Raw genomic sequence first — 72,089 nt, forward strand, 5'->3', positions numbered from 1 at the left:
ACGTCCCCATCGAAAGCCGTCACTCATGCGTATGAGTAATGACTACTTGTGCTTGATATGGCAGTGGTGTCAGATTACATACATGTATACATGGGGGCATTACCTTTAATCCTCCCGACACTAAAACATATCGTCCTTACGTCACCATCGAAAACCAATTACACCCTGGCATTGGGTCCTTTAATCCACATCTTTATTACGTCATCATTGAGAACTAGTTGTACCAGTTATACCCTGACGTCATATGCTGCTACGATACATACGCATCAAACGGGGCATACGCAAAGTAACCACAGTATACCGCTAATCAACTTACAAATTACATATACATAGAGGCATTTCCTTTAGTCCACCCGACACTGTACTTGCACGCTCTACTTGCGCACTAGTAGGCCATTTATGGCCTACTTGTGTGCAACAAGCAAGTAGGCACACGACAGAGTGCAGTTCTAGTTGTAAATTGTAACCAGTCACAAAGCTCTACCGACATCTCAGCTGCAGGGTTCAATGAGCTAAAGTACACACTCATGGGTGGAAAAACATGTGCATTGCAAATTGCAATATTAGCTATTGTAATGATTATGATGCTATGAAATCCAAGAATGCTGGTCCATCAATGGTATCACCATAATTGGTTATAATGTGACATTACCTCTAATGGTGTTTATTATTCAGCTCACATGACACTGGTTGGTAATTGTGCTTGAGGAGGTACAAAAGACCATTACGTTTGCAATAGTGCCTTGACATGTGGGATTTGTGAACATTTTCTTGTCAGCTCTACTGTACCTCCCTGATGTTTTACATCTTGAGTCTGGTGCATATTTCCTACAATTCCATTCTCTTCTATTGTTGTTGCAGCATGGATGTTTTGGCTTTCAATACCAATGTTTATGATGGACCACTGCCATCTAGTGGAGAAAAAACGGTAATATTTTGAATAATTACCCACTGGGGAGAATTAGGAATAAGCTTGTCGTTTATTTGTATAAAAATCATGGCCAACATACAACTAATCTGAACCATACCCACACTGACAAGGAGAGTGGGGGAGAGATTTGGAAGTCTCAAAGCAAACGTAATATGGAGGATGCTGAATCTCCTATTTGAACTACATCAGGTGAATACAGTACATGTTTCCGGCCCCAGGCTCACTCTGGTCCTCATTAGCAGGCAGCAGCTGCATCTTGTCTGGGACATTCATTGAGGGAAAGGTCAGTCCGATGATGCCCAACGTAGCTGCCATGGCAAATTCAGCATAATTCCTGCCTAGATTGATTTCGGGCCATATGGGTATCTGCAAGTCAAATCGGTTGCTTGTGCATGAGCAGGTGTCAGCAATAACATCACAAGAGGCAGGTCAATGTTATGAATGTGCCCCTTTTGTACATTTTGAGAATGTGAAATCTGTTTTGGGGATGGAATGTTCCTTGCTAAAAATGATTTTTTCATAACAATGCATTGAGAGTATGTATTGTACACACCAGCACACGCACACGAGTAAAAAAGAACACACACACACACACACACACACACACACACACACACACACACCCCAATGTATTGTACACACAAGCACATGCGCACACACGCACGCAGGCATGCAGTCGCACACACACACACACACACACACACACACACACACACACACACACACACACACACACACACACACACACACACACACACACACACACACACACACACACACACACACACACACATGTTCTGCTGCACCTCAACAATAGGGGAGCGCCATAGTCAACCTCAGGATGTGAACCAATGATGTTCTGGTAACAATAATTAATTAGGTTACCACTGCTTCCTAGACAGACAGACAGACAGACAGACAGACAGACAGACAGACAAAGACAAGCAGATTATTATTATGATTTTTTTTTAACCAGGACAGTATAAAGAATGAAACTATTAATGACAAAATGGGCAAGACAGACGTACAGATCTTCGAAATGTCACCAAATTTGATTAGAAATGTTACAAGATCAAGAAGCCCTGTGTTCACGAAAACTAGATTGTTAATGTTTCAGTATCCAGTGAAGACAAACAGCACCACCCAATGGGAGGATACCATTTCAACAGAGTTACATTGCTGTGCACTTTGCACTGAGTTGCTTCATTTGAAAGCACCTGTTTTCCTGTTGTGAAATGGTTACATTGACAGTAACAAGACAAAAAGGGAACTTGCATGGTCATTGCTCAACTCAAAAGAAAGCAAATTAAGTTATCAGCATTTGTATCTGATTACCTGGGATGACAGGGCTTTACTGTGGCAGCCACAGTGAAAGCCCTGCGTGCGTGCGTGCAATTATTCTAGTGTATATTATTATTAAGACATTCAAGCTTTACCCCAGTATTGGACTCCATGGTGGACTCAACCCTAGACTCAATCCTCTGTGGTGGAGGATGTCCTGGAACATGAAAATAAACACATGAGCTGACTCAGCACCAAAGAAACCAACTAGGAAACAAAGTTGTTACAGAGGGTACAAGATCAGAGACCTAGGCGGACCACAAAGACTCGACCTCATCACTGGTCATCTAAATCTCAAGGCACGTCTGTATTCATAGTGAAGATTTTAGGGTATAATATCTGTATTGGGAAAGTTGTCTTTTTCCATACCGGTAGTTGTATTCATTGCAATAATATTACTGTGTGCTTGTCACAATATCCCAAGGCACTCCTGGTACAGTCCAGTGTGCCTCAGCACCATTTGAGCTTAGTGGTGCCTGGCCTTAGTCAAATAACTAGCAGAGTAGAGTAGAGCTTAGTGGTGCCTGGCCTTAGTCAAACTAACTAGCAGAGTAGAGTAGAGCTTAGTGGTGCCTGGCCTTAGTCAAACTAACTAGCAGAGTAGAGTAGAGCTTAGTGGTGCCTGGCCTTAGTCAAACTAACTAGCAGAGTAGAGTAGAGCTTAGTGGTGCCTGGCCTTAGTCAAACTAACTAGCAGAGTAGAGTAGAGCTTAGTGGTGCCTGGCCTTAGTCAAACTAATTAGCAGAGTAGAGTAGAGGCTGTACAGCAGTCTATACAATGTATACAATGAAGAAGAGATCACATTAGTCCAGTCCTGTCAACACTACATTGGTTACCAGAATAGATTTTAAAGCACTTTTATTTGTAAAGCACTTAATAACCTGACACCTTTGTATATTAAGGATTCCATACTTTTTTTTTATGTTCACACTAGAACACTCGGGTCTTCATCCACTCTTCTATTAAAATTACCCAAAGCTCAACATAAGAACACCGGTGAGGCCGCTTTCTGGGTCTATGGCCCCAAGTTGTGGAACACACTACCACTGCACCTTAAAAGGGCGACCTCCCTTGCTGTTTTTAAGAACGAGTTGAAAACTTATTTTTTTCAACTTGGCATTTGTTTAGATTTATCTTGTGTTCATATTCAATGTTCTGATACAAATTTCCTTACCATTTTTTATTTTTGTATTGCTATTTTTATTTGCTAATTTGTATATATTTTGTCTTGTATTGACCTGCTTTTTAGTTTTTCGGCATTCCGCTGCTTGTTATTTGTTTTATGTGAAGCACTTTGGGTTGCATTTTATGTATGAAAGGTGCTATATAAATAAAGTGTATTATTAATGTAAAAGCACCAGACTGGGCTGAGTGTGACAGCACATTGTTGGGCATTGACGTAATCCTAATCAATGCACAAAGGATAAATTGACCATTCCCTCACCCACTGAGGGGAGAGAGTCTCTGTCATAACAACATGAACCATCTTGCCTCTCTCTTCAATTACCTGAAACTAGAATTACTCTGAAAGAGCATTAGGACCCAATTATGCTGAAAGAACATGATGTTTGGGACTTTCCGTAAATAACTGAATTTCCTAATCGTAATATCTACTTTGTGATTAAATATACTGTGGCATGCATAGCAAGCAGCTTAATTTGAGAGTCTGGAAATAAAAGAGAAGTTTGATCCATAACCCTTGCTGTTGTCTGTCCAGTGCAGGCCTACTGAGCCCTGTTACAGCCATGTTTGTGTAGCTGGCAAACTGATAGACACAGTGACAACCCCAACAGCATGGTGAGAATATGGCCACCTCAAATGCCAACTAGGAAAACAAATTTCTCGTGTGGCCTCTTTGCCTCTGATTCACTGGAAGTGGAATTTGTTGTCTTCTGTGCGAAAGGGAGCAGTATAGGAAGTGAGTTGCAGTGGCTTAGCAGAGAGGAAGGGCACAAAGAGGGCATTGTCAGGGGTTGTCCTTGAGAAAGTATCACGATTTGTGGCCTCCTCCAAGCAATGACTGCGTCATTTGCGCTAACACAACACAATTGCAGACTCTCAGTCCCATGCCAGTCTCTCATACTGAACATACACAAGCTGCCATGCACACAAACATTCACACACTCACACAACATTATGCATTCTTAAAATTGTTTCTACATTGCCCAAAAAACAAAAGCAGTTGTTTTGGAAAGAACTACGCAACTTAAGCCATAGCAATTTAACCAGTAAGACAACCTGAGGGCGTCTTACTGAAGGGCGTTAATAAACTTAACTGAACTGAAATGAGGTCAGTGTCTTTATATATGGAGATCCAGGTAGTCAGCTCCACATATGGAGATCCATGTGTTGTACCAGCTTGGTTCATTTGCAAGTCTGAGTCGCGTCGCGGCAACCACAGTGGTTGGACTGACAACCATATATGGAGATCTAAGGGTCTCCATCATGTCACAAGGCGTGACCATATATGGGTGCATGATGTCACGAGGCGTGACCATATATGGAAGCGCGATGTCATGAGTTGTGACCATATATGGAGGCGTGGCATGGGTGACGCAATAAACAAACGGGAAATGCAGGTTTTCATAGTAAATACGACCTACCGTCGCAACAATATTCTGTCTTGGGAAGACTGGAAACATTGTCCAATTACCTTTGGCCAATGAATCAGCTGCTTTCCTGTCTTGGGTAATGTAGAGGGCAGTCATGAGGAAGAACAAACCGCCCAGGACTCCCACAAAGGGACAGAGAAGGAAGCTGTACTGTAGACTGCGGAACTTCCACTCGTACGTTTCAGGGTTGTACATACCTATAGCGTCAGATATCTAGAGAACAGCGTGAAACCAAAGAGGTAGCGGTCAGTGATATATATTGTAGATACAGCAACACTTGGTTTACCAAAGACATTACATTTGTCAGACAGTACATTGTCGCAACATATCCACTGTTACTGTTAGAATTCTGTTGAATTACAGAACACAACATACAGGGGTCAGAATATTGATGATTTCTCACCATTCCTATTAGGTAGGGACTCCCTGCATCACCCAAGAGATGCAACACCATAATCTGGAGCGCCTCGGCTGTGGCCCTTCTGGTTGGCACAACAACATACTGAAGAACACAGGCATTACATAATGATACAGTCAATCTATATATTCAAGCAGACTGCTGATTCTAGCCATCAATGCAAAACTCACCAGCAATATGTCGGCCAGTATGGGCCAGTTCAATGATAGCAGTGTCTCTCCAATGAAAATGAACACCTATAAAAACAGATGTGATTATGACATTAATCTATCTTATTTCCTCCAGCACTAAATGTTACCCTCAATGGCTGTTATAGAATACTGCAAATGGAAAAAGGGTGAATTCCTTACATAAGTGCCAGGGATGTTGATTGATGCCAAGAAGATGGCAAAAAAGAAACAAGGGGCTGATCCCAGCATGCCCACAGCACAGATGATTGGATCAACATTTGGCACTTTGTCCCTCAGGCACCTGGAAAATGTGGTTCCAAGACACACACCTAAAATGCCTGACACCACCGTGACGCCACCAAAGATGTAACTGTTCGGGGGAGATGAAGTGGATTGTTCCATTAAAATCCCTCACATTTGAACTAATTGATGTAAAGATGGGAGAGGTGGATCAAGGAACGCCCTGCTCGTACCTGTCTGAGTTGTCGCAGGGCTCCTGGGTGCAGGGCGGTCGGATTCCCTGTGTGACCTGAGCTCTGGACAGGAAGGTGGGCGTCCAGAAAGCTAGGGCTCCGGTAAAGAAGGCCATGGCTGTCACTCCCATTGTCGACCACACAAAACTCTTACTGGAGCATCAGAGGGACAATTAATACGTACAGTAAATAGGAGGATGTGAAGGCAAATCAGTGTCAATTTAATTTAGTGAAAGCAGTAGTGAACTGCTTACTTCTTCAGAAGGTATTTGATGTCTTCTAGGTATGAGCTCTGTCCTATGATTCCCTCTCCATTGGTTTCTGCTGCCCCTCTTGGTGGGTTGGGGCATAAGAAGATGAGCAGGACAACACCCACTACACCTAAAATGGGATTGACCTTATGACACAAATAATTGTATCACATATTGTGAGTGCCCAACCAGTTTATATAGAAGCAGATTTATGTAGTATTATTTTTAGATCTGAAACAGTCTACTATTATTTAATATGATGTTATGAATCTGTTTACCCTAAGAGCCCAACGCCAGTCCCCTGTGAGAGTGGCTATGGATGATCCCGTTATATATCCAAGACCACTAAGAAAAACAAAACGCACAGTTGTATAACCCCTTCCAAGTCCTAAACACTCCAAAGGGATTAATGAATACAAATTATACTGGCCATATCTGAAGGTGTCTAACCTGCCGACAGGAATGAAGATGTAGAAGGCAGCGATCATGATGGTCCTCTGACCTCCAGTGAAGAGGTCTCCAATGATGGTGGGAGCAATAGTGGAGTAGCTGGCTTCTCCTGTCCCGACCAGAGCTCTCATCAACACCAAGAACCAGAAATACTGAAAAGAACATGGAAGTTAAAGGATGGCACATATGTTGTCCAACTGACCCAAAAACATATATACGATATATACAAAAAGGACTTAAATTAATTAGATTATTTTTAAATCATCAATGGAATATGCCAAGAACAGACTGATTAGTGTGTAAATAATGAGCACTACTAGGTAGAAATCAAGAGAAAGGCTTTGATCTGTCATGTTGTACTAGTACACTACACACCATCTAGGTATATTTAAATGTATTCCATCCTTCCGTTTTGAACCTGTATGTATACTACATTTTCCCAAGTTAATATTTGGTCTTCTGTAGCTATGGGCCACCATAATGAATGTTCATTGTTTACTCATACGAACTGAACTGCTCTAATTTTTTGAGTAAAGCCGAAACCGCACCAATTCCACATACAACTACTTGCAACCATTATCCCCAATGGCTGTTGCAAGGAGTTGCATTGTTGCGGTTGATCTTAAAACTGTTTTGTTGCAAGGAGTTGTGACTAGTTGCATTGGTGTGGTTTGGGCTGAAAGCATAACATAATTCTAAGCAGAAGCAGCAGTGTTACCCTAGATTAGAATGTCATTTAAATGGAAAGATCAAACAAATGGCAGATGAATGGTGCTTCTGTTCTTGAACAGTACATGTGTACGCACTAAATTCTTGAGGTTTCAATTACCGACTCGCTGACAAAGGAGCTGCTCAAGGTAGTCACAAGCCACACACTCAGGCCAACAATCATGATAACCTTCCGGTTGTAGCGGTCCCCAAGGTAGCCAAACAGAGGAGCCAAAAAAATGAAACTGCAGATGAAAACTGTAAGTATGTTAATATTTTATGCAAACTATCTCTGAGATATGTCTATCTCATAATTTGACATGCAGAATCATTCACTTGCAACATGTTGCCACAGATTGATTGCAACCAAGCACACACTCCAAACTAACAATGATTAAATGTATCGGCCTACAGTATGTATCAGAAGACATACCACCTAACTTCACATTTTGGCTTAGCAAGAGTAGAGGTAAAGTTTCAATACAAATAAATCATTTAAATAACAGAAGGTCATAGAATTTATTTGACATTCAAATACTATTAGCCTCTAAGATGGCTTGTAGGTGTTGGACCGATAAACCATAACCATTGCCATACAAATGTAACTTTTACATTCTATTATCATTCAAGCAATGCACGAGTGGAAACAGTAAAAAAGTGCTTGAGAATGTAGTTTTGCATTTGACTGCATTGTTATACCTGTCTGTAGAAGTCCAGATGTGCTGTCATTTATGTCAAAGAATTTCTGTATGTTGAGAAGGACTCCTTCATGAAAATAAAGATTCAAAACATCATGTTAAGTCTGAGCGACGCTGGTGCGCAATAAAGTATAATAAGTATAAATCACCATCAAACAAGAGGTTATTATGCATACAGAACACTGTGGATGACTGTAAAGAAGAGGGGATCATTCAACCTGCTATTGTGTATCGATCCATGTAGTTGAGCAAGTTGACATAACAGAGCACAGCCACTGCTATATACGAGCGCACAGGTGATACGACTGGTTTCACCTCTGTGGCTGGTAGAAGTGAGGAATGGCTATTAACAATGGAACCGTAGCGTGGAGTAGGGCTGTGACTGTTACTCAGATGGGCTGTCCCTCCATCCTGCTGCAGCATCACTGGTCCATTCGACTCCATTGTACCAGGCTTTTATTCACCTGCAAGCAGAATATGTTGAACAGTGGTTGGTTATGCATAGAAGGTAGACCTTTATTAATTCTGTCTGAATTTCAGTTTAATCTACACCAAGCTAGTTAATGGCTGCTCAGGTGATGGATTGTGGGGTGAACTGGTGACCATCTGATTTCTACCCACTAAACTATGGCCGCTCCTAAATATATGCTATATACGGTATATAATATTATATATTACTTTAGATGTAGGCTATCATTTTTCTAACCTCAGAGCTGGGATTTGATTGTGACCTGTGTGTTGTAAACAAGTCTAACCCTAACCTGCTAAACATTACTTTTTATTTATTTTTTGTTTTTATTGCGGCTTTCGCCTTTATTTAATATTTTTTATAGAGGGACAGACAGTAGGCTGACAGGAAATGGGGGAGAGAGATGGGGGGGTGACATGCAGTAAAGGCACACTGCCAGACTCGGACTACCGGCCAAAGTGCCTGGACCACTGAGCCACAGCCCAGGCCTAAACATGACATTTTGATTGAGTTATTTATGAATACCATAGAGTGGGGATTCTGGGGAAGTACACACACGCACGCGCACACGCACGCACACACACACACACACACACACACGCACAGTCGCGGACAGTTGTGGACAGCTAGACCTGTCACTTTGAACTCAATAATCATGTATATAGTATACAGCACTCAAGTTGAAACATTGTTGGCTGTTTTGCAACTTGACCATGGGATGTTTTGACACCCGCAAAAACGATATCACTCAGGGTTTGTAGTTAAAGATTTGTTGTGGTGAAGGTTTTGAGCCACAGTGAAAAATGGCAAGCTACAGGTCACCCCAGTAGTTAACCCGGAGAGTGCGTTGACCACATAATTGCTACATCTCTGTTTTTCCAGCTGGAGATCAGTGCTGCATAGCCTTCCATCTCTCTGCCCTCAATTCCTTGTCTTGTTACAATGCTAGAGTACATCTATCTAAATCTTAATACAGCAAACACTGCCCAGACAATAAACAAACAAACAAACAAACATATTTAATAATTAATTAATTAATTAATAACAAATAAATACATGAATATACATACGGTGAGACGGGTGACATAATTCAAGGAAAACAAGTGGAGGATGTTGAGTGCGAGTGTGTGTGTGTGTGTGTGTGTGTGTGTGTGTGTGAGCGAGCGTCGCTGATCGAGATCATGGTGTGGCGTTACTGACCTGCCTCACTCTCTAATATTGTTATCTATAAGTTACTATGTGTGCAATTTATGAGGGGAAAAACCTGCAAAAAGCGTTCAGTGGCAAAGCTGCACAGGCTGGTTTCTTGTGCGCGTGTTATTCCACAGGCATTTTTCAGGCTTTCATAGGCTGTGATCTTCTTCCGAGGGGACATACATGCAGTAAATACATACTGTATTCATACATACATAATAATAATGATGAATCCTGTTCTAGGCCTACTGTGACGCCATATAAAAGGAGTATTGGGACTGGATGTACACAAGTAATATCAATGAGAAAGAAAGAAAAAGCTCTATGCTACACAGTATAATCAGTCTACAGTAAGATGCTGTAGGCCTACATAATTGACTACAGTCCCAGCTGCCCACAGTGATGTGTGGCAGCCTGGGTATTATTAACAGACTAACCCTCCTATCTGTGAACAAAATATCCTGGGATTGAATGGGTGAATTTCATGAAACTACAGTGAGTGTACATGAAGTGTATGCTGTATACTATTATAGAGGTCTGCTTTTCTTTGTTTTGTTATCATGTTGCTATGCTGCTGCATATGTCCCAAGGAGCCAAAACAAAAGTAACTAATTTTTTATTACAGTATACACAAGACATTTGAATCCTTCAACCCTATGAAAAATCTAAATGTTTTTTCACAACAATGTTTAGCAAATGAATACCTCATTTTAAACACAGCCCCTTGCTCTGTGTATACTGAATGGTTTCTGGAATGTCTTCTTATGGTGTGTAGTCAATGCATTCAGCCCAGTTTGGAGAGTCCATTGCATTGCCTGTTGCCAATGCAATTGAAATGCAGCTATTAGTTTCACTTTCAATTTCTTTGCAAGCAAATGGTCTATACTCAATCGTTGACTCACATTGAGTTTGAAGCTGTCTATCATATTATGTGGTTCTGGCAGTGTTTCAATATCAACACTATATCTAATAACATATGTATTGTCTCAAAATAAAACTTAAGTCAAAACCAGCCTTACCTACAAGTTAATGAAGTCTTGACGTGATGTCCTATTCACCACATCCCATATTAGTATAGTTCTCAGTGATTAAGGTAACTCACACTATACCAGGCTTGAAGAGGTCCAACAGAGATCTATCTCCCTGGGACTCTAATATGCTCTGTGTCATATTAGGTTAGCAAAGGGACCAGCCCCTTTCTGGGCTGGTCATGCGCTTTCACACAGATCACCCATGTGATGTAATGTTGTACACTTCGTCTGTCTTCTTCTTCTTTTAACTCTTTGTGCAATGTCCCTGGCCACTAGTCGTATGCCCTTAATCAATACTGTTTCTACAGTATACTTATTGGTGTGTAATTTGTTCTGCTATGTACAATAACTTCTTTTTTTAAGTCTTTCCATGTCTTTGAAATGACCACTTCCCTAAGATAACCTACAGTAGGCCTATAACTTGTCACCGTTTTGCAGTAAATGCAAAGAATAATAGGTGCTATAATCAAATTATGTCAATATTCTCACTCATACTTCTTGGGTGTGAAAATAAATGTTGGCATGTGTCTGAAATTATACACATCAAATTAAGATCAATGTGTCTGTCAACTTGGGACGCTGACCATGTTGGATCATACATTCAGTATTCATACACCAAGCCACCAACATTCAGTAATGGATAAGGGATTTCAAAATCGTCACCGTCCTAATAAAGTTTTTCAAGTTTCTCACAAAATTAACCAAATAAATACCGGTATATGATATATCTTAATCATTTCACAGTTTATTACAATATATGACTATTGACATACATAAGTCTATTATATATAACATAAGAGGGTTAAATTACAAACACTAGAGCGGTGCCACTGGTCATCATTCATGACAGTCTTGATGATGAACGCATTCGCAAACTGTACACCCGGCACAGTAGAGGGCGCTACACGCTATATACTTAGAACTGTAGTCAAATTCACATCATGTAGAAGAAGGATGACGAGCTTGTTGCTAAACATAAACGGAAGAGAGGATACTGTTTATTGAACGTTAAGTTAACGCTGCCGTGTCGACATATTCACATTGAACATATCTGTGTTAAAGGTAGCTGAAACATGACGGAGCCCCAGTCGGTGTTGTTACTAAGAAGACAGCTGGCAGGTAATATAAACCCGTTATTGACAAATGCATATCGGCTAACAGATAGCCAAGCTAACCAGCTAGCGTGATGCTAACGTTAGCTTTGATTCAAGTGATGCCGCTGGCTGGCGCAAAAACTATTTTCTGTGAACCAGAAAGTCCTACTGTGTAACGTTTCATGACATTGCAAGTATTGTAAACGGATTATAATTGTAAATCAACTTTACTGACATGTCCTGTTGTCATATAAACTGTAACTTAGACCCGTTTGCTGTGTCTGTGTAGAGAGATAAGTTGTTTGTTAATGCTGCACTACAGTGTCTGCACACCGAACCGCTGTCAGAGATATCAGCTAACCTGGGCTGTTTATGTACACCTGGCGAGTAGCCCTCCAAGCAGAACCCAATGGTACTGAAGTTTCTGACATTTTTTAGACCCAGACCATGGGGTCCTGTTCCAGCAGTATCCTGCCACCTGGTACGCGGACATACATAAAACATAAACAACGTGGATAACGCCTGTCTGCGCTCTTTGACGACTTTTTTTCGTGTGAGGGCTTCTGAATGTGTGAAGTATAAGTACCCATACATGCCGCTGCGAATATCTCCTGTGGCGCGGAAGCCGTTAAGTATTTTTAATCTTTGTTTGACCGATTTGGTCGCTTTGATTCTTCTCTTCCTTCCTTGTTTATTGACACCTCATTGTACCGCCTATCTGGCTAGCTAGTGGCGCTATAGCTATGACAGAGCAGATCAGAGGCAGGGACGTAGCCGGCACAAGCCAACCGCACACCGGGAGGCGGTACAATAAACGGTAAACAAACAAGAAGAAATAAAGCGACCAAATCGGTCAAACATCGGTTAAAATTAAAAATACTTAACGGCTTCCGCGCCACAGGAGATATTCGCAGCGGTTTGTATAGGTACTTATAGTTCACGAATTCAGAAGCCCTCAAAGGAAAACAGGCCGTCAAACGCCGCAGATACGATGTTACGGAGCATATTTATGTCCGCGTTCCAAAATTCCCATACGAAAATATAGTTATGAACAGGGACCCTACAATAAAGCGACATCCAAATTTCAAAAAAGCTTTATGGAGGGTTCCGAGAGGGGCTAACCTGGCGAGTTAAATGACACCAGACAGTTAGATAGAAATGTATGTCCTCTGGCTCCTCTGCTAAAAGGTAAACTGGACTGCTTCGTTGTTAAACCAACTAATGATTTAGCCTAGCCAAGTGACTCACCGTTGTTGTCAAGCTACATGGCTAACGTTATCAAGAATCACATTCTGTCCCATGGCTGTTTCTTAGATAGTGTCAGCTGCGCATACCGTAGTTCTCAATAACTTAAACACAAAAAACTGTTCTGAAAAACACATGAGCAGCAGTAAGAGCATCATCCTCATCAGCAACGCTGACCCAGTGCCAGCCCTGAGCAATTTGGTTCCCTAGGCAGGATTTTCCTGGAATTTCACAGGAATCAACGGGTGATCGGACTAACCAGCCATGGTCTAAAACTGCTACGAGCTGGCTACTGGAATGCTTTTCCAGACTCTAATAGATTATAACAATGCCCAACTCAAAAAGGAAAAACCTCGCACAGTAGGGGAGGGGTAAGAAAAGCCCTGCTAAGTAAGGGAGGAGATGGGAAGGCGATAATAGTCACAGCCACATACTTATACGGGCTGGGATGGTACCGGTCAGCAGGAGGAGTAGGATGAAGCCGACGGGGGCTCCTCACTGGTAGGTGAGTCAGTAGGATACAACAGCAGTGACAACACAGAAATGTGTGCAGAGAGGAATCAATTGGCATAACGACTAAATTGGGGAGGAAAAGGGGTAAAAATAAGTCTTAAATCTAACTTGCCTAAACATGCTGAGAGTGAGACCCTACAATATTAGTTTCTGCGAATGTTAATTTGTGCTGCGCTGCCTCAATCCACTGGATTTCACCTTGTTGGACCCTGGTAGTTTTTTTTAGCAATCTTACCATAGTGAATGTGGGTCCCTCTGGCCCCTCCCCATGGGTACACTACACGACATTTAGCAGGAGATCTATGAACTTTCTCAGTGTAGACGATGTGTATAGTATACTGTGTGTATGTGTAGCCTAGTGACTAGGCAGTACACACTTGTACACGTACAGTGCACTAGACCCTAGTGCCTACTCACCCCTTACAGTAGGTGTCATAGCTACCTCGCTGACCACAGAGCTCTGCTCTAGCCGGCTCACTCTGACTGAGCCAGAGTGTGGGTCCATTTCAGCTCACGCTCATAGTTTCGTTCAATGCAGGCGTAAGCAAGGCGTCTATTCTCTGTCCTAGGCATGTTGGAACATCATTCAAACATGCAGCTTCTAGTGGACTCTGAGTCAGTTAGACCCCATGATCTACTACACCTTGCTTTTAAAATGTAAGCCTAATCTGTATCTGCTATCTGGATATTAATTTATATATTTATAATATTACTTGCGCAAGCAGAGCGCACAAGTATTGTGGTCGGCTGGACAATATGTACGTATGGTATGCGTGGTAGATGTATATATACTGGATGTTGATGGTGACGTAATTAAGATATGTTTCAATGTCGGCGAATCGAGTTATACCTGCCTTTTGATGGTGACGTAATTAAGACATCAGATTACATACATGTATACTTTTTTTCCACCCGACATTGAAACGTTTAGTGGGTCGAACCAGTTATAACCCGACATTGACACATATCTTAATTACGTCACCATCAACATCCAGTATATATACCTACCACTCTGGCTCCTCTGCTAAAAGGTAAACTGGACTGCTTCGTTGTTAAACCAACTAATGATTTAGCCTAGCCAAGTGACTCACCGTTGTTGTCAAGCTACATGGCTAACGTTATCAAGAATCACATTCTGTCCCATGGCTGTTTCTTAGATAGTGTCAGCTGCGCATACCGTAGTTCTCAATAACTTAAACACAAAAAACTGTTCTGAAAAACACATGAGCAGCAGCAGTAAGAGCATCATCCTCATCAGCAACGCTGACCCAGTGCCAGCCCTGAGCAATTTGGTTCCCTAGGCAGGATTTTCCTGGAATTTCACAGGAATCAACGGGTGATCGGACTAACCAGCCATGGTCTAAAACTGCTACGAGCTGGCTACTGGAATGCTTTTCCAGACTCTAATAGATTATAACAATGCCCAACTCAAAAAGGAAAAACCTTGCACAGTAGGGGAGGGGTAAGAAAAGCCCTGCTAAGTAAGGGAGGAGATAGGAAGGCGATAATAGTCACAGCCACATACTTATACGGGCTGGGATGGTACCGGTCAGCAGGAGGAGTAGGATGAAGCCGACGGGGGCTCCTCACTGGTAGGTGAGTCAGTAGGATACAACAGCAGTGACAACACAGAAATGTGTGCCGAGAGGAATCAATTGGCATAACGACTAAATTGGGGAGGAAAAGGGGTAAAAAGAAGTCTTAAATCTAACTTGCCTAAACATGCTGAGAGTGAGACCCTACAATATTAGTTTCTGCGAATGTTAATTTGTGCTGCGCTGCCTCAATCCACTGGATTTCACCTTGTTGGACCCTGGTAGTTTTTTTTAGCAATCTTACCATAGTGAATGTGGGTCCCTCTGGCCCTTCCCCATGGGTACACTACACGACATTTAGCAGGAGATCTATGAACTTTCTCAGTGTAGACGATGTGTATAGTATACTGTGTGTATGTGTAGCCTAGTGACTAGGCAGTACACACTTGTACACGTACAGTGCACTAGACCCTAGTGCCTACTCACCCCTTACAGTAGGTGTCATAGCTACCTCGCTGACCACAGAGCTCTGCTCTAGCCGGCTCACTCTGACTGAGCCAGAGTGTGGGTCCATTTCAGCTCACGCTCATAGTTTCGTTCAATGCAGGCGTAAGCAAGGCGTCTATTCTCTGTCCTAGGCATGTTGGAACATCATTCAAACATGCAGCTTCTAGTGGACTCTGAGTCAGTTAGACCCCATGATCTACTACACCTTGCTTTTAAAATGTAAGCCTAATCTGTATCTGCTATCTGGATATTAATTTATATATTTATAATATTACTTGCGCAAGCAGAGCGCACAAGTATTGTGGTCGGCTGGACAATATGTACGTATGGTATGCGTGGTAGGTGTATATATACTGGATGTTGATGGTGACGTAATTAAGATATGTTTCAATGTCGGCGAATCGAGTTATACCTGCCTTTTGATGGTGACGTAATTAAGACATCAGATTACATACATGTATACTTTTTTTCCACCCGACATTGAAACGTTTAGTGGGTCGAACCAGTTATAACCCGACATTGACACATATCTTAATTACGTCACCATCAACATCCAGTATATATACCTACCACGCATACCGTACATACATACGCCAGCCGACCACAGTATAGTACTTTCACCTTACATACATGTCATGTATACATACATACGTTACCTGTTACCCAACCAATATTGAAACATATCGTAATTACGTCACCATCAACATCCAGTTATATAATACGTTTCTTTAAAGGTTTATTACTTGCGTAAGCAGAGCGCACAAGTAATAGTTTTCGTCCAGTGCTTCAATGCGTATGTCGCCGTTTGATGTGTATGCGCCGTGCCAGCATATGACGTAATGACTACTTGTGCTTGATATGGCGGTGTCAGATTACATACATGTATACATAGGCCAGGGGCATTACCTTTAATCCTCCCGACACTAAAACATATTAATTACAACATTACGTAATTGATTGTTGTTAATTACGTAACGAAATAATGAATTTGAAATGCTTGAATAGAATTACCTTCATGTTCTTCAACAGATCTCAAAATAGTGTCAGACAGGTAAATACCTTTCAAGTAAGTCGTAGAGCTGTATTCTAGAGAGCCAGGACAAATCATCAGCATATTCCTGAGCAGACAGTTTGTAGCAGTCGACAGTACTTGCGTGCTCTGCTTGCGCACTAGTAGGCCATTTATGGCCTACTTGTGTGCAACAAGCAAGTAGGCACTCGACAGAGTGCAGTTCTAGTTTGTTTTAGTATTTAATTTCAACTTCAGTTGGCACTTGACAGAGTGCAGTTCTAGTTAGTTTTAGGTGATAAGGTGACCACCGAAAACTGCATGACGTCACGCCGTGGTGGTCAAACACATTTATCTGTTTTTACTAATAACAATTTTAGTTGCCACCATATTACCTAAAACTGGAGTATGAATAGGCCATAAGTCAGCCAAGTGTAAAAACAAGGCCCGTCGGGCAAGTACAAGTCAAGATCTACTTTCCCAAAGGTCATGCTCACAAAAGTAAATCGTATTAATGTTAAATCCAATCAATAACCGCAGAGTGAAATGTTAGAGAAATCCTAGGAAAGGGAGAAGACAGGATGAAGGCTGTGACTCAGAGCCTTGATTAGGCATCCCTAACAGCCATGCCACCATTAATTAATTGTTGAATATGAGACTGTGGTAGTCATAACCTAATAACATTAAGCCTTATCCAATCCAATTTGTGTAGATAATTAGTCACGTGCATGGTACTGATGCAAATTGCTGTCTACAGTTTGATGCAATAGAATAGTTCCACTACACATATGCATGTATGTAGAAAGCTGTGGACAGTTGGACACATGTAACAACAACACATGCTACTGGATAAAAAAAAGGAAAACATCACGTTGCTGGATACAAAAACGTCACATTTGGCATGTTTAAAGATAGCTGGGGCAAAATGTGTTAGAATTGTGCACTTGGTGACAAGTTTTAGATTTTTGGCATGGTTTTAGGTATGGCCCCCTAGTGGTCTGTTTGCAATGAATCCAATGTAAAATATACTGCCTATTAACATTGGATTCATTGCAAACGGACCACTAGCGGGGCGAGCCTAACTATAGAGCGCCAAAGTCCTGACGTCACTTGCTCATCCCCTGGTTCTGCCTGGTTCACGGAAGTAATTTCTCTATGGGAGAATAACATGGGGTTATCTTAAAATCGTTTCATATAAGCATTGTGGTCCAAAAATGAACAAGCTATCTCTGCGTTATTGTCAGCGAGGTGTCGCTGTATCGTTTGCAACAGTCAGTTATTCATATATGATTGACATTTTCTAGCGAAAATTTAACTAATTCAGTAGCAGTAACAATATCGTTTTCTCTCAGTCAGTTGATTCTTCATATCCATATGAGTGAAACGGCCGGGATGACATGTTTATTTTTAAAACACATTTATTATGAGGCGATCTGTAAAATCCCCCTATTGGGATTACAATGCAAATAAAAAGTACACGAACCCGTGGATTTGCGCCCTCTACCGATATTGACGTCAAAAACCTCGGTGCTCTATATTGCCCAAAATAATCATATTTGAACAGGGGACCCCTGTCCTAACAAGCACTTGGAATGTAGGAGTTGAGGCATTCAATTTTGTTTGGTTCAACAGATAAATGTTGTGAAAATAGCTGATTTACAAGCTCACAGCACCTGTCAATCTACAAGCGTTGTGAGCTTGTAGATTGGCTCTTTCTTATATTGACAATTTGGCCAAAATTGTTTTTTATTGAACAGATTATATATTGTTACACAAACATTATGATATGAAATGCATTTATCTTTTATAGAAAACAAAAAAATTAAGAAAAAATACAAAGACAAAAAAAGAGAAATCCCTCAACCCTCCCAACCATACTGCTCAGTGACACCGCATACTATAGAATAAAATAGTAAGATGATAGAAAGCTCATGGAAAACATCTGAAAAGAAAATGGCGTACAGCCTGTCTATTAATTGTTTCTACTCAAGTAATGGACAAGGGGCAGCCAAACCTTATCAAATTGTCTCTCCCAATATTTGACTTTTCTTTTAATAGTATAGTGTTTTGATTACTTTTGAAGTAATGGTCTTTTTTCCATTTCAGGTATTAAAAGTCTGTCATCTGGGTGGGGACCTATCTATACTTACTTATACTGCATTTCTTTCCTTTTCCGTTCACCTCCTTCATAAAAGGGACAATGGATAGCCTAAAATCTAATAGCCCATAATACACTTACAAGCAGATCATTTATAACTGGATATGACTTTAACATGGGCATTTGAGGCATATACAAATTCCCTTGAGTAAAACTTTTCTCTCTGCAGAGCTGAACAAGAACCCTGTGGAGGGATTCTCAGCAGGCTTGATAGATGATAATGACCTCTACAGATGGGAAGTTTTAATCATTGGCCCTCCAGACACACTGTTGTAAGTCTACAATGTTTGTCTTTTCTCCAAAAGGGGAAACTAATTTGGTTTGAGACAGTATGTGTGTATATATATATATATATATATATGTATAATATATTTATTTTTTCATCTAATTGCATCTCATCTGCTGCTTGAATTTAACCCTTTGCTTTTTCCCCATTCACAGTGAAGGTGGTGTGTTTAAAGCACATCTGACTTTTCCCAAAGACTACCCTCTCAGGCCACCTAAAATGAAATTTATCACAGATATATGGCACCCCAATGGTATGTTCAAGAATAGTACACTGAATGAAATACATTTTCGTTTGTTGCGGGTCCTGTAACCAGTCTATAGGATATGAGGATGAACATAGTTTTCTATTTGGTAAAGAGAAGTCCAGTGTGCTTCAGCCTGTAGTAGAAGGTTATCCTCGCATCAGCAGACTTTCCACCAGTGTGGTCTGTGTTCCTAAATCGCCCATGTGAGATCCGGTCTAGGCGAGGTTTAGACTGGATGATAAAAACTAAAAAAGAAGGGCTTGCCGGTGCTCAACAGGGACAACTTGCATCAGCGAAAATAATACCTGGGCACTACAGGAGCGACTACCCAAATACAATACTGGAGTACTTGACTGGTCTCCACTCTCCACGTGTTTATTGTTTTGCAAGGATGACTGGTTTCGACTTTCCTCTTCCTCAGAGTCTCAACAGGAGAGAGGAGGGTATATACTGTATATATGCCCTCCCCCTTGATGTCCAATAACGTTAGTTACGTCACATATTTTATTTGGGTAGTCTCCTGAAGTGCCCCCAGGTACTATTATTTTGTCTGGTGATAGTTTTCCATTTTAACTTGTTTGCCTTATACCGGTGTGCCTATTCAACAGGGAGGTCAACGGGGTTGGATAGCATAGTCTACCTGCGTATGTTACAGTATGTTACAACCTCAGAGTGAAACTCCTCACTGCCAGGTGAAAAAAGGTGTTTTATGAGTACTAGTATAACTAGTAGGCTATCTATTCTACACCCTCCCTAAGACCAACAGTGGTACACTGTTCAAGGGTGCTTGGCATAATGGCTAAATTGGGGTATTCATTTGTGCAATTACAAATTGTGAATATCAAGATTGTTTTATGGCAAGTCAAAAAAACCTTAAACTAATTATTTTTTTATTTAAATTCTGTTTATCTTTAAACTAGTTCCAGCAGCATGCCCAATATTGAGCAAGGACTTTGTAATTGGTTTGACTTTCACTGTTTAATACATTTGAAAGGTTCCAACGATATCACATCAATGGCAAGTGGATAGACCTTGGCGTAGATATACAGTATTCATAGATACCGATTGGCTTATTGGCTCACAATCCACAGTTGCATACTTAGTGTATATTCAGACAAGTTTTATAATTAAATTATCCAGTACTGACAGAAGAGGTTTTTTCGAACACCATATCCTGCTTCATGATTAAAAAATAAATTATATATTTTTTTTCTTCCAGTTGACAAGAATGGAGATGTATGTATTTCTATTTTGCACGAGCCTGGGGAGGATAAGTACGGCTATGAGAAACCAGAGGAACGCTGGCTGCCCATCCATACAGTGGAAACCATTATGATTAGTGTTATCTCTATGCTTGCAGACCCAAATGGGGACTCGCCAGCAAACGTGGATGCTGCAGTAAGTACACAGCTCCTTTTGCAGAGAAAAATAAAGCAAAGGCTACCAACGGGCATAATGCCTGATTGCTTTTCATTTTAAACCTAAATGTTGGATGGAATGAATAGCCAAGACTGCCATAGCCCTCACTCACCTTTTCTCATTTCTTGTAAATTGTGTGTATTGAACCACAAGGGGAAAAACAACACACTTAAATTCTAGCACACATCAATAATTTACACAAAAAAGCTAGACCTACAAATGTACGAATGTAGTAATACCACACACACACACACACACACACACACACATTATCCACCTTTCATATCAGGCCCACAACCTCTCTTTCTCAAATTTCCTTCTGCAGAAAGAGTGGAGGGAGGACAGACATGGAGAATTCAAGAGGAAAGTTGCCCGTTGTGTACGGAAGAGCCAAGAGACTGCTTTTGAGTGATATTTAGCAAAGTTCTAGCTTCACGTTTTCAGGGTATGTGTTTATGGACTGGCTTTGACTTTGTTAACCCAGTCTTTGGTTTCAGAACTGAAATGTTAAAGAAGAAATGGTGTACATTATTTGTCTGATATAAGGGGCATAAGTGATATTTGTTTTGTTAAAAGAAGTGTAAATATTCTGATTATTCCACTATAGCTATGCTAATGCTATAGAGTTTGTTCAGTAGCAGGGGTACATCGGGACTCGGGATACCAATTTGATCACTCATACTGAGGATGAAGTGAATTAAATCAAAAATGATCAGACAAAATTGGAATTGGAACGACAATTAAAGCTAATATCTGATCTTTGGGGGTTACCTCTCCTGATTGGATAAAGTTGTTATCCTGTTTTGAAAATGTATTATGTTTACTAAAGAGAGATGGAGAGACCCTGTTACTGAACAAACACGCTATAGCTGTTAATACTATTGGCATATAGAGATTTAACTTTACTATAGCTAACACGTATCCTGTACTGTAAAGTAGGTTTACAAGAGGCCATGGCTCAGTGCCTTAAAAGCCCAAAGCTGTGATACAATATAAGATGGCTTTTTGTGTACACTTTTATTAAGAAGGAAAACATAGCTTTTTTTGATCCTGTGGGGAGCTGTTGGGGATAAAGTGTCTTGCTCAAGGGTCTGAGTCAGACAGCCTCTATTCTACACCAGCTATGGCCACCTCGGGTTAGCAACTCATTCTGAATTGCAAGTTGACTGTGTTATAATTGAGAAGAAAACAACAAAATCAAGATGTATGTATGTGGTTCACTACTTTTCATAGACATTGAAATTGTATTTTTTGTCTTCACCAGGTCTTCAATTGAAAATCAACATGGCACTGTTTTGCTGCACTCTTCCACTCTTTGGCCAGGCCTTCCCCTGACTTGGGTAGGAACAGGTTGGCTACAATAGGCTGCAATAGAACATAACAGTGGCTACAATGACTGACAGAAACTCGCCAAGCAAGTGCCAACTCAATAACAACAAAAGATGGTAAAATGATTTTGGAAGTCTATGAACTGCTTCAACATTCAGGAAAATATTGTAAAGATCTGTATATAGCACAGACAACCGGATAATATATAAACTCACTTTCCATCCAGCAACACACTTAGACCAAATGAGTAGCGCTTGTTTAGGTAATGTTTTGATAGGTTTTAGTCAAATTTGCCCATTATCATCTCTAGTGTTTATTAATTCTGTTTAGATTGTTTTAACAGGAAGGCAGGGAAGAATCTGAAACTGTTGAAGAATCTCACTTCTATAGAGCAGGATTGGTTCTAGGAAGTTGTGAATGATATTAATGTGGAAAGGTAGTTGGTGGAATGCTGGTAGGTATATTGGAATACACAAAGCATGTCTGTTATGAGTTCTCACAGTCTCAGCACTTAACCTTGGTTATGGGTACATGGATGTTTCTTCATTATGGGTCTTAACTCTTCAGTTGCCTTTGGAAAGGGAACTTGCCCATCATTGCTCATGCATGCTTGAAAGTTTTTCCACATCTTTTTTCAAAAGTGCCTCCTGAAAAATGCTTGGCAACTCCACCCTGCATTTAACAAGAGTAAAAAAACAAATATCGGAAAAGTTGGAGAAATTGTTTAACACCTTGACAATTGTGTGTGTGAATTTATTTAACAGTCCAGTTCATGAGGATGATGTTTAATTAGAATATTGGTAATATGTTGGTGTAGCAATAACTCCCCTTTGTGTGAAGTGTACATGTCTTAATTTCATTTATATTGTGATAAAGGTTTGGTTGATTTGGGGTCTATTTCTCCAATGTTCTATTTTAGCATCATCTGTTTTTCCTTTATAAGGGATGCATGATATTTCGGTTTTGGCCAATTATTGCGCAATAATCTGTTTTGGTAATTGGGATGTACAGTTATGCCCGATGGGCTGACTACACGGACACATTCATAGAACAGTGTCTGTAAACTGCATATCTTCAGTGAATGCAGACACTTAACACACACATAATAATAATAATAAATAAGTATTGGTACTGAACATTTGTCATAGTATATACTAGACAAATGCCACTGGTGAAAGACTTGCCACGATATCTGTGTCGATTCGCCCATGGAAGTTATGGGATATTGACCAAAATCTTGACCTTGTGCATCCTTACCTTTTTGTGTTGCCCTAGGTAGGAATTGTTGTGCATGCTTTAACCTTAGTTTACTTTTCTCCCCTGAATGTTTGGATTTGGTTTGCGAATGTTAAGAGTGTTTGTGTATACAGTATGTATGCCCATGTTCTTTTTCCTCCCTTTCTCTCCTGATCCTCAATTATTTTCTTTTCATTTTTTGTCTATTTTGGACTATTACAGTTTTTGCCTAATGTACAAAGACAAAATACTGATGTATATTTTTCATGTTATGAAATTGTCACCTGTAGTGAGATCTTCTAAAATATGACTTTTTCAATATGTCTTGTGCATTTCATTGACCGGTATTTTGGATGATGCAGGAATTGATGACTGAAACACAATGAGCAAGAATAATTCAGAGAAAATGCTATAATAATATAGCTTTTTACAGTCATAGATGGTAAAATATTGTCAGAGCTTACATGACGATTAATAAAATATACAGATTTATTTTGCAATGGTTCACTGACAGTCTCAACATATTAGGTTTAGAAGGGGCTATGCCTATGCATCTTTCAAGCCTGTGTCCTCCAGCATCTTAAATACTGGAAGAGTTTGACGGCAGCATGATGATAGAATTATGAGACTCAATTCAGTCGACAAATACATTTGTACATCAAATTTCTCAAATGGTCATGAAACGTGTTGTTTCCCACATTTCAGAACATGCACCTTGTATTTTTTAATAGTAGATTTTCAGGCCTCTGTCGCCTTCAAATCAAGTCCAAAATCTCAAATGGCAATGGTCACATGGTTATGGCCATTTGAAATGGCCTGTAAATAAATAGCAGATCTTCAGATCTATTGGCTATTTTCAGCAAAGAGGTTTGGTGTGTTACGTGTGTAGAGGGATAAGTACAGAGTGAAAAGTTTATTTACAGTTAAATTAGTCTGAAAATACACATTAACATGAATCCAACATGATAGTTCTGTCAAACAAGTATGAAGCTATCTATGAAACCTATGAAAAGGCTTATTCTGCAACACAATTTTATGTACAATATTGTAGGCTCGAACATAGCATGTTTTGTTGTGATATTTAACCCACTATTCTTTAAACCCCCAAACACAACAAATACAATGAGTTTATTATGAGCTAAAATGAAATATAGTGTATAATGTTCTATTTTTTTTAACAGTACTTACTTTACTTACGCCTATAGCCCAACTTTGGGCATAGGCCACGAACAAGAGCTCTCCAGACCACGGTCCTGGGCCATCTTCTCCAGCTGTCCCCATGTGTGGCCAGATCTCTTCACATTTTAACAGTAGGCTACTATATATTTTTCTATAATTAGTGTGCAACCAGACTATAGTAATTGCAATACTTCTTATGCTAGAGAACCCTAAACTTTGACGCACTACAGCTTCATCGGGAATCGTGTGCTTTCTCATTGCTAAAAGAAATGTATAATTTAATTGATATTAATTTAATTATATCAATGGTGCACATTGCACAGTCCCTAGTGCCCACCTGTCTTGTATTCGCTCTGAATATCCTCTGGAGAGGTTTACCTTCACATCATTTGAACATGATTAGCACAGTAGGCTACTAGGCTTATGACTAATGAGAAACACATAATTGTCTAATAAAATAATAAATCCATATTCTAATATAGGATCTTTTCCACAGGTCTGTGCAGAGAGCACTGAGGGGGAAGGGGCCCAAACCCAAGAACATTTTGGGGGTGGTCTTTTTTATGGGTTCAGTCCCTTGTGCCATTTCACATCAGTCATTTAGTGGGCCTACATTGGATGTCTTATGCTAATTGAGCAAGATGTTCCACAATAACTTGGCCCATGTCATTGGACAGTAAAATAAGCAATATGTTCTCATTACAATGTAAACATTAAAATATATAGTATTGATAAAGGGCCACGGATCATCTGTGGCCCTTATTTCTTTTACAGCCTGCCATTTTATTTGGGTTATTTATTTTACAGCCTGCCATTTTATTTGGGGGGGACTTGCGCCAAAAGGGCACGGGCACGTCAGGTGCCTGCTTTTCCTGATAGGAGGCTAGGAGCCTGGGAGCTATGTTTCTGTGTCATGATCGCATGCAGGCCTAGATACAGGGATACAGGATACTTAGGCCTGACTCACACCTTCACAACAGATTGATGTATAGCTGATGCATGAGACTTATGTCACATGGTTTGACACAACATTTTTGTTGTATGAGGGGGAGGGGGGCAGTCGAAACACAGCCGTACAACAAAAATGTGTCAAACCATGTGATTTCCATTGGATATGCATTGCGAGCTTGCATCAGTCAATAAGTGTCATGCATCAGCTATATTATACATCAATCTGTTGCGCACGTGTGAGTCAGGCCTTAGGAATCTGGAGGCCCGTTTCAAGGCCAAATATGAGGCCCCCATATATACCTGACAATTATTCTGTTGATACAGGCGTAACAGCTGTGATGGGACTGCTCTGGGATGAGTAGCAATGGACGATTATGAATTTGGTAACTAAGCTTTGTCCTTAATAAAATTATACAGAAATAAGGACATGCCTGGTCTTCTCCAATCATTTATGCTGCAAGGTCAAAAGTGCTCCTATAGACACATGCAATATGTATTATGTTACAGTTATTAACAGACCTAGGTTAGTAACTTTAACATCGTGGGTGAGAGCAAGGCAGCGAGTGAGCAAGGATGGCGGGGGGTTGAATGACGCCTGGCGGTCAGTCGGAGCTCGGAGGCCCCCCTGAGGGTGGAGGCCCTTGAACCATAGCAAAGGCCTCCTATCCTATGCCTAGATCAGGCATGACTTACTTGACTTATTACATTTATAAAGCTTTATTTATTTTTATTCTATTTATTTATTTATTTTATTTTTTACACAAAATAATACACGAGTCCCCCCCGGCCCCCCTCCTAGTACCTACAACCATTATGTCTATGCCTACAACGATCAATGCTGCACATGGACCAGATGGGCTGTTTCTCTGTTCCATCGTCATATCGCGATACAGAGCGACGAGGCCACGGACAGAGCTGAGCTGAGCTGAGCAGCAGCACTGAGAAACATGGCGGAAGGTATGAGATAGAATTTTTTCTTTTTACAAATTAATGGTATAGCCTACTCCCCTTCCTTTGTGCTATGCGTATTTAACTGATATTGATGTCTGTTTTGACCTAATGCCTTAAATCATGCATGGCGTCACTTCTCGGCAAACTGATCTTGCTTGCTTGCTAGCGTAGATGTTGCTGCTAGCGCAATTTTATTTACTATTCGGAGGAGGTGGTCAAGCAAGTCATGACATAGGTGGTTCAGTTTCGACTGTGGTGATGAGTTTTAGTTTAGCTTGGCAATGGACGACTATTACTTTAACTTGTACAAATTGACATTTAATGTTTGCGATGATTTGACCAGGTAGTGGAATGTTAACTGCTTTGAAGCTTACTCATTCTAGCTACAGTAGTACTGTCCTGCGGTTATGACTGTCAACATAACCTAATAACCGTGTGCTGCATTACAATTTTTTCCAATCTATTTGGTTAATATTAGAGAACAGGAGGACAGTGTCCACTGGGCAGGTGTCACTCCGTGTCAGGAGTCATGATCATCTCCACATCAATATAGAGTGCTATGCTGCCATAGGATCTCAAGGCACGCTGTGTGCCTGTTCAGATAAAAATATGCACAAAAGCAAAATAGTCCAACCACCAAGAGCTAATACTATGGCTATGGGAATAGAGCAATATTTAATTTGAAATTAAATTGTGCTTTTCTTTGGACTTGTTGATTTCAACTGCCCAGTACAGTAGGCTACGGTGCTACGCTATACATTTCATGAGTAACGTGACAATTTGGGGTGGAGTTTCCTCAAGTACCAAGACTTGATTAATAATCGCCTGAATTGGCTCCCCCCAAATAAATCAAATGCAACTTTGCATTATATAGGCATGTATTAAATACTGTTCTGCAAGAGCATGTAAAATGGTGTTTGTCAAAGTTGTTCTAGTACTAGTGCTAATAATTTTGGCCCTAAGCTCTTGGTGCAGCACAGAACCCTTCCTGTGTTGGGGTGGTCAGGTGGTGTTGAGAAACTCCCACTCTGCGCCTCATGACCACTAATGATGCCAGCAACAGTTTACGAGGGAAGGCGAAATAATGTGCCTCCTCAGCATTCTGCCCCCAGTAAAACTTCTCTGTTTGAAATGGAAGGAACTAAGGAAGCGAAGTGGGCCCCAGTGACATTCTGTGCAATCCAGGCTTAAACATGAATCACACTTGTAACCCTCCGCTCTGCAGAAAATCTAAAGGAAATGAAGTCATTTCTACAAATGAAATGACTCAAAAACAACCACCCTCATTGTATTCTGTTTCAGACAGCTTTCGAACAAAGTTCTGTCATAGGATCATATAGAGAAATTAAAGTTTCTGGACAGCTGCTGCTGAAGTGACCCTGAAGTGTTGTGCAGACAAGAGGTCACATAATAGAATAGAGTAGACAAAACATCTTGGTGGCTAGGCTGGCATTGGCAAATAGTAAATACAATGCACATTTAAATTCTTGTGGGTGCAAATCACTGCCACTACTCATCCCTCATTGTTGCTCATCATTTTTGCTGTCTATCGACAAGTTACAGACACATTAAATGAATAATCTTAGGAGTGATATTGTATGGTAAAATAAACATTGTCCCAAAGCAGGTTTTTGACTTGTACAATTGTATCACTGCATTGGCTATAAATAACTGATAAGTCTAGTAGTCTACATTGATGTATTAGCCTTGCTGCAAAAACAATGCAGGCCTAAATAAGTGCAGCAACATAAATAGTTCTCCGCTAACCTGGTTTCTTCTCACCGTGTCCTCTGTCTCATCCTTTCCTGTGCTCCTGTGCCATAACCTGGGACAGAGGAGGTGGCCAAGCTTCAGAAGCACCTGGCCCTGCTTAGGCAAGAGTATGTGAAGATGCAGCAGAAGCTGGCCGACACAGAAAGACGCTGTGCAGTGCTGACCGCTCAAGCCTCCAGCCAAGGTTCCTCCAACCCTGCTGCTGGAGACACTTTCATCAGCCGACTGCTGAACATCGTGGCCGACCTCTATCAGCAGGAACAGTACAGGTGAGGGAGATGATCATTATGGTAGCCAATTGGTTTCAATACAAGGACAGGTACAACCGTGAAGCTTTCATTCAGATGACATTTTCATGTAACATTTACATTTGTATTTGACATGAGTCAAAAGGTCTACATTATAATCTCAGTGCAACACACCACTACTTGTTTTTCCACAATAGGCCTATGGATTGTTTACCCTTAAAGCCCACTCCACAGTCCACACCACACCAATGATTTGCCATGCAACTATTTGCATTTTTCCAATAGTTGCATTGGTACGGTTGACATTAAAACTGTTTTGTTGCAAGGAGGTGCAACTAGTTGTATTGGTGTGGTTTGGCCTTGTTGTGACACAGGTAATATGTGCAACTGTACCCTGTCCTACAGTACAGTATCCCTTCCCTTCCAAACAAAACAGCATTTATCAAGTGGCAGCTTGTCTACTGTGACTGAGAAATCTGAATCTGAAATTGTTGGATTATTTGTGATGACACATTGTAGCTGCATTTCTGTTTATGGAATTGTCATGTTTAAGATAGCTTCTTTTCATTTGTTCACTTTACACAATGACATGTATAGCATCTGAATATTCCTGCAGGGATCAATAAACTTTAATCTAAATTTTATATCATATGCATTGTTTCACTATATCAAATATTAAAATATTACTGGTTGCACGTTGCAGTGATATTGTGGCCACTTTTTTGCAGTGATCTGAAGGTAAAAGTTGCAGGGGAGGAGTTCAGTGCCCATAAGTTTGTGTTGGCTGCTCGCAGTGATGTTTGGAGCCTGGCTAACCTGGCCGCCACCTCAGAACTGGACCTAACAGGTGAGCAGTCCAGCTCTAACAGCACTGTGTTAAGTAGCCAGTAACACATTTTACGGCCAGTGTTTATTCCACATACAATTCATTGTTGGTTGGTTGATTTTTAGCATGACAATAGCTGAGCACTCTCCTTTTGAACTTCTATCATCCGATGGTTGTCCAGATGCCAAGCCAGAAGTTGCCGTGGCGATGTTGCACTGGGCATACACTGACGACTTGGAGCTTAGTGGGGAAGATGCCTTTCTTATTGACCTGATGAAGCTGGCCAACCGCTTCCAACTACATCTGCTCAGAGAGCGGTAAGCTAATCGTAGTCGGCTTCTACTGAGAAGTATAGTTTACAGTCTTGCTGATTTCCGCAGCAGCAATTGTGCTATTATAGCACCATGCCTTTATTTTACAGATTGATTTTGCAAGTAATTGGGCGGTGCAAATAAATTGTCTCTCCTTTGGGGCAGGTGCGAGAAGGGTGTGATGTCGTCCGTTAATGTTAGGAACTGTATTCGCTTCTATCAAACGGCTGAGGAGCTCGATGCCACCACACTGATGAACTACTGTGGTGAAATCATAGCTAGTCACTGGGTGAGGCACTTTTCTTTACTGTGTGTGTGTGTGTGTGTGTGTGTGTGTGTGTGTGTGTGTGTGTGTGTGTGTGTGTGTGTGTGTGTGTGTGTGTGTGTGTGTGTGTGTGTGTGTGTGTGTGTGTGTGTGTGTGTGTGTGTGTGTGTGTGTGTGTGTGTGTGTGTGTGTGTGTGTGTGTGTGTGTGTGTGTGTGTGTGTAGGGGTGCTAATAATAGACACTATGTTTAATTTCTTCTATGATTATAAGTGATTTTCTGGACAGTGAAGTGAAAGAAATATGATCTTCTGAGTTTGATAATATATACTGTATATAGTACCTTCACGATGTTCTTTTGTGCACAAGGCATGAGGTGAAATTTTGAAGTTGCTGCTTTAATTTGTTGTGCGTCTGCCCTCACTTTCACAACTGTGTGAGTGATGTATCTCATCTCATTATCTACTGTATATCTATTATAAATTGAGTTTTGACCAGAGCCACAGTATGTAGTCGACAGCCTATGCTCCATGAAAAGGAGCGATAGGCATAAGTCAAGTAAGTAATTGTATGAAAGGCAATGTCAGATCTTTCTCTCCCCGTCAAAAACATAACCCATTTCCATTGTACTTTAAGATCTTTAATGACTGACTGACTTTTCACTATGTAGACTGAAACTACTTTCCGTAATCTATTCAGTTAGTCTTGTAATAGTCATTCTCAGGAGCAGTCTAAACTGCAATATAGAAAAGGGTCATTTCTGCAACAGGAGTTTTCTGTTTCAGTCAAGGAAATGGATTGTGCCAGCCACTGCCAGGGAACACCATAAGGGACATTTTGTGACATTAAATTATGTTTTTCCTGGGTACCACCTGGCTGTAACCCCCTCAAGTACCCCTGGGGGCCCCCATACTTCACTTTGAGAACCATTGCACAGGTGCATCTGGTTTCTCACCTTGAAGTCATTTGTTTTTGGGTCCCTGGAATCTTTCGGTTTCTGGTGCTAGTTTCAAAGTAAAGTATTTTTTCTACTGTACTGCCAGTTGAAATTACTTTCCTCCCATCTTTCCTACCAGGATGACCTGAGGAAAGAAGACTTCAGCACCATGAGTGCCCAGCTCCTCTACAAGATGATCAAGTCCAAAACGGAGTATCCGCTCCACAAAGCCATCAAAGTGGAGAGGGAGGATGTAGTATTTCTTTACCTCATGGAGATGGATTCACAGGTCAGTTATCAAGATGGTTGTAAATATCTGAAGTTGTCCCTCTATGATGGGCACGGGGTTAAGTCAAATTCAGCTATTGATGATTTTCTTGAATCACATTCTCTTCTGATTTATTTCAGTTGCCAGACAAGCTGAACGAACTAGACAACAACGGGGACCTGGCATTAGACTTGGCACTCTCTCGCAAACTGGAGAGCATTGCTACCACACTGGTGAATAACAAAACGGATGTGGATATGGTAGACCAGAGTGGATGGAGCCTCCTGCATAAAGCCATCCAACGAGGTATGGTTGAGGGTGAAAGTATAGAAAAAAACTTTAAAAGGTTTTGGAATGAAAACCTTTTACTTCCGTGATCGGGGTCCCTCAGGTGTTTGTACTTGATACCCTCCTTTTTAAGTTAATATATTACTCTGTTATGCAGCCGAATATTTGCCTAAAATGTAGAAATGCACCCATTAGAATATTCTTGGCTGATTCATATTCTGTATTTGTTTTTGTCCGACTTGCCGTTACAAATATTTTTTTACCTTGTATAAGAACTATAGTTTATGGCCCAAAAACCCTCAAACATAAAACAAGTACAAAAACAGAAGGTGGCAGCCAGGCAATTCAACAGCTCACGCTGAACAGTGTCCATCCACACTGACGGCATGTTGTTGTTGCTCTGTGCCTGTCATCATCATCGGTTTAAAGCCTGCTTTCCAGGCACCGCTGGGTTGGACTGGTTTCTTGATATGGCTTTCTTCCACCCGGAACTGTCCATGGCCACCTCATGGTCGATGCCGAGCACTTTCATGTCAGCCAACACGGTCATCTGCCAGGTCTTCTTAGGCCGTCCACTGGGTCTTGTCCCCTCTTAAATTAATCGACATTTCTTTCTTCACCCAATCGTTCCCTTCCTTCCTTACTATGTGTCCGTACCATCGCAGTCTGCCTCTCCTCACCACATCCACTATGGCCTCCACTCCTGTCCTCTGTCTCAGCTCTGCACTGGTCTTTCTCTCCCTTAATGACACACCGCACATCCATCTGATCATCCTCATCTCTGCTCTGTTAAGCTTCTCTTCATGCTCCACCCTCAGAGCCCATGTCTCACTTCCATACGTCATGCAACTTCAGGCAGAGTATGGGGCCTTGGATGTTAGAAATGGCATGAGTTCCCTGAACTTCTTCCATCCACTTCTCACCCTTGTGGTCACTGCTAGGTCCACCCCATCAGCGCTGAGCATGTCCCCTAGGTAGCAGAAACTGTCCACCACCGCTTACGTCTCCCCGTCCACTACAAGCCCCTCTTGCTCAGCTGCATCTGATTGTGGGACGTCTCCCCTGCACCGCTTGCACTGGAATAGCTCACTTGCCACTTGCCGGCTGCCTGTCTGTAAATATGAGCGGCACAGATCTATGACAAAGGCTCAGGGGCAGACACGATTGCTCAGGGCATTACGGTATGACATGCCTAGAATATAATTGACTCTTGACCGGTTTCTTAATTCTTATGTCATCTTGTTGCGCTTCTGTTGGAACTAATGGAGCAGAACACTTTTTGAAAGGATCTGAAACAAGTGTTCACTTTGCAAATATTCAACTCACTTCAAGCTAAAGGCTCACTTGACTCAAGGACAGTCTGTGAGAGTTCAGGGATATGCAGATTCAGAAAATATCTGCACTCTCAGTAATAGTCTTAGGAGTCTTGTTTAATAATCACAGAGGATCTGCAGCAGCAGTAAAACCAAACGGATGCATTTCAAGATTTGTGCACACTGGACTGCATCTGTTTGGTTTGACTGCTGCTGAGGATCCTCTATCATTATTAAACAAGACACTTATTACTGAGAGTGCAGATTTTATTCTCCTTCTACACAATATTTCATACAACCTGATGGAAATTGGGAACCTTAAAGGTTTGAGTGAAAGTCTGATGTTCACGTTGTTCTCCCGCCCCGTCCAGGTGATGAGTTTGCCTCTACCTTCCTGATCCGCCACTCTGCCCAGGTGAATGCAGCCACGGTGGGGGCAGTGGAGACCCCCCTGCATCTGGTCTGCTCGTTCAGCCCCAAGAAACACACTGCGGAGGTCATGAGTGGGATGGCCCAGATTGCAGAGGCCCTGCTCAAGACTGGAGCCAACCCCAACAGTCAGAACAGCAAGGGGAGGTGTGTGTCCAGAGGGGGCCACTAGTTTTGTTTTCTGTTATTTAGTTTGGTTTCATTTGTACCAGTCTTATTCAAGCCTTCAAACTAAGCCTTGAAAATAAAAAATAAATGAATGACGCAGTGAACATTTTAAGCAACCAGTTTGATGCATTAGAGAGCAGGTCTAACATTGTTGCCAGCAGTTTATTGTAATATTACGTAATTCTCTTTCCTCATATGTAGAACCCCTTTGCACGAAGCTGTGGCATCAGGGAATGAGCCCGTGTTCAGCCAACTCCTACAGTGCAAACAGTGAGTCATGTTTAAGAAACCCTCAATTTCCCATGGCCTTCCTAACAACACAACATAAATCTGGTAATAACCCATGGTTATCTTGCACTCGCCTGTCAGGCTTGACCTGGAGCTTAAGGACCACGAGGGGAGCACGGCCCTGTGGCTGGCCCTACAGTACATCACAGTCTCTGCAGACAACTCTGTAAACCCGTTTGAGGATGAGGCGCCAGTGGAGAATGGCACCTCGTTTGATGAGAACAGCTTCGCAGCTCAGCTAATCCAGAGGGGCAGCAACCCAGATGCGCCTGACATTACCACAGGTACTGTTAAAGACACTCAGATTGTTGCATCCATTTAATAGCAGCTTGGCTCCACCTTTATCACATGTTCACTCCTCTCTTTCATTCTTCCTCCTCACGCCCTCCAGAAAACTGCCTCCTGCAGAGAGCAGCAGTGGCAGGCAATGAGGCGGCCGCTCTCTTCTTAGCTACTCACGGGGCAAAGGTCAACCATGTCAACAAATTGGTGAGTGCTGGAAGTCACATGTTTCCCTGTAAAAACGATTACAACCGGCCGTCTATACGGAATACTTTTCTAACTGACTGAAGGCAATTGACCTTTTAACAAGGTTTAAGTAACTAGTAATATAATTACTTTACATTTTGAGTAATAATATTACTAATATGTTACTATTTTCCAAAAGTAACTAGTTACTAGGGATGCACCGAAAGGGAAATTCCGAAAACCGAATAAAATTAATATTATACATCTTTTTTTCCTACCATTGCTGTCATGGCCGTACCTCAAAGCTACCTGATTTATGGCAAAATATGGCAAAACTTAACTTAAATAATAATCACTATTATGGGTCCATAAAACATTTATTCAGCTCTTTTGAATGCATTAATTGCATACACTATTCGGTGATATATTTTCTGCCTATTCGGGCCGAAACCGAATAGGCCGAAAATGCATTTTTAGCAATTATCGGCCGAATGTTTATCACTACTAGTTACTATTTTCACAAGCCTTGTATGGTGGTACTGTGGGCTTGAGTGTTTATTTATAATGGTACACTGGGTTGGGATGGAGTTGCTTTTCAGGCTGCTGATCCCGTTTAGATCTAGGGCCCGATTCATGAAGCAGTTTACAAATTACGAATTTTCCAAACTTTCCCACGTTAGTAGTCTAGTATTATTTTGTTTTGTCTGTGTATTTTGCGGAGGGACGCTCTTTCTCAAGTCTGCTCGGATGCAGACTTGTACACAATGGGACCAAAGCTTGCTGTATGTCATTAGAATGCCTTATTCTAGACTACTAACTAACGTGGGAAGTTTGGAAAATTCCTTCACACCAAAATATGGGAACGACGTTCGAACATCTTCCAAACTCCAACTGCAACCAACTCCAACCGCCTCCCGAACACAAGGTTGCACAGACTTGGCGAGCTGCAGGCACACAGTACAATTTCTTAGAAATGTTGTTTCTAGTGATATATTGCATTTATATTGTATATTGCATTTATATTGTATATCATATTTCTACCACTTTGAACGTTTCAGATTCATCAGATTATTAGAATGAATGCGCTGAATGCATCTCAATGCACATGTGACATATATTATAGACACATTTTCTTATTTGTATCCATACATTCTTTCACCAATGTCAACCTGTTGTCCCTATTTTGGGCATGTCATTATACGTAGGTGAACAACATAGCAAAAATAGCTAAACTCTGCTGTTGCCAGTAGATCTGCTATTCCTGCTTACTCTTAAATGTTTTTTCTCTGCCTAGTGTTTTCTTCCCCATTTCAAAAAGTTAAATTCAGGCCCCGTCTCTGCAAGTTGACTTTCTTACATGAATGGCTTCCTTAAAAATCTTAACAACCCATATTATAAAATGGTCAGGTCACTGTAATGTCAAGTATACAGTGAGTTAGCCCTAGAATGTCTGCGATCTTACACACATTTCATGTATTCCAAATACACAGCCAGAGATCAGTTCTCTCCGCGCCCGGTTGGCAGACTGACCTCGCCTGCATTTAAACTTGTAGCGCTGCGTGTGTACTCGCCCAATAATTAATTGAGTTCTGGCATATCACAGGACTTAAAATGGCTATGAAATCACAAATGTTATTTATTACGCTTTCCCCCCCTCCCTCTATGATTCAGGGCGAGACACCTCTCCATACAGCATGTCGCTCTGGCCTGGCAAGTCTGACTGCTGAGCTCCTCCAGCAGGGGGCCAACCCCAACCTTCAGACCCAGAAGGCCTTGTCTGAAGATGCCCATGGGGTGGCGCTGCAGAGCCCCCTCCACATGGCCATCTCTCACAACCATTCAGATGTGGTCTCTGTCATCCTGGAGCAGAAAGGTCAGCAGAGAGGGCAGTTTTAGAAATTCTACAGCAATATCGCAGAATGCCGGATATAATTGAGAGGAGTCTAATTGGAATCTGTTAATTGGTTAAGTATTGTTAACAATGAATTTGAAAGGTAAGAGTAATTTGAAGGAAAGTTCCCAACTTGCATGAATATGCCAGTCTAGTATATATCAAAGCATAGTAACAAAAACAAAATGACTCGAGTCAAGTCACCTTTTATTTGTATATCACATTTAAGTTATTTTAACAATTTCCATTGAAGGACTGACACAGGATAAGGTCAGTGATAGAAAGAGACCCTTCTAGTTTTCTGGGGGGAAAAAACTAATCTCACAAGACAAACAAATCTGAACACAAAAGATATGTAGGATCAGACCTGGTGTGAGCAGTGTAAACGCCACGGTATCGGATGTGTACTGTATTCGATATGCTGTAATGGGACATGTCATGTGAAATACCTGCAATTTTATTTTATTTTTAAGATATTTTTTTTGCGGCTTACGCCTTTTATTGATTTAGTAAGGGACAGATAGTAGGCTGACAGGAAACGGGAGAGAGATGGGGGGATGACATGCGGTAAAGGCCGTGTCGGGTCCGGGAGTCGAACCCGCGGCACACCGCGACTGGATCACCAGTCCGGTGCCCAGACCGTTACGCTACGGCCTGGGCCACCTGCAATATTATTAATATATTTCTAAATGGTCAATACATATGAGATATTACTATACAGATGTATGCATGCAGATAATACAATTGCACTTTGTAAGTATATAACAGTCCAATGTGGATGCACTAATTGTATTTCTTTCCTTCGCAGCCAATGCACTTCATGCCACGAACAACTTTCAAATCATCCCAGATTTCAGTCTCAAAGACTCCATGGACCAGACAGTACTGGGATTGGCCCTTTGGACAGGTACGGTACACACAGTTAGACCTGTGGTCATTCACATGTGATTGTGAGTGTATCTATGGTTGTCTGTATATGTTGAGTATGAACCAAGACAAATTCCTATCACTTGTTGACATGGCAAATAGATTATTGAATCTTGAATTGTGGTCTTATTTACTGAACTCAGACTTATGAATTACACATGTTAGGAGAGGAATGTGTTATGAGCTTGATACAGTTCATGTGGTTAATAGAGTGCTAAGATGTTTCTTCTTGAATGACACTTGTTTTGAAAGTGTTTGATTACGATTATGTGTTATTAAATGAATACAATATCTGTCCCTGTCAGGTATGCACACCATAGCGGCTCAGCTGTTGGGCTCAGGGGCTTCCATCAATGACACCATGTCAAATGGCCAAACCCTGTTACACATGGCCATCCAAAGACAGGACAGCAAGAGTGCCCTGTTCCTGTTGGAGCATCAGGCTGACATCAATGTTCGGTAAGATCAGTCACTGTCATGTTATGCTTCAGTGGATAGAAAAGTGGCTAGTTTTATGTTTGTCAATGTTGGTCCGTCCACCACTAATGACCTTTCCCCTACCTAGGGCTACACTTAAGCCAAACTTTCTACTTGCAGACACATTTATCTCATAAAGAACATCTAATGGGCAGATTACCATGAGTAACATGACCAACGCTTAGGTAAAAATATCAACTTTCCATGCTTACTGATCTAGGTAACCACCACATGGCCTTTGATCTACATACAGACACCCTTTGGCCAATTTCATGCTGGGTGCTTATTTATTTTCTAAAATGATGAGGACAATGTGTCATAGTATGGAGGGTGTCTCAGCTCTAGGTTCATTTCTGGCAAAGCTGTAAGCAATTTGAGAATACTCATACAATCTGTATTGAAGGAAAGTATTTAATTCATTCTCAAAAGCACTTTACCATGTACTTTACATTCAACCATTCACACACACATTCACACACTTATGGAAGAGGAAACCATGCAAGGCACCAACCTACCCATCGGGAGCAGTTAGGGGTCCAGTGTCTTGCTCAAGGACACTTCGTCATGTAGCCAGGAGGAGCTGGGAATCGAACCTGGAACCTTCAGATTCCAAGACGGACGCTCCACTGGGAGCCACTCCTGAGCTGATTTGAAGAGATGATCATATAACTAATGTGGCCAAAAATACCCTTCTGTGTATTATGCCTGCGTAAATTGCAGAAAGGTACACCGATGATGATTGTCATCGGAATGTAGGTAAAAAATCTGCAAAGTTTCCCTTTAATTAGAGATGCTCTGATCAATTGGCCACCAATCTGTGATCGGCCGATATTCACTCCAAATGACTCGATCGGTGACCGGCAATTTACCCTATCTGAAGAAACCGTCTTATACCATTTTAGTGGTATAAAAGTCAATCACATATATAGTATAATATCATTTTGCACCTTTGTGACAGGCCACCCTAAACATTCTCCCCTTCCTCCCCACACAGGAACAGTTTTGACGTGGGTTTTGACATCATTTTGGAAATCTTCCCCTTACAGACAAGATCGGTATCGACTGATCATGAGTAAAACAATCAGTGATCGGGATCGTTCCCTTACCTTTTTTAATGCATTTTTCTCCTATTTCAAGGACTCAAGAAAGCCAGACACCCCTACAGCTAGCCATCAGTAACCAGCTTCCCCTAGTAGTGGATGCCATCTGCACACGAGGAGCAGACATGTCTGTTGTGGACGAGAAAGGTGACCACCCTCTCTGGCTGGCCCTGGAAAATGGCTTGGAAGACATTGCCTCTACACTGGTGAGACACACCCATGCCAAACCAAATATGATGGAACCATGAGATGAAAGTAGATGTTATTTATTCTTATTAGGTATTTGCATTGTTCATAGTGGTGTGTTTTGCCGTACACATGCCACAGTTATTAAATGACAGCCATGGGCGCGGTTTCGGATGTTACAGTATCTCCGTATGTCCTTTACAAACGTATGTAAACTTTTGATCACAACTGTATCTCCGTATTTAATGTCGTTATCAACACCATTCAATGCAGCCAGTATGGACATTTCCACATGTTGGTCGTGTTGTTTGACTATTACTAACCGTAACGGCTAAATCTAACCATAACCCTAACCTCAGACTCAACCGGCCACGTAATTCCCCTAACCTCATATCCGTCTTAACCGGCCATCAGTTACACGATGGTTTCGCTTCTGCAGCAGTAATTTCACTTCCGCATTTCCTAGTTGCCTACTCACGGTAGGCAGTATGTGGAAAGTTTGGAAACGGTGACGTCATCGCTGCGGGGCTCGAGCCCCCATGAAGAATTTGCAACAACTCTTTTGTCCTGACTCCTAAGGCTTCACTCACACCTATACATCTAGCATACAACAATGTTGCATGGTAGATGTAAACAAAGGGTAAGTGTCATGGCCGCCCCAATGCATTTCCAATGGAAGTCTCATGATTTGACACATTTTTGTTGAACAGCTTTCGGCTGTGTTTCAACTGCCCCCCTCATACAACAAAAATGTTGTCAAACCATGTGACTCCCATTGGAAATGAATTGCGAGCTTGCATCAGTCAACAAGTCTCATGCATCAGCTAAGCCTAAGGCTTCACTCACACTGTCACAACAGAATGTTGTATAGCTGATGCATGAGACTTGTTGACTGTTGCAAGCTCTCAATTAATTTCCAATGGGAGTCACGTGGTTTGAAGAGACACGTGTTGTATGAGGGGGAGGGGAGCAGTCGAAACACATACAACATACATACATCAGCTTGAAGTCGAAAATGTTGTATCAAACCATGTGACTTCCATTGGAAATGCATTGGGGCGGCCATGACACTCCCAACATGTGTCTGACGTGTGAGTGAGGCCTAACTGTCCGGGGGTGGGTGGGTGGGGGGGGGTGGACGTTGCTTGTCCTTGTTTACGTTCGCACAGTTCAGGCATTCAAATGCTAATCTGGTGGCTTTTGTTTTAACCTGCCAGTTAGGGTATAAAAGATGTGTGCATTCTTGGTTGCTTCCAATCCTGTGATACCAGATTTCTTTTTAAACTTTACACAATTGTACTTGTATGAAATTGGTTTGATGTATTTTCTTTGTCCACATTTCCTGCATTTTCCCTGCTAGGTGCGCCATGGCTGTGATGCCACTTGTTGGGGCCCTGGTCCTTCAGGCTGCCTGCAGAGCCTTCTGCACAGGGCCATAGATGAGAACAATGAGACCTCAGCCTGCTTCCTCGTCCGCAGGTCTGGCTACACAGCACTTGCAAACATATGGCTGTAGATGGGCACTTTACATTATTTACCTATGTCCTTTATTATATCCTACCAATGGCATACATTTTCTATTGCAAGCAGGGAGAAAATGTTATTTTAACCAATTCGAATGACTGGAATTTAGCCAGTTTCAGAGGCAAAGCCTCATACAGGCACAGTCAACACTTGATCCAATAATACAAGTGACTATACACTAGCATGGTATTTAATTTCATTCCAGTAATTCTTTTTTGACTGACTCTGGTTGACTTTAACAGCGGTGAGGATATGCTTGCTGTCAGTATGATCAGTCTAACATTCCGTCTATCCTTCATCTGTCCATGTGTGCAGTGGCTGTGATGTGAATAGCCCCAGGAGGCCAGGTCCTAATGGGGAGGGGGATGAAGAAGCTCGGGATGGACAGTCCCCCCTCCACCTGGCGGGTAGCTGGGGGTTGGACGACGTGGTGCAGTGCCTTCTGGAGTTTGGGGCCAATGTCAACGCACAGGTCCGTCTCAGTTGTGTTTTCCTGATATTGCAATGTACTCTTTGCCTTGTAGATGGCCTGTCACCAAAGCATGTAGTTTAGGAGCTGTTGCACATCACACATCATGGACGAGTTCATTCAGGGGTGGAAGACGTGATCTACCCAACCGCATTCCAAGGGTGGAGACTATTAAATAAAAAACGCTCTGACGTCTTATAATAATAATCATAATCATTATTATCACCAGTAAGATGCCTGAGGGCGAGAAGCGACCTCACCCTTGGGCAAGCGCTGGCGCTTTGGCATGGGGGATCAGATCAACATGGAATGAATTCTGTACTGGCCATATAAGGAGCATGTCTTGAGTGTACAGGCCAGGGTTTGATGAGGTCAGATCAACATATGGAATGTCAGAACAGGTCAGCTCCATATAGTATGGAGTATATAAGGGTGGTAGGAAAGGGAAGGAAACTTGGAAAAGAAAGATTTATTATTATGGATATAAATAAGTAAACGCAGTGATTCTCTGGCAAATTGATTGTATTTGAACACAAACCCACGCCTTGACATGAACACATAATACACACATTTTTCGATAGACCAATTGTAGCTATGGAATGGAAAAGTAATTAATCCCATCTTTTTCTTAAAATTGATAAATCCAATGCACAAGTACTTATTCAATCGATGATTTACATTGCAAAACAATTCGATACAGATTATTTCCATTGCAAAACAATACGATATGATATTTGCTGTTTACATATCGATATACTTTGTTATAGTGTATATCTTTACGCCCCTACTGATGATTATTTATGAAAAATCTAATTGTGAAAGCATCCTCCATTCCCCATAGGATCGGTCTGGCCCAATTCATCCTACACCAAAAATGAGGTTTGTTCTTTCTTTGTCTGATCTTGCTCTGGTTACATTCCCCAGGATGCAGAGGGCCGAGCTCCTATCCACATTGCCATTAGCAACCAGCACAGTGTCATTATCCAGCTGCTTATTTCCCATCCGGAGATACGTCTGAACATGCGTGACCGCCAGGGCATGACCCCGTTTGCCTGCGCCATGACCCACAAGAACAACAAGGCTGCTGAGGCAATCCTTAAGAGAGAGCCTGGGGCTGCTGAGCAGGTACAGTTGTGCTTGCGCGCGCGCGCACACACACACACACACACACTCCCCCCCCTGGTATGAACCTAACTGATCTTAGATTCATCTCTGTTCAGGTGGACAACAAAGGGCGTAATTTCCTCCACGTTGCCGTGCAGAACTCAGACATTGAGAGTGTCCTATTCCTCATCAGCGTCCAGGCCAACGTCAACTCCAGGGTGCAGGATTCGGCCAAACTCACTCCACTTCACCTGGCTGTCCAGGCGGGCTCTGAGATCATTGTCCGCAATCTGGTAAACGGAACAGCTTTATTCATGCTTAGTGACTGTATTTGCTGTACTTGCTGTTGTACTGGGACTCTGGTACATTTGTGTAAATTTTTATTTATGCATGTTATACATGTTCTGCACTTCCAGCTGCTTGCAGGGGCCAAAGTGAACGAAGTGACCAAACACAGGCAAACAGCCCTACACTTGGCTGCCCAGCAGGACTTGGCTACTATTTGCTCTGTACTGTTGGAGAATGGGGTTGACTTTGCTGCTGAAGATGAGAATGGCAATAACGGTAATAATCCGCTGTTGGTTCAAGCTTTTGGTTTTTACTTGTGATGTGATGAGGACCAGTCCAAAGTGTCTGGTTTTCAGTCTCAACAATATTTTAGGCTTAGTGCATATTTGACCTGCACATAATCCTATACCTACATGTAAGAACTTGCAGTTAGCTTGATCACACTCACAGTAATCTCAGGGTCTCCTAGGCTACACTCACAGAAACAAAGGCGTTTGAGCACATAAAGCCAATTCTATCCTTGCTGCACTGATTCCTATTGTGGTCAGATCTGATGATTAACTTATTAACGCACTACATTGGTTAGCTCCATCTTACCTAACACCTCATCAGCTCATATATTCCACCACATATGCTAGATCACAGGATCCTGGTTAACAATAATTAAGCAATCCGTAGACGGCACTCACGGCAATTTTTCCATCTTGTACTAGTTAATAAACTGCCTCATTCAATCGGAGAGCTCTGTTGAAACTTTAGACTTTGATATAGTTTCACTTTATTAGATGTAAACTATGAGCTTATAACAGCTACTATGACTGTACAAGAAAGAAAGCAATAGTTGTAACAGTTTTATTGTACAATACGTTTGGTTACATTTTTGTTATATTAGCTTCTGTAAAGTGTATTGAGAAACCTGTGACTATGCACTTTATAAATACATTTACTTGCCTACTCTTATGAAACAGAAATACTGTGCTATTAGCACATCCTGTACATAAATTCCTCACAAAATAATACCAATTGGTATTTTATAGACAAATCCACAGAGGGTTGCCTGGGTGTGGCCATTACTGAGGTGTACCATTAAGCACAGCAGCACTGATTAGCCACACCTGGCCTATGGAGCACCTGCTCCATGGATTACACCTCAGTAATGGCCGCGCCCAGGGCACCACTCTGTGGATTTGTCTATAGTTATTGTTGATTAGTCAGAATCAGAACTGATTAGTCAATTAAAACAAAGTTCCAGTTATAAGGATGGGGCATTTGTGTAATGAGCAGCAGTGTGGGTAGTGCTCCAACAACGTGTAGGACTGTAGGTAGTGCCCCATTTTTTTTAACTAAAACACCCTGCAATATTCTTATGTTGGTATTCACTCTTGTTTTGAGTTGCTTGGTGGATTGGATGATTGCACTCTCCTGCAGTAATAAGGCAAAAACAACACATATTACACTTAGAACTTTATTATTTTATACGTCAGGAACTGTGTAAAATGCTGCTTGGAGAATACACAAACCCAATAAATTTGCAGGACCCATTCTCAGGTGCTAGGCACACAGTTGTGTGTACAGCGTACATCCAGAGTCAAAAAACCTAAACTCGTGTAACTCGTGTTTGGCAGCCAATGACAGTTCTGTGATGTACTGATGGTCACTACTTTTCCTCTTTTTCATCATCGCAGCTCTGCACCTGGCTGTGATGCAGGCTCGCCTTAACAATGTCCGAACCCTTCTCACAGAATCCAACGTCGACGCTGAGGCCTTCAATCTTCGGTACTGTTACTCTTCACTGTCATTTCACTCATGATATGCAAACCTCTGTAGAAATTGTATCAAATTATAATGTTATTGTCTCCATAGGGGACAATCACCGATGCACGTCCTGGGGCATTATGGGAAAGAGAATGCAGCTGCCATCTTTGAGTTGTTCTTGGAGTGCATGGCTGAATATCCCCTGGACAAACCAGATAACGAAGGGAACACAGGTAGACTTCACATTTTGGGATCAGTCTCTGCCTGCCCACTATGTCAGATTGGTTCAATTCTGTTAGTCAAAGTGGACGAGTAGACCTCAGTGAAAGATGCTGTCGTGTTAGAATAGACGTGCTCTTATCACCTTCTCCAGTTCTGCTGCTGGCCTATATGAAGGGAAACGCTAACCTGTGTCGTGCCATCGTGAGGTCTGGGGCTCGCCTGGGTGTCAACAATAATCAGGGCATCAACATTTTCAACTACCAAGTGGCAACCAAGCAGTTGCTCTTCCGCCTTCTTGGTCAGCCTTTTTTTATTGCATTCACCCTAATCATACATGTATGGTTAGATAAGACTATAATAATTAATTATGTGCTATTTGTTTGTTTAGATATGCTGTCCAAAGAACCCCCATGGTGTGATGGATCCAACTGCTATGAATGTGCTGCTAAATTTGGAGTCACAACACGGAAACATCATTGGTTAGTAACTTGATTTATGCAGTAGTACTTAACACTGTGGGCCTATTTTATACTTTTGACGTACTATGGTGTCACATGGTGAAAATAGGGGATCTACATATAAGCAATAATCTCACAACGGCGCATTGCGATTCATTGTGAACTTTTTTTTTAGGGACACTATGTTGAAAGTAATTCAAACTATATGGTACATTTTCAACTGTCTTCTTTCTCCAGTCGCCACTGTGGACGCTTGCTGTGCCACAAGTGCTCTATAAAGGAGATTCCCATCATCAAGTTTGACCTGAACAAACCAGTGAGGGTGTGTGACATCTGCTTTGATGTGCTAACTTTGGGAGGGGTATCCTAATGCAGCAGCCTGACTGTCATCTACCCCCACATGCTAGCCATGCCACGCCCCAACTGGGTACTGCTGGCTGGGCATGACAGGAGAAAAGGACTTCAGTAGCAGGAAATACTGACAGGGGATCCCTGGACAGTTCTGGACCACAACTTCTATACTATTCCAGTCTTATGAAAAAAAATATTAAAATGTTCTAGAGGGACGCTTTGATGTAGAAAACAAAATTATTATTTTTTCATCCAAGTATTGTGAAGAGAAGCTTTCCAGCTGGGTGATGGTTGAACTGTGTCGGAGGGGAGATGCTATGTCTTAACAGGCTCAGTGATCTTGTCATGGTAAAATCTAGATATCACTCAAAACAAGCGCTGTTAACGGTCATCTTCAGCCATGTACTGTTCAGCATACAGAGAAGTTCACCCAGTTCTCTATATGTAGTAGTCAAAACCAAATGGATATTTCACCATTGGGAGCCTTGGAGATTCATGACCTACACACTAACATTATGCCACTGTTAATGGAAATATCTATATACATGAAAAAGCATTGTAAACCTCCAAGTGGCCCAGACGGTCCACTCCAAAGATCTGGACTGGGAGTCTGGGACACCTGTGACATTCTAACCATAACCATTTTTTCTTCTGTTCAGTTGTCAGTGTAGACTGGGTCAAATAAGGGACAACATGGGTTCTGGTTGCACTTGCAGATTCGTTTTTTAGTTGCTTTAAATTAAGATAATTTGACTGAGCAATTCAATTCTCAATTTAATGGTTGAAACAACCAAGTACACACATCAATCTTGTAAAAGTAAATTATAAAATTGACCTCTGAAAGCCTTACCATAACAGAGGAATTTGAACTTATGAACTGTGCAGAACCCAAATTAATTATGAAGGTGCATAAAATGATTATGCCTATGCATGTTTTATGATTTGTAAACTGAATATCTTTCCGTTGTCATAATCACGTAATTTCCCCCATATCAGTCACCAAAGGATTCATTCCATTTCTGGCCTATCATGAGGTCTTAGTTGGGATTGGCAAACCTGATCCTACTGATATTGCCTCTAGTCAAGTTTTCTTGACTTGTCACATTTTAATGCTTCTTGATTTCTAAACCTAACGGGTGCACTTTATCAAGATTACATGACATTTCTGATAATTTAGGAGAATGTGAGGAGGATGGATGGCCAAGTAGAGGGGCCACTTTAGGTATTGTTAAATTGTACAGATAAATGTGTGATATTTTTGACCACTACAACTGTTTTGTACTTAATGCAGTTTGTGCTTGTCATTGTGACAAACTTAAATCTTGCCTCTGTTAATCTTTTATGCACATTGTTTAATCTTTTATGCACATTGTATTGTATCTGTATGCTCAGATATCTAGACAGTCTCTTCCTGGTGTATCCTTTTAGAGAAAGGGAAGACAACTTTACATAAAGGTCATCAAAATAAGAGCGTTTGCCCTCATTGCACCCTCATTGAATAATACTGTTTTGATTTTTCTCTTCTAAAAAACCTAAGCATGTTGACATTCTTGTGATTTTAGTTTAGCCACCACACTAAACTACAACAAGACAGGAGTCATATTCCTGCAGGTTGGGTTTCTTGCTGTCAATCGGCCTGCCGCTGCCGGGAAATGCACTCGCTCTCCCTCCAATGGGTCCTCAATACAGACACATTGAGCATGGTTGAAGCTAGGAGAGAAGGGCAACCTATGGACTCTCGTCCTTCTCTCTTCACTCCCCCACTGGAAGCAAAACAAATTAAAATATTGTGAATGACACATTACAAATGACAACCACTTGTATATGACTGGCAGTATATGGCGTTTGTGTATAGGGTGGGAGAGGCAACGGTCCCGATTTTTCCATAATCTGGGGTTATTGCGGTTCTATTAGTCTGGTGGCTTTAGGCCTATTCATAGTCTGGATTTTTGGTGGTGAGGTGACCACCGGAGCTGTAATAACATGGAGTGGTGCTGAGTAAAAACAGAAGGGCTGTGGAGAGCAGTGGTTTGCTCTTCACTGCGGCTCAGTGACGTGATGTCATGTAGTTCGGTGGTCACCTCACCACCAAAAATATCAGACTATGAATAACGCTTTAGTGCACTTTTTTTTAGAATAGTGCACTTGCGGATAAAAGCGCCAAATTTTGTATGAGTCTTCTTTAGGACATACTAAAATACTTTAGCCTAGGAGCCCTTGTCAAATATCTTTTAAATATCAAATTGCAAGACTATCAATGAAATGTGTGAAAATCCGCCTAGTATTTTTCAAACTATATACATCATAAAATGATCAACTTCCAAATGTGATAAAGTTTGACTTATTTTGACATTAAAGTCACAGAACATGAAATATCAATAACACCTTTTATTGCAATGAAGAATACAAATGAATATGCATCATAGTGTCACGTGAAACATGTTAAAGAGCTGTGCATTCTATCTAGCTGTCACAATTGCATTTGCAAAGTGGGGAGCAGTCCAAATTTCCATTGCTGCATTTGCAGGTACATCACCTTTACAGGTGCATCTGATCAGCTCTCTGCAAGTTCTGGACACCTCTGGAATGGTAAGCCAAACTGGCACCCATGACTCTTCTTCCTTGGCCAACCCATAGTTCTGTGGAGAAGGAATCACTTGATGCCTTTGTGTGCTGGTGGCCCAGATGCCTGCTTGGTAGACTGCCCGTTTCACGTGCTGGAGGAGTACACCCTGGGTGGGAGGTAATTTCTCCATTGTTTGATTTTGTTCAAAGAAGAGTTATTTTCTTTTTTCGTTGATGGAGCTCAAAGGACTGGATTTGGCGTACGTACAAGATGACCGTTAGTCTTTCAAGCTACCGGAAGTGCTGGCAGTCAACATCTAGTTGCTGGAAGGGAAGCTTTGCCAGATTGACGAATGTTTCTGTCGCAGCATCATAGGCTTGCCAGGTCCGCCAAGCTGACTTCTTACCCTTTCCATTAAAGGCAGATGTTTTGTCACAACCGGAATATGGTAGGGCTCGACATTTGGGTTCCCCTAGGGCCTAGGCTTTTGCAGTCAAGCAGGCATCTGAGCCACCAGCACACAAAGCCACCAAGTGATTCCTTCTCCACAGAACTATGGATGGGTCAAGGAAGATGTGCCAGTTTGCCAGTGGTGCCAGTTTGGCTGACCATTCCAGAGGTTTCCAGAGCTTGCAGAGACTGCTCCCCACTTTAAGCACAGCTCTGTAACTATGATGCATATCCTTCTCTACTATAATCGAAAGGGGGAACAAACCAATATGCCTGTTTAGCTGTCTGGCTTCTACCAAACCACTCCGTTAGCACACATCTCTCCATGCACAAAAACAATCTGCACTACATTGCCCCCACGCATATTTATTGTACAAATATTACTTTTGTGTGCCATTCTGTTATTGTGCAAAATTTCCACATTCACCGACCCCTCCCCTTTTCACTGCGCGCGCACACACACACACACACACACACACACACACACACACACATACATACAGTACAGGTAACGTACATTGTGGTACAGTATGGTACATTGCAGTACAGTATGGTACGGTACTTTACCGTGTGGTACAGTACAATATGGTACAGTACAGTACACTATGGTACAGTACGCTACAGTACCGCACCCAAATAGTCTGACTGAACAAGTGGCCACCTGGACAACTGGCCACCAACTGGCCACCTGGATGAGTTGGCACTTGGACAACTGGCCACCTGGATGAGTTGGCACTTGGACAACTGGCCACCTGGATGAGTGGGCACTTGGACAACTGGCCACCTGGATGAGTGGGCACTTGGACAACTGGCCACCTGGATGAGTGGGCACTTGGACAACTGGCCACCTGGATGAGTTGGCACTTGGACAACTGGCCACCTGGATGAGTGGGCACTTGGACAACTGGCCACCTGGATGAGTGGGCACTTGGACAACTGGCCACCTGGATGAGTGGGCACTTGGACAACTGGCCACCTGGATGAGTGGGCACTTGGACAACTGGCCACCTGGATGGTGTGGCGTAGCGTCCGAAGGCTGGTCGAGTTCTAGTTCATTTGTTTTCTTCATTGCAATAAAGGTGTTATTGATGATATTTCATGTTCTAACTTCTGTGACTTTAATGTCAAAATAAGTCAACTTTATCACATTTGGAAATCTGATAATTTTATGATGTATATTGTATATATTGTCTGAAAAATGCTAGGCAGATTTTCACATATTTCACATATTTCATTGATAATGATAGTCTTGCAATTTGATATTTAAAATATATATATTTGACAAGTGCTCCTATAGGCTCAAATTCAATAACAATAATATCCTAACGAACCATCATGCAAAGAATTACGCTTTTATTAACAACTATCCTTTCACTAAGCCACCGGACTACAGTAGGCTAAATGGCTGTACCTGAGAAGAACCTTAGTTACAGATTGGTTTCAGGCCCTCTGCCTTTAACCTGTAACCCAAGAAAAGCAGACCACTTTCACTGTAGGATCGTCCCATTCAAAATTGTTTTACTTTCTTTGTTTAGCTCAAACAAAACAGGCCATATGCGTGGGTCATATACAGTGTTGGAAATATTGGTAATATTATTACTTTATACATATTACTACCTGCCAAAAGTAACTTGATACTTTTGTGTGTCTGTCATTCCCAGATAGACACACATACACACAAAGCTGTGCATAGGAGCGGCTAGCGCTGCTCAAAAACAGGGATGTGGGGCAGGGAAACAAACCAACTGGTGTATTTCTTTTTTTTTTACTATTTTTATCCCGCAATTTTGTAACCCATCTTTTCACCCAGTGTCAATTATCTAATGTAATCCTGGGCTCCATACACTCCCTCCGCCAACCTGGGGAGAGCAACGGACTGATCTCATGCTTCCTTCAATGCATGAAGGAAGCATGAACCCATGTTCATAAAGGGTAGGCAGCATAAGCCTTGGCTTCAGCCTACACCTTTTCGGTGCCACTTTTATAAGTGGATCCAACCGCATGTATGTAGATTCATGTACCGGTATGTATATGTGCATATGTATGTATTATGTGCTCCCTTTGTTCTTTTAAAAACACAGAATAAACTTACCTAGCTTGTTAATCTGCCTCTGACCCCCGTTATACATTTCTCAAATTTGAAAGCACTATATTTCTAAAACTATGAAACAACAAGAATCATTTTCAGGCAAACATGTCCACCGTAAGATGTTTTTAAAGTTTCATAGGGGTTTCTACTTTCTAGGTGTAAGTAGGCTATATGTAGGAGGTCAGGGTATACTTTATAGGCCTATAATTGCCATGGCTTGTTTAATCTGAATCCAACATATATAAAACATATATTTAAAAACTATATGTTGTTTGTTCAATTTGAATTCATAAATGTATGCCTAGATACATATCAATAACATTTTAAAACAATTATAAACAATATCAAACGTTAAAAGTTGAGTCATTTAGGCCTTCAATGCAGCCGGATAACGTCAGTCAGTCAATAAAAAATAAAACAAATAGACTATAGCTTGTGTGTGTGTGTGTGTGTGTGTGTGTGTGTGTGTGTGTGTGTGTGTGTGTGTGTGCGTGTGCGTGACCGTGTGCGTGCGTCTTTGCAGTAGGGATTCTGAGCATAGAGTAGAGTGGTTCTGAGCGGGGAGGGGGGGGTGTCTTCAGCTGCGGTGGGATCCATAATAACGCACGTGCATGTATTTAAGTAATCAGATCGTGCGCGCCACCTCTTGGTCACACCACCACACACAGTCACTGACACACACGCTGCTAGTGTTTGTTACAACAAGACGTTTGTTTTAATATTAAACACGTCGGAAGTCGGAATGTAACTTTCATTGAGTTAATGAGAGTCGACAGTATTTTTACCAGCTGGTGGAAAACTAAAACGAAGAAACACTAAGTTCTACAAGAAGCTGATCAAACTTCAAAGTATTAAAGTAGGCCTTCATATCATCCAGCAGCAGCTCCTCAACATGTGAGTGTTTGCAGGTGTTACTGTTAGCTTTAAGATCAGCAGTGTTTTACTTTACTTACACATCGGGGTTGATCGGGCCCATTGTTTATTTATTCAGTATTTGAGCCACGGACCACCATCTATTTAGCCTCAGACCCACAACTAAAGAATAGTTTGTTGTCGTTGGATAAGAGTTTGTCCACACTTCCATGCTGTGTTGATGTTGGTACCATTAGGAGAGATAACAGGCAAACGTTGATCAAAATGCTATCTAGACGTCTAAAGTAAATTAATTAGCCTAATGCAGGTATTAAACAATATTTATTACTGTTGACGGGTCCATTTGGTTTCATTCTATCTCAAGAGTTAGATCTAATAATGGTCCATTTGGTTAAACTCATATCTGCATGGGGACTAGCCCCTTTCGGGACCCTACATAAAGCTTTTCTGAAACTTTGATGAGTTTTATGTTAACAAAATGTCAAACTTCAGTACCATTGGGTTCTGCTTGGAGGGCTACATGTAGCCGCAATTTGCAACTCTAGATTTTTTTACAATCTGTTGAATCTAGAGTTGCAACACCCTCCATCCACTTCCTATTCATGATTTTCGGTTTCTGATCTGCTGGTCTTAAATGACGTTAAACTCACCAACATTGCAGCTGCAGTCCAAGCTTGAATTATCCTCTTTCAATCTGCCGAGCTTGTTTTTCATAAAAATCCCCCGTAGACATATTATGAGTTACTTTCTGTCCAAAATATTCCAAGAGTTCACTATCCGAGCCGCCATATTGTATTTTTGCAACGTGCCGTAAAACAAGATGTGAGGGGGAGCGCTTGTTTAATAGAAGGCTGTGCGTGATGGGGCGTCACACTGCGTCTGCCTCTTCTTTGGGTGTCTTACCTGCGCAGGTAAGATTCTATTAAACAAGCGCTCCCCCTCACATCTTGTTTTACGGCACGTTGCAAAAATACAATATGGCGGCTCGGATAGTGAACTCTTGGAATATTTTGGACAGAAAGTAACTCATAACATGTCTACGGGGGATTTTTATGAAAAACAAGCTCGGCAGATTGAAAGAGGATAATTCAAGCTTGGACTACAGCTGCAATGTTGGTGAGTTTAACGTCATTTAAGACCAGCAGATCAGAAACCGAAAATCATGAATAGGAAGTGGATGGAGGGTGTTGCAACTCTAGATTCAACAGATTGTAAAAAAGTCTAGAGTTGCAAATTGCGGCTAGGCTACATGGGGAGTTTGGGGACCACCTGGAACCACCCTCAAGGACCATGTGGACTGGCTTATTTTAGCTGCTTAATTACCATTAAAGGAGTTGATAATTCCACTTTGATGTAGCAGCAAATAGTTAAGTGGTTCCCAAACTTTGTCATGTCAAGGACCCCCAAATTGACACTAATTAGTCCGCGGACCCCCATTTGAAAAGATATGCCAGAGACCCCCATAAGAGAAGATTTTTACGGCTCTAGCAGTGATTCTCAACCCGTTTAATTAGTCTACAGACCCCCATTTAATTTTTATCTCTGAGACCCCAATTTATATTGTAAAATCAATGTTTATTTAATTCTGAGAGTATAAATGGATCTGTTAGGGTCCAATTTGGTTCCATTTCTACTCAGAGTTACAGGTACATTTGGTTCCAAACTATAATTTAGCTGGGGACCCCCTGGAACTCCCTCGAGGACCCCTGGGGGTCCCCGGACCCCACTTTAGGAACCACTGAGTTATAGAAGTATTGTTGTTTTGTGTGATGTGATATGATATTAGTCAAATGACTAATTGACATCACCAGCTGGATTGGAAGTGACTGCAGTCATGTTGTGTTGCATCAACTTTCTGGTGTACAACATATAGACCATATTTAAGTAACAATGTGTTAAGCTAAATGATGAGTGTGTCACCAGCCTCTCATCTGCAGTGTTGACACTGTGCTGAAGCTAAATGATGTGTTTGTCACCAGCCTCTCATCTGCAGTGTTGACACTGTGCTGAAGCTAAATGATGTGTGTGTCACCAGCCTCTCATCTGCAGTGTTGACACTGTTGTGCTGAAGCTAAATGATGTGTGTGTCACCAGCCTCTCATCTGCAGTGTTGACACTGTTGTGCTGAAGCTAAATGATGTGTGTGTCACCAGCCTCTCATCTGCAGTGTTGACACTGTGCTGAAGCTAAATGATGTGTGTGTCACCGGCCTCTCATCTGCAGTGTTGACGCTGTGCTGAAGCTAAATGATGTGTGGGTCACCGGCCTCTCATCTGCAGTGTTGACGCTGTGCTGAAGCTAAATGATGTGTGGGTCACCGGCCTCTCATCTGCAGTGCTGTTGGTAATCCTGTTGATTAGGAAGGTGCCAAAGCACTGTGTGTGTGTGTGTGTGTGTGTGTGTGTGTGTGTGTGTGTGTGTGTGTGTGTGTGTGTGTGTGTGTGTGTGTGTGTGTGTGTGTGTGTGTGTGTGTGTGTGTGTGTGTGTGTGGTGGGTGTGGGTGGGTGTGGGGGTGTGTGGGGGTGTGTGGGGGTGGGGGTGGGGGTGGGGGTGGGTGTGGGGGGGTGGGTGGGGGGCGCCCGGTGTCCGAGCACGGAAATGTATAGCGTTTGTTCACCACCAGGTATCACTGTTGCCCAGCCTAACACACAGACAGGCCAGGGAGGAGGGCTAGTACAGTACAGGAACACTCACTTCAGACGGGTCTGATTTTTAAAATTCATTTCGGAATTAATTGGGCCTTTGAAATATAGTGTAATCAGTTTGGAAATTCCTTTATGATTAAGAGTCATTTAGACAAAATTTGCAACACAACACAATACGATGAATGTAGTTGCAATGCCCTGCATTGACATCCCATTGGTCCATATTGCATTTACGATCTACTTGTATTGAACGACGTTAAACTCGCCAACATTGCAGCTCTAGGCCAAACTTGAATTATCCTCTTTCAATCTGCCGAGCTTTTGTTTCCTAAAAATCCACCATAAACTTGTTATGAGCTACTTTCTGTCAAGAAAGTCCGTACCGTGATATATTTTTGAGTGGTTCAAAACCACTCCTATAGACAGCTATGTGTGTGGCTGTGTCCCTGGGTCTGTCTGTCCCTGTTGGGTCTGTCTGTCCTCTGTGTCTGTCTGTCCCTGGGTCTGTCTGTCCCTCTATCCCTGGCTGTGTCCGTCTGTCCCTGTGTCCCTGGGTCTGTCCCTCTATCCCTGGCTGTGTCAGTCTGTCCCTGTGTCCGATCACGAAAATAGCGTTATAGCATTTGTTCACCAAGTGTCACTGTTGCACAGCCTAACACAGACACACACAGGCCAGGGAGGAGGGCCAGTACAGTACAGTACAGTACAGTACAACTCACTTCAGACGGGTCTGATTCTTTTAAGTGTTGGAGTTTGGAAGCACTCGTTATTAACTGGCCGTCCTGCTGCCTCCTGCATTATGTGCAAATTCAAAAGGGTGGTGCGCTGGGGCCGTTCAGTGACTTCAACGAGTGCTTCCAACACTTTAGAAAAAATATTCACCTGCACAAAAATAAATAAGGATGTTGGCTTTACCCATTCTGTACGGGAACCCCTTTTGGTGTTTTAAGCATTAGGTTATTAGGCTTTAGCTATATTGAAAAATAGCAGATCTACAAGCTAATTTTTGAAAGATCTTGAAAATGTGGCGCAAATTTGGAATATATATTCTTTCCGAGAACGTTTTTAACTCTGTACAATATATACACAATTTGAAAATACTAAGGATGTGGGGATAGGAAAAGGTACATTATAATATCACATTAATGTAATATCACTTCAGATCACTGATCATTTAGACTTAACATTACCTCGTGTCTAATTTCAACACTTCCCGGATCATTCCCTGCTAATCTATTCCTGATTTGCAGAACGCTCTCTGAGCAGTATGTTATGACTCCGTCCTCAGTCATGCCTTATCAGGCCATGTTGTTGCTCTGTCTGGAATGAAAGTACAGCATGTCTAACTGGATTACATCAGGCAGGACTACACTAGCCTACCTTTACCTAAGGGAAACAATTGCCTTACTAATTGACATTTCTGACATTTATAACTGACGTTTCTTTTATACCGCTCAACACCACTCTTTTATACCTGATCTTGCCTGCCTTCCTTATCTCCGGAGGCCCTGTGTGAGTGTATAACAACAGTGTATAATAACAGCAAAGAAACACATGTTTTACATTGAGACACAAGAAACAAGCCACCAGTCATTAAACCAATAAAAAGGAAATGTTGCAACCCGTCCAAGAACCGAAACATTACAATAAAATATTCCAAACGTCCAGGACCCTATTCCAAATGTCCAGGACCCTGACAAGACAATGTTCCAATCGCCCAGGACAATGACATTACTAGAAAATGTTCAAGAGCGTACCATGTTCACCTCACGACCCTAATCCACGTCACTGGAACCGATAGTTCATGGCCCAGAACCAACAGATCTTCATACTGGCAACCGCGCGCAATTGTCCCGTACCGAATCCATATCAGATAGCGCGCATGTGCCCATGAGGCCGCGTTGATGATATATCCATAAAAGTTGCGCGCGAACAATCTCGCGCACATCCTGACCCAGGACTTGTCTCATAAAAGTCTGAGCAAAAACAGCCCTCCGTCACAATGTGACTAGGATCCTATTCCCCTCATGAGTTCAGGATCCGGGTAATCTGAACATGGGACGTCGTTCAAATGGCACACTTGCATCTGGTCTCCTAGCCCCCCCCGCTGGGCCGACGCCGACCCGCCTGGCCTGCGGTCCGACATGTGACCTGTCAGATACAGACCCTTGCAGGACGCGGTCTGCGTCCGGTGTAGGCCGTGGCTGGTCTGGCCCTGATGCAGACATACAGGGGGTCTGCATCACCGACGTGATGGTCTGGCCCGTACGCGATGGTCTGGCCCGCACCGACGCGATGGTCTGGCCCGCACCGACGCGATGGTCTGATGTAGGCCGTGGTGGTTCGACCCTGATGTAGCGTCCGCTGTAGGCCGTGGGCTGGCCCTGACGTGTCATCCGATGTAGGCCGTGGTCTGGCCCTGATGTCATGGTCGGGTGGACCCTTGCAGGCAATGGGTGCTGTTCAATGCCCGAGGCCATCTCCCAATGTCCCCGGCTGACCGCATTAAGCCCGCTGGACCTGGTGCATACCAGGGCTGGGTCTGGAGAACCTTTCTGCATTTTGCAGGCTGCTGTGTCCTGTGGAAAAACTTGGAACAGCACAGGGTCTCCCCCCCCCCAAAACAAAGAATACACACGCATACTGTGTGTGTGCGTGGGGGCCTATGTCCTGTCTTCATTGGGTTTTCTTAATCACTATGCCTCCCATTGATCCATCACCCATCCAAGAGGACTACTAATATAATACAATTAAAATTCAAAATGTGTATTTTTGAGCATGTTGTGTGGCGCGTCTAATACTTACCGCCCGTGTGACCCCTGACCCCTGCTTTCTGGACCTCTGCCTCGTGCTGCCCACCTGCTCTGTGTAAACAATAATGCTACCGGCCCACTGTGTTCTACTAAGACACAGGGCCTTGCATTTCCACCACAACTATATACGCTGCGTGAAACCGCAGCCTTTCAAACCAGAAGCACAGTCACTCAAGGGTTATGGGTTACTGTTAATCCATTCAGAGCATTAGCGTCATACTTCCATATGCAAATAAAATTTGTATTTGCCCTCTTGAAACACACTTAAACAGACACATTTTGTACAAACGGCGGTAGGGGACATAAAAACAAATTATAGTTATTATTCAGCATGTCTCAGGTCCTGGTCCCGCCTGACTGCATTCCTGACCGCTTCTGTGCTTTTCTGTGAAGGAATATAAATATATTAGTGTTAACTATATTCACCCACTCTTAACCGCGCTTGTGAAACACAACGTGGTTTTATCACAGACTATCAACTCTGTACTGCTGGCAAATCGATCGCCAGGCTAAACTACACCATGGTAGTACTCCCTAAAATTTCTCATGAACCCTTCACACACAACTGCTTAACCATATTTTTTATAGCTTGACAGACCTTACATAATTTTGCTTTTCCGCTTGAATAACACTTCATTTATGTCTGTCTAAACACTGTATCCATATCCGCTATTTATTTATCTGAACTGAATATGTACTTCTCTCCCCTCCCCTACATGCGTCCATGTGGGGAATGAAGAGAAGCGACAGTCCAGCCAAATTTAAAGCCTACTCTTAACTCTTCACTTCTGGGGTTTTTAACTCACCTGGGGTTTTTCCTGACCCCACTTAGTAATTAAATACAAATTATTTCCGGCCTAATAGTGCACTGATTATATTACTACACAAAACTTGCACCGCTTAACTTTTCTAAGCTTACAATAACATTGTCCCAAAAACACCACCACAAACTCGTCTCTCTTTGGACGATTTATTCATGAGCATAGCTCTCTGCTCCTTACCAGGTGTAATACTGACTGGGACATGTTGAAAAGGGTGTATGTGCTGTGCTGTAGTCCTGTATTACTTTTAAAAAGGTTGTGGTCATTATTCCATTACGGTTACTTATTTGACCTATCCAGACTTTATAAGACTAAAGTTGGCCTAATCCGATAAAACACAGTTACTTGTCATCACCATTGACTGGGCCTATAGGATCTATTGGTTTTTATTCCTCCTTACTCCTTATCTAGATGGAGTTCCCTTCCGAATGAATTACAGCTTGAGCTTATTTAAACTGCGCCAAAATTCTGCAGAAACATGGGCTAATTACTTGACTAATGATCTTCGCTTTCCTACGAAAATGTCAGATCTACCCTGATGCACACACGTATGTGTACGCGCGTACGTACACGCACCTCCCTTTTTACCCAGGCCACTCTTACTAGACAAAACATTTCCCTGTTGTCTAGCTTTCTGTGTGTGTGTGCGCGTGTGTGCGTGTGCACGTGCCTCTGAGCTGCTCTAACTCTAAATGTGAACAAACTTGCCACACTTTTCCGAATTCTACCATAAAACTGGTAACATAAATATTTAAACCTTCCCACTCAACCTCGTCCGCTGATGTAGATGTAGATATGACTGCCCGTAGTCACGTGATGGAAAGCCCCGCTTCTTGAAACAAACAAAAACAAGTGTTCATTGTTCAATTCAATCTAGTGTGTCACCAACTCCCATCGCATGAAATCAATGTGTCCCATCCGACACAAAACAAAAATGCCCCACAGTTCAGTGCCAGACAAACGTTTCAGTGGTCAAAAACTCCACAGAATGACTTTCTGCTGCTCCTCTCAGCAAAATGGTTCAAAGTTCATTGGCAAACACGCTTAGTGGTAAACCTCCACAAAATGTCTTTCTGTCTCCTCTTAGCAAAAAAGAAAAGTCCAGGTTTATTGTCTTGGATGCTCGTGGCTGGGCTGTTGATGATTCAGCTTTTAGACGATTACAGAATGGGAAGGACAAATATCCTTAATACTTTGGGTTTTTTAATGTGGCAGTTTTACTAACATAAAATGTTTTGGACATAAAATGCTGACTAACCACTTCCTTTTAGTGTGCGTGTGGGTGTGTGTGTGGTCGTGTGAGAAATCTACACACATGAAGTGCTTACTTTATAGCAGCCATATGACCTGCGCTTAGGTTGACTATTGCCTAGAATATACACCTGACTTAAAATCTGACTACACCTTAGAATATGACTTGACCTACCAGGCCGGCTACGCCTTAAAATATGAACTGCGCTCCCTGAGTCATATCCATTATAGTTTAATTTGAATAAAATACCCTATGCTTCAGGCCTGTCTGATTCAATATTCACCACACACAATTTGGGATTACATTTGGTGCAATTTAATAAGGCTGTGTAATGATTGAATCTGACTGGAACTCCACCAAATTACCGCATTATACACTGAATAATGACTAATTTTCACTTAGGTAATGCTTACCTTTCTTGATACATACTACTTAACCTGGCCAATTTACGCTATTCATTTTATTTATTCTTAGTGAATGCGGCCCTACCGGCCATTACGAGCTTGTAGATCTGCTATATATATATATACTGATCGCCTAGTTGGGTGGCTAAATGTTCTATCCATAGTGACTTTTTGGCCACTGTCCTACTACAAGGAGCAGTGTAATATAAACACACAGAATAGCTCTGTTCTGCTGACGTACCAAACGTCTTTTCCCAACTCTGTCAAGTCACCAGAACTACACCAGTCACCCTCTCAAACAAGTTGACTACAGTGAATGCGGCCCGTTTCCTTCATTTTTTTTTTTCTCTGCAGATCTATTTTACTCCTGATGAATAGCCTCGCTCGTTACATAGTAATGTACCTGACCTAGCCAATGTGCCTATATTTTACAGCTGAATGAGGCCATACCAGCCATTACGAGCTTGGAGATCTGCTCTTTTGGTGCCTACATTATGGTCCTCTACTTAACTAAACTTGAAGTATTTGTACTTATCTTGTCCAATTTGCCCTTGTAGCTCTATTTTCTTAATCACAGCCAGTGCCCTGCCGGGCATAATGAGCTTGTAGCTCTGCTCTTTTCTTTACTTTTTACTACTTGGCAACCTGTCACTTTACACGTGACTAATCCACTTCTATTTAGTGCTCCTGATAAATAATCAAGTATTATTTGTTACACCTGAACTTTGGCCCAATGCCATATCACTTATTTGTCCTGTTACTTTACAGCATTTACTCGTCATTAATTAATATACTGGGTTTCCTGCTGCGTTTTCAGTGAGTAATATTAGCTCATACTGCAGCTTCATTTGAGTGTCTAAGCATGTCTTTGACCTTGGCTATATGAGATAAGAGATAACACGCTCCGTGAAAGTCAGGGAGTGACTCTCTAGCTGTGTGGGGGTAGGGAAGTTATAAACATGTTGTCTGCGCCAAGCCGCCAACGCTCTCTCGGCTTTCCTCTTGGCCCAGTCAGAATCTCGGGGAGTGCTTCTCTCTGGCGATAAGGTTACCATGGCTACGCCAGCTTCAGCGCTCTCTCGTCCATGGCCCGATGTGCGGAACAGAAAAGATGAGTTCTACGTCTCGCAACCGAAAGCCGGAAACCCCCCCCCCCAAAAAAACTTTATAGCACTTCTGATCCTTACTTTGAGGCTATCTTTTTATTATTATTTATCTATGGTCAATTGATTCTTAACAGCTCACAGGGCAGGCTAACTAGACACATTGAAACTTTACTCTAGTAAAACATTAGATTACTTTTACTGCCTTAAATAACCACCACATATAGCAGCCTCTGCTGCCTTCTTTATATTCATATTTTGGCTATTTTCCTTCTTAATACTCATATTTTGGCTATATGAGACTTCTATCTACATGCCTTGTAACTAGGCTGGACAATCTATTTCAATTAGGCTATTTGTGCCGCTTGTAGATCGGCTATTTTGCACACTCATGTAAGTGAATGAAACCCGAACCTCACGTCGGTCCTTACTGAATACTGATTCATATTTCACTTAAGCAATCCACCAGCCCCCTCAGATTGGAGGTTGATTTAGTGTGTGATAACCACATCAGCTTGACTACATACCGTGCATTACCCTGCATTAGTTCACAGACTCTTTGCTACTGTATTTAACTCATTTCCCAGCTGTAGCTCAGCAGAAACCAATGCATTACATGAAAGACACCAGAGATGCCACTCTTATGTGCCCACCTCTTACCATCCGCTTGCATAATGGATGACCGTGTCCTAACGACTGTGGTACACTTTTCATACACATGAGCACCCCACTGCTGGGGGGAGCTTGAACTTCGACTGCCCATAGCCGAACTACTGTGGTACTTAAGCGTGTCTGGGAACCTCGACATCACTTTTCATAAACATGTGCACCCCTCTACCGGGGGTTGCTTCAACTTTGACTGTCCATAGTCGACAAGACACTGAACACAACAAAAAACATAGACGTCACATGGAATGCACAACGATGTCTGTTCACACACCAGCCCTTATCTGGTACCTTGAAATGGGTACCTAAAATCTAGCAGTGACTTTTGACTTTGACCAGAGTGAATTACAGTATGCTGTGGGAACACGGCCACAGTCTTAAATACGCTATATCTCAAACGTATCCTGCTAGACAACATCATAGCAGATTTATAAAACAACAGGCAGAACTCACAGCTGTTGTGCGGAGCGTAACGACCTCACCCCGGCTTCTAACCTAGCTGCGTGATACATCACTAGGCCACTGACCTGCTACTAAGGACAGTGTATTAACCAACAGAATAAATCTGTTCTGCTGAACGTACCAAACGTCAGGCTTAATATGGACTCCAACCATATGCTGCGTGGAAACACCGACGCAGTCTTTTTCAACAGAATTAATCTGTTCTGCTAATGGACCTCATTAGGCTTACATATGGACTCAAACCATATACGCTGCTTGATCACAAACAGTCTTATCTCTAAACTCTGTCAAGTCACTAAAAAAATTGTATCAGTCACTTAAAAAACACACACTGACTAACAGGATCTATATCAGTGAAATTTGGAAGCTTGTACTAAATGTGGGAACAATAAAAAAGACAAGGTTTAACTAAGGTAAACCCTGCATCATAACCTATATTACTTTTACCAGACAAGAGGAGAGGCACTTTTTCTCTGGATGAAGAGTAAAATATGAAGTGAACTCACCCCTTGTCTAATCCCACTTCAGACACCAATTGTTATGATTAATAGCTTACTGATTCTAATCTAAGTACTTGGACCCTCGTCTGGTTCTGGTGTGTGACGACCCGGTTGACCTTTCCATGGTTCGGACAGACGGACATACGGGCAGGCCTGCTCCGGGAGAGAGATTAACATGACACGGAGACTTGGTCACATCAATACAATCACAAGGTTTATTCACTTACAGGATCATATATATGCTTGCATACTTCGTGTCCTACTGACGTCACTGACTAGACATCACAAATCACTGCCTGCAGCACGCGGCCTTCAGCGTGCCCCTAACAGACCTAGGGAATGTTACAGTTCCGGCAGTGCACCTTACACATATATTCATACACATATATAAGTACATTGCATATTCACGTACAAGTACCTGTTATCAGTACACAGCCTGTTGAGTATATTACAACAGCGGCCAGTTAAATGATTTTTGAGGGTCCTTCCTTGACATGAAATGGTTAGAGAACCACGGCTATAGAAACATAGGGTTATTCAGAAAACTGTCAGGATTTAGAAGGCAATTGTAGAATTGTCCTCGGGTCTAAATGGCTTAATTCTCAGGGCTTTTGGGTAATGGAGTCCCAATGCAATGCCCATATATGGAGTGTCATGGCAGCCTCCGTGACGCTCTGTTCTCGCTTCTTGTGTCACGAGGCGTGATGGACTGACGCAGAATGCCCCATTTCACACAAGTTATCAAATGTATAAATTGTATAATAAAATATTTAGAAAATGGCAGATCTACAAACTCAGTGTGTCACATTGCATGCTTGTAGATCAGCAATTTTCAAATGGCAGACGTGTATTTAGGGCTTAATGTGGCTGATGTGTGTTTTGTAGTAATGATCTAAAACAGTGGTTCTCAACCAATGGTCCGGGGACCACCAGTGGTCCTTGAGGGGGTTCCTGATGGTCCCCAGCTAAATGATGTAGAGTTGGTAACCAAATGGACCCTTATGGATCTTTAACTCTTGAGAGGCTAAATGTCATCAAATGGTGGTCCGTGGCTCAAATGGGTCTGAGAGGCTAAATGTCATCAAATGGTGGTCCGTGGCTCAAATGGGTCTGAGAGGCTAAATGTCATCAAATGGTGGTCCGTGGCTCAAATGGGTCTGAGAGGCTAAATGTCATCAAATGGTGGTCCGTGGCTCAAATGCCCAATAAATAATGGGCCTTGATATGAAGAGGGTTGAAAACCACTGATCTAAATGTACAAACTAACATATAGTAACGACATTTTTCAAATTAATGTAGTGGAGTAAAAGTAGAATATTTGAAATACTCAAGTAAAATACAATTTCATTTTTTTTACTGTTGTACTGTTTTTTCCTATAAACCACGTCCAACCGTTTGTGTAACTATCGTGCCAGAAGGAGTAATGTCAGGTTTTGCTGGACGGCGAAGCTATGCCCAATTTTGGTCCGAAATTATTAAAAAAAAAAGGTTTTCTTGTTTGGATTATTTTTTCAGTTCCAATTGACAATGCATGGATAATTTACGTCATGTGTGTCTGAGCAAATCGACATATGTTACGTCATGATTATGTACGATGACAAGACAAGAGAACTGCTCACTTCACACGAGTGATTTTTATTTATACAGCTTTTGTCCCCACACGTCTCAATATTTTCAATTTGCAATAAATTGACAATGAAAGGAGAAATTACGTACAGTACAGTACAGTACAGTACAGTACAGTACAGTACAGTGCAGTGCAGTGCAGTGCCACTCACTTCAGACAGGTCTGATTTTATTTTTTATATATATCCTTTTTTTTGTTTATTTTTAAAGGAGAACGATGCCTGGTGCTCTTGTCTGGAACCCTCCTCAGAACAGCATGGGGGAGAGGTACAGATTGGGCTCCCTGCCTCTCCCCGGCCTGTGGACCCGGCAGACTGGTGAGTGTTGTTACAATGTTACAATGATGTTACACTGTTACAGTTATGTTATTACAGTGTTCACTGCGCAAAAAGTTCCAGACCGACAGCAACGCACCCCCAGGGTGCCGGCCCGGTTCCCGCGTGACACCCCGTGTCCGAAATGGTTACCGTTTGGGGGTCCCTAGTCTAATGTGCACTGTACTGTACTGTACTGTACTGGAAAATACCATGCTGTTTTGGTGCTCAGACCCAGCCACCCAAGGGAGTGACACCACTCAAAAACAGTTTTCGAGGGAATTTGAGTTCTTCGGTCATTCCTTAAAGGACAACTTTAGTTTTGATCAACCAAGGTTCGTGTTCATGTTTATCAGAGAAAGTAAAAGATGAATGTTATTTTTTTTTTTCATTTGCTTCTTTCTTTCGTTTTAGGGATTTTAGCTCTTTTTGACAGGGGGGCGGGGGCATTCGAGCATGTGGGCTAAATATGTATTTTTGTACAACATTTTATGGTGATTTTTTTTTTAATTATTTACTATAGTCCTACTAGATCCCAGGAAATTGCATCTGGCCACAGAAGATCACAGTATCTACTGAATGTGAAGGTAGTCTACTGGGGGGAAGCCACACTGTCTGTATAGGCTCAATATGTCAGTCACATTCAGTAGATCCTGTGATTATTTTGTGGCCAGATTTCTTGGGGTCTAGTAGGACTATAGTAAATAATAAAAAAATAAATCGCCATAACATTTTGTAAAAAAAATACATATTTAGCCCTACGCTCGAATGCCCCCGCCCCCCTGTCAAAAACTTCTAAAATCCCTAAAATGAAAGAAAGCTGCAAATGCAAATTAGTTTCTCTAATAACAACCTAAAACATGAACCTTGGTTGAAAAAAACTAAAGTTGTGCTTTACATTTTGAGGTATTTGCACTTGAAAGTTTTCCCCCAATATTTTTTACTTCTACAACTACATCTCGGATCCAAATATTATCCTTTTACCTCCACTACATTTATTTGAAAACATTTGTTACTAGTTACTTTGCAGATTTTTTAAATATTTATTACAAAACATGCATTAACCACTTAAGTCCTGTATACATGTATACAAAAGTAGCCGATCTACAAGCTCACATTTGAAAACTTGTAATGGGACATTCTGTAGAATTACTATAACTTTTGGTAAAACCAAATATTTTGTACTTTTGCTTAAGTAAATTTACAATTCTGGACTATTTTTTTCAACCAATGTTCATGTTTTTTAGGTTATTAGAGAAAGTAAAAGATGAGCATACATTTTCTTTCATTTGCTGCTTTCTTTCGTTTTAGCGATTTTACCTATTTTTGACATGGGGCGGGGGCCATTCGAACATGGGGCTAAATATGTTATAGTGATTATTTTTTCCTACGCTATAGTGAAGTCCTACTAGACCCCATAAAATTACATCTGGCCACAAAAGATCACGGGATCTGTTGAATGTCAAGGGTGAGGTGACAAACTGACATATTGAGCCTATGACACACAGTATGGCATCCCCCCCCAGTATCCTCCTTCACATTCAGTTGATCCCGTGATATTCTGAGGCCAGATGTCATTTCCTGGGCTATTTTCAACTTGTCATAGCACACCTGGTCAGGCTCTGCCAGTGGGCCTAATCAGTCCCCGGCCTCACCTGTGCAATTTCCAGCCTCTGCCTCAGCCAATTGATTGCCATGGCAACCCCACACCTGCCAATTGATTACTTAGCCAGTCCACTTTTCACAGTCAGTTTGCACTCTTCAGGCACAGACAGACAGATACAGAGACCTCCATATACAGTATGGGCACAAAAGGGACCCGTTAAAGCGGGTGCTATGACAAGTTGACAACGGGTATTAGTAGGTTCCCTAGTTGCATCGTTCTCAAGTAGGCCGGTGGCCGATGGGCACGTACAGGTGTAGTCATTTCTAACACTTGTTTTTAACACCTTTTTTTTGTTTATTTATTTATAGGCATTATTTATTAAGGAAAATTATGCCAGCTGCCCTTGATGTCTGGAATGCTCCTTGGAAACGCCAGGGGAGTGACCTCCGAACGCCAGGGATAGGGTCGAGATGCCTGGGGGGTCTCCCCGCCCGGTCAACGATAGTGGGCGCGCTATGTTGTCTGGAATCCCCAAATGTACCGCTCAAGCTGGTACATTGAGGTACATTAGGCCCGTCACAAGTATTCATAAATTATTTAAATTACAATAAAAAAATACATGAATAGTGAAAGTAGCAGATCTACGAGATCAAAACAGTTTTGAGCTCCTAGATCTGCTACTTCCACTACTTTCTAACATGGGAACGATTATGACTATTATCCCAAAAGTATTGCGATTATCACAAATACTTATGTAGTAATTGTGATGGGCCTAAAGGTGTGTGTGTGTGTGTGTGTGGGGGGGGGGCACACAGGGGGGGGGGGGGGCTGAAGGACTTCAGCGCCCCCCCTCTGTGTGTCTGTGTGAGCGAGCGCGCATGTGTGTGCCGTGTGTGTGTTGAAGCTGTGTGAGTTTTCCCTAACTTGTTGTTTACTTCCCGCCAGGTTGGCCAAATGTTGTATTTTCTGTTTGATTAACCTCTTTTCGTAGTACTTTTCAGGTGGCAAACGTTGAATTTGTGTCACTCTTCTAGTGACATAAATGAACAGATATTAATTAGTGCAGCTCCGTACCGTATAACCCTCCATAGCTATAAGGACGTTGTGGTGGTGTGGATGTTAATGCACGCGTGCGTGCGTGTATGCGTGCGTGTGTGCATGTGTTTCATTCAATGAAACGATTGACGAATTTAATTTCTTCAAGAGAATCTGCAAAATTTATTTAATTTCCCATCATTCCTTGGAGTCCCATCATGGCAAGGTAACTATATTACCTATACTATTTGGATTAAGGGCTTCTGCTAAATGCCTAAATTGTACATTGTTGATTAAATAATATTAAATATATACACACACAGCAAGGTGTCTGTATATATTTTTATTATCTTTATCAACAATGTACAATTTACAATTTAGTCATTAACAGATGCCCTTAATCCAGAACAATTTACAGTAAGCGAGAACAACAACTAGCTAAAAAAGAGCATCTTTCTCTTTCTTTCTCTCAAGGTTACGGTGTCCCTCGCGGGCGCGGCTGTTGTCCGCCCCATGAGGGCTGTCGAGCCGTGCGGGTCGGGCGGCGGTGGTTGGTGGCGACTCTGGACGCGCGCCGGGCCCTACTCGCGGATCTCCTCAGCTACGGTTGTTGGAGTCTGTCCCCCGGAGTTTGTGGGGTATGCTAAGATAACCCCTGCCTGTCCGAGGTGTCCTCCTACCCATGAGGTCACCTCAAACTTCTTGTGCCTAAATTATTTGACCTTCGTTGCCATCCCTTACGGGAAGCAGCGTAGTCAGACAATTTCCCTGGTTGGATGTGGCTGCCGAGCTGGTCGAGCCCGCCTGTGCCGCATACAACCAGTCTTTGCCTGGCCCACGGGGGCGCAAGGCCCCTTAAGCAGTTCCCCGACCCGTGCTCTTTGGGTGCGGAGCGGGGCTTTCTGCTCCTTCTGGTGGTATTTCCGAACTGTGCCCGCAAGTGTTGTTGATGGATGCGAGGGGCGCTCTCGTTGCTTGATCCGGCATGCCGTTCATGGATCCGCCTGCCCGCCATGGCGGGTGGGGGACCCATGGGCTTGCGTGGGGGTCTGTGCGGGGGTGTCCGCCTTGTTCGATCGGCAGTTCGCCTCGTTTCGGTCGGGGGGAAGAGCACGTTGTCAACCCGCATGAAGCCCGCATGTTTGCTAGGATCTTCGGATCGCAGGCAACGTTTGCGGCGCACCCTCTTGGAGGGCAGTGCGGTGACCTAACGTTCACTGCAACCCTTTGGGCTCTGCAGGGACACCTTACGCTCGTAACCTGATTCGGGTAAGGCTCCTCCGTTGGGAGGGGAATATACCACCAATCTAGAGCTCCGGGTTGTGCTTGGTCGGCGGGCGTCTGGGCTCCGGCCCTCACCCATCTACACTGCGTACAACCACTCTTTGCCCGGCCCGCGTGGGCTCAAGGCCCCACAGTAAAGTAGAGGCGTCCTGGCCTACACCCGTCGGCGATTCCTGGCTGGATGTGGCTGCCGAGCGTTTGGACTTCGGTCCTCGCCCGCCTGTGCCGCATACAACCATTTAAACCGTCTCGGTGGGTCGTGTATGTCCCTCGGTATCCTTTGGAATCCCTGTGGTTCCGCATTTGGGGTGTCGCAGTGCCTAGGCACTTCGTCCCCTTGAATTCAGATTGGAATTGTCCTTCGGAATCCTTGTGATTTCGCTTTTGGGGTTCGCAGCGCCTCGGCGCTTCGTCCCCCTGATTTCAGATGTAGAGTGATTCCCCCCTGTCCGGGCCATTTTGCGTCGGAGCCGGCTCTGCGCCGGGGTACCGCATACATTGCGTTTACAACTGTGATTGCATTCTAAATGGATACATTGCGGTCGCAACTGTGATTGCATTATAAATAGATACATTGCGGTCGTAACTGTGATTGCATTCTAAATGGATACATTGCGGTCGCAACTGTTATTGCATTATAAATAGATACATTGCGGTCGCAACTGTGATTTCATTCTAAATAGATACATTGCGGTCGCAACTGTGATTGCATTATAAATAGATACATTGCGGTCGCAACTGTGGTTGCATTATAAATAGATAAATTGCGGTCGCAACTGTGATTGCATTATAAATAGATACATTGCGGTCGCAACTGTGATTGCATTATAAATAGATGCATTGCGGTCGCAACTGTGATTGCATTATAAATTATTATATTAATTAATATATTATAAATACATGCTTTAATACATAATGTACAGTACAGTACGGTTCACCTATAATGACATGCAACACATAATGTACAGTACAGTACGGCTCACCTATAACGACATGCGACACATAATGTACAGTACAGTACGGTTCACCTATAACGACATGCGACACATAATAATAATAATAATAATAAAACTTTATTTGTATATCACCTTTCATGACATGAAATGCAGCTCAAAGTGCTTTACAGAACAATGGAGAATAAAAGAAAAGCAAGGCAACGACATTAAAAAACAAGCAGTAATGCAGTACAGTGAGGATATGAAAAATAAAAAATACAAGATCAATTAAAGGCAATGTTGTAGAAGTGGGTCTTGAGCTGAGCTTTAAAAATGTCTACAGAGGCTGCCTGACGAAGGTACAGTGGGAGCTTGTTCCATGTCGACGGCCCGTAGAAGCAAAAAGCTGCTTCCCCGTATTTTTTAGTTGCCGTTTTTTTGGGCAAAGCGAGCAGGCCGGCGGTGGAAGACCTTAGGGGGCGGTTTGGGACATATTTAGGCAGGCAGTCATGTAGGTAGGAAGGTGCGAGACCATTGAGAGCTTTATAGACAAGTAAAATAATTTTAAAATCAACCCTAAAAACAACCGGAAGCCAGTGCAGTGATGCCAAAACTGGAGTAATATGTTCTCTCATCTTAGTTCTAGTTAAAACTCTGGCTGCTGCATTTTGGACAAGTTGTAATCTGTCAGTTGTTTTCTTAGGCAGTCCTGAAAAAAGTGCATTGCAGTAATCAAGCCGAGAAAAAACAAAGGCGTGGATTAGCGTTTTTGCATCGTCCAAGGACAAATAGGCTCTGATTCGTGCAATATTTCTAAGGTGAAAAAATCTTGGTGACATGATTAATGTGTGAATTAAAGTTCAATTCAGAATCAATAATAACCCCCAGGTTCTTTACTGTACTGTTAGTTTCTACAGTTAGGTTGCCCAGTCTGCTTATTATTGATTCTTTCTGCTCACTAGAACCGATTATGAGAACTTCCGTCTTATCCTCATTTAGCTTGAGAAAGTTCTCACTCATCCAACATTTGATGCTAGACAGGCAGGTCAACAGCGGGCCACAGAAAGATATAGTTGGGTATCATCAGCATAGAAATGAAAATTTACTCCGTGATTGGTAATGAGTTCGCCCAATGGCAGTATGTACAAGGAGAAAAGCAGAGGGACAAGAATCGAGCCCTGTGGAATACCAGAACTGATGTCATGTTTGTCTGAGTCAAACTCGGCTAGATTGACAAAGTAACTTCTGTTTGATAGGTAGGAGGAAAACCAGGACAGGGCCGTACCAGACAGGCCTATCCAGTGCTCCAGACGCTGTATTAAAATTGAATGGTCAATCGTGTCAAATGCAGCCGTTAGATCTAGAAGTAAGAGAACGGATATATGTTTCTTGTCAGCAGACACCCTAAGATCATTCATTACTTTTACAAGTGCTGTTTCTGTGCTGTGACCTTTCCTAAAGCCAGATTGGAATTTATTGTGGACATTAATGTACAGTACAGTACGGCTCACCTATAACGACATGCGACACATAATGTACAGTACAGTACGGTTCACCTATAACGACATGCGATACATAATGTACAGTACAGTACGGCTCACTTATAACGACATGCGACACATAATGTACAGTACAGTACGGCTCACCTATAACGACATGCGACACATAATGTACAGTACAGTACAGTACGGTTCACCTATAACGACATGCGACACATAATGTACAGTACAGTACGGTTCACCTATAACGACATGCGACACATAATGTACAGTACAGTACAGTACGGCTCACCTATAACGACATGCGACACATAATGTACAGTACAGTACGGCTCACCTATAACGACATGCGACACATAATGTACAGTACAGTACGGCTCACCTATAACGACATGCGACACAATGTACAGTACAGTACGGCTCACCTATAACGACATGCAACACATAATGTACAGTACGGTTCACCCATAACGACATGTGACGCATAATGTACAGTACAGTACGGCTCACCTATAACAAACGACATGCGACACATACTGTACAGTACGGCTCACCTATAACGACATGCGACACATAATGTACAGTACAGTACAGTACGGTTCACCTATAACGACATGCGACACATAATGTACAGTACAGTACGGTTCACCTATAAAGACATGCGACACATAATGTACAGTACAGTACAGTACGGCTCACCTATAACGACATGCGACACATAATGTACAGTACAGTACAGTGCGGCTCACCTATAACAACATGCGACACATAATGTACAGTACAGTACGGCTCACCTATAACGACATGTGACCACCACCTGTCACCACCTGTCTCCTTTTACTGTTACTGTCGATCACATAATCACCACCTGTCTCCTTTTACTGTTACTGTCGATCACATAATCACCACCTGTCTCCTTTTACTGTTACTGTCGATCACATAATCACCACCTGTCTCCTTTTACTGTTACTGTCGATCACATAATCACCACCTGTCTCCTTTTACTGTTACTGTCGATCACATAATCACCACCTGTCTCCTTTTACTGTTACTGTCGATCAGTCGATCAGTGTCCCTCGCGGTCAGAGGTGTCCTCCTACCCATGAGGGCACCTCAAACTTCTTGTGCCTAAATTATTTGATCTTCGTTGCCATCCCTTACGGGAAGCAGCGTAGTCAGACAATTTCCCTGGTTGGATGTGGCTGCCGAGCTGGCCGAGCCCGCCTGTGCCGCATACAACCACTCTTTGCCCGGCCCGCGGGGGCTCAAGGCCCCTTAAGCAGTTCCCCGACCCGTGCTCTTTGGGTGCGGAGCGGGGCTTTCTGCTGCTCCTTGGTGGTATTTCCGAACTGTGCCAGTAAGGGTTGTTGATGGATGCGAGGGGCGCTCTCGTTGCTTGATCCGGCATGCCGTTCATGGATCCGCCTGCCCGCCATGGCTGGTGGGGGACCCATGGGCTTGCGTGGGGGTTGGTGCGGGGGCGTACACATAATGTACAGTACGGTTCACCTATAACGACATGCAACACATAATGTACAGTACGGTTCACCTATAACGACATGCGACACATAATGTACAGTACAGTACGGCTCACCTATAACGACATGCGACACATAATGTACAGTACAGTACGGCTCACCTATAACGACATGCGACACATACTGTACAGTACAGTACAGTACGGCTCACCTATAACGACATGCGACACATAATGTACAGTAATGTACAGGTGTAACCCTCAGACCAGTACAGACAGTACAGACAGTACAGTACGGCTCACCTATAACGACATGCGACACATACTGTACAGTACAGTACAGTACGGCTCACCTATAACGACATGCGACACATAATGTACAGTAATGTACAGGTGTAACCCTCAGACCAGCACCAGACATGCGACACAATGTACAGTACAGTACGGCTCACCTATAATGACATGCGACACATAATGTACAGTACAGTACAGTACGGTTCACCTATAACGACATGCGACACATAATGTACAGTACAGTACAGTACGGCTCACCTATAACGACATGCGACACATAATGTACAGTACGGCTCACCTATAACGACATGCGACACATGATGTACAGTACAGTACAGTACGGCTCACCTATAACGACATGCGACACATAATGTACAGTACAGTACAGTACAACTCACCTATAAGGACATGCGACACATAATGTACAGTACAGTACGGCTCACCTATAACGACATGCGACACATAATGTACAGTACAGTACGGCTCACCTATAACGACATGAGACACAATGTACAGTACAGTACGGCTCACCTATAACGACATGCGACACATAATGTACAGTACAGTACGGCTCACTTATAACGACATGCGACACATAATGTACAGTACAGTACAGTACGGCTCACCTATAACGACA

General features: G+C 42.3%; 3 protein-coding genes across 4 annotated transcripts; 2 read left to right on the forward strand and 1 right to left on the reverse strand.

The window, feature by feature from the left end:
• Positions 1-1,617: 1,617 nt before the first annotated feature.
• On the reverse strand, positions 1,618-10,872 carry spns3 (SPNS lysolipid transporter 3, sphingosine-1-phosphate (putative)). Of its 2 annotated transcripts, none has more exons than XM_083789862.1 (14): positions 10,740-10,872; positions 8,272-8,517; positions 8,055-8,120; positions 7,477-7,613; positions 6,648-6,799; positions 6,476-6,542; positions 6,201-6,343; positions 5,947-6,099; positions 5,654-5,843; positions 5,474-5,539; positions 5,289-5,387; positions 4,927-5,098; positions 2,368-2,429; positions 1,618-1,825 (listed from the first exon to the last, which is right to left on the reverse strand). In XM_083789862.1, exons 2-14 carry the CDS (start codon positions 8,495-8,497, stop codon positions 1,808-1,810), a joined length of 1,551 nt encoding a protein of 516 aa, XP_083645988.1. In that variant the 5' UTR covers positions 8,498-8,517; positions 10,740-10,872; the 3' UTR covers positions 1,618-1,807. The 2 variants fall into 2 exon arrangements, with proteins under 2 accessions (XP_083645988.1, XP_083645989.1); XM_083789863.1 differs by having other exon boundaries at positions 10,736-10,855.
• An 826-nt stretch (positions 10,873-11,698) lies between these two features.
• ube2g1a (ubiquitin-conjugating enzyme E2G 1a) lies at positions 11,699-23,649 on the forward strand. The gene is made up of 6 exons (XM_083766113.1): positions 11,699-11,866; positions 18,978-19,080; positions 19,250-19,347; positions 20,561-20,739; positions 21,086-21,205; positions 22,025-23,649. Exons 1-5 carry the CDS (start codon positions 11,821-11,823, stop codon positions 21,170-21,172), a joined length of 513 nt encoding a protein of 170 aa, XP_083622239.1. The 5' UTR covers positions 11,699-11,820; the 3' UTR covers positions 21,173-21,205; positions 22,025-23,649.
• A 2,697-nt stretch (positions 23,650-26,346) lies between these two features.
• ankfy1 (ankyrin repeat and FYVE domain containing 1) lies at positions 26,347-46,200 on the forward strand. Its single transcript, XM_083768846.1, has 25 exons — positions 26,347-26,412; positions 28,241-28,448; positions 29,156-29,274; positions 29,435-29,570; positions 29,730-29,853; positions 30,904-31,053; positions 31,173-31,338; positions 33,005-33,209; positions 33,432-33,500; positions 33,600-33,802; positions 33,910-34,007; positions 35,658-35,859; positions 36,686-36,784; positions 37,110-37,263; positions 38,419-38,587; positions 39,928-40,046; positions 40,407-40,563; positions 41,485-41,685; positions 41,781-41,957; positions 42,081-42,228; positions 43,638-43,728; positions 43,816-43,940; positions 44,081-44,227; positions 44,318-44,408; positions 44,625-46,200. Exons 1-25 carry the CDS (start codon positions 26,403-26,405, stop codon positions 44,755-44,757), a joined length of 3,501 nt encoding a protein of 1,166 aa, XP_083624972.1. The 5' UTR covers positions 26,347-26,402; the 3' UTR covers positions 44,758-46,200.
• Positions 46,201-72,089: the final 25,889 nt, after the last annotated feature.

Source organism: Protomyctophum parallelum (genome assembly GCF_964188405.1).
Source record: "Protomyctophum parallelum genome assembly, chromosome: 1".
Taxonomy (NCBI): domain Eukaryota; kingdom Metazoa; phylum Chordata; class Actinopteri; order Myctophiformes; family Myctophidae; genus Protomyctophum; species Protomyctophum parallelum.

Coding starts and splice junctions, on each gene's coding strand:
- ube2g1a (XM_083766113.1), top strand. CDS start 11,821: ATGACGGAGCCCCAGTCGGTGTTGTTACTAAGAAGACAGCTGGCAG. Junction 19,348..20,560: donor AGATATATGGCACCCCAATG/GTATGTTCAAGA, acceptor TTTTTCTTCCAG/TTGACAAGAATGGAGATGTA. Junction 20,740..21,085: donor CAGCAAACGTGGATGCTGCA/GTAAGTACACAG, acceptor TTCCTTCTGCAG/AAAGAGTGGAGGGAGGACAG.
- spns3 (XM_083789862.1), bottom strand. CDS start 8,497: ATGGAGTCGAATGGACCAGTGATGCTGCAGCAGGATGGAGGGACAGCC. Junction 8,121..8,271: donor GGATCGATACACAATAGCAG/GTTGAATGATCC, acceptor ATTTTCATGAAG/GAGTCCTTCTCAACATACAG. Junction 6,100..6,200: donor ATCAAATACCTTCTGAAGAA/GTAAGCAGTTCA, acceptor CTGATGCTCCAG/TAAGAGTTTTGTGTGGTCGA.
- ankfy1 (XM_083768846.1), top strand. Junction 34,008..35,657: donor TCAACCATGTCAACAAATTG/GTGAGTGCTGGA, acceptor TCTATGATTCAG/GGCGAGACACCTCTCCATAC. Junction 40,047..40,406: donor GCCTGCTTCCTCGTCCGCAG/GTCTGGCTACAC, acceptor CCATGTGTGCAG/TGGCTGTGATGTGAATAGCC.